This window comes from Camelina sativa, chromosome 17, assembly GCF_030686135.1.
Source record: "Camelina sativa cultivar CO46 ecotype springtype chromosome 17, ASM3068613v1".
In the NCBI taxonomy this organism is placed as follows: domain Eukaryota; kingdom Viridiplantae; phylum Streptophyta; class Magnoliopsida; order Brassicales; family Brassicaceae; genus Camelina; species Camelina sativa.
The window spans coordinates 35,933,388-35,995,473 of NC_141896.1; the positions used below are offsets into that span (position 1 = coordinate 35,933,388).

General features: G+C 36.4%; 7 protein-coding genes and 3 pseudogenes across 15 annotated transcripts in view; 4 read left to right on the top strand and 6 right to left on the bottom strand.

Moving 5' to 3' along the window:
• Positions 1 to 3,005, top strand: part of LOC104758368 (uncharacterized) — a 3,721-nt gene extending 716 nt beyond the window's left edge. The window contains exons 1-4 of one of the 4 annotated variants that reach the window (XM_010481223.2): positions 1 to 74; positions 165 to 234; positions 322 to 501; positions 986 to 3,005. The exon at positions 1 to 74 is cut by the window's left edge and continues 716 nt beyond it. In XM_010481223.2, the coding sequence (XP_010479525.1) occupies positions 1 to 74; positions 165 to 234; positions 322 to 501; positions 986 to 2,625 (1,964 nt within the window). In that variant the 3' untranslated portion in view covers positions 2,626 to 3,005. Of the gene's footprint in view, positions 75 to 164; positions 235 to 321; positions 502 to 982 lie in introns of all 4 variants that reach the window. The other 3 variants (XM_010481222.2, XM_087495252.1, XM_010481224.2) reach the window with 3 other exon arrangements.
• LOC104758369 (uncharacterized) lies at positions 2,976 to 5,528 on the bottom strand. Its single transcript, XM_010481225.2, has 4 exons — positions 4,904 to 5,528; positions 3,882 to 4,331; positions 3,460 to 3,787; positions 2,976 to 3,373 (listed from the first exon to the last, which is right to left on the bottom strand). Exons 1-4 carry the CDS (start codon positions 5,336 to 5,338, stop codon positions 3,237 to 3,239), a joined length of 1,350 nt encoding a protein of 449 aa, XP_010479527.1. The 5' UTR covers positions 5,339 to 5,528; the 3' UTR covers positions 2,976 to 3,236.
• Positions 5,529 to 18,183: 12,655 nt separating this feature from the next.
• LOC104758371 (ethylene-responsive transcription factor 3) lies at positions 18,184 to 20,444 on the bottom strand. Its single transcript, XM_087495764.1, has one exon. The coding sequence runs from the start codon at positions 19,370 to 19,372 to the stop codon at positions 18,671 to 18,673; it is 702 nt and encodes a 233-aa protein (XP_087351890.1). The 5' UTR covers positions 19,373 to 20,444; the 3' UTR covers positions 18,184 to 18,670.
• Positions 20,445 to 32,711: 12,267 nt separating this feature from the next.
• Positions 32,712 to 33,628, bottom strand: LOC104758373 (stigma-specific STIG1-like protein 4 pseudogene; annotated as a pseudogene). Its single transcript, XR_015587741.1, has one exon. The product of XR_015587741.1 is annotated as a stigma-specific STIG1-like protein 4 pseudogene (transcript).
• A 1,964-nt stretch (positions 33,629 to 35,592) lies between these two features.
• On the bottom strand, positions 35,593 to 37,893 carry LOC104759918 (uncharacterized). The gene is made up of 3 exons (XM_087496945.1): positions 37,683 to 37,893; positions 36,253 to 37,607; positions 35,593 to 36,180 (listed from the first exon to the last, which is right to left on the bottom strand). The coding sequence occupies exons 1-3, from the start codon at positions 37,891 to 37,893 to the stop codon at positions 35,593 to 35,595; spliced, it is 2,154 nt and encodes a 717-aa protein (XP_087353071.1).
• Positions 37,894 to 41,115: 3,222 nt separating this feature from the next.
• LOC104758374 (uncharacterized) lies at positions 41,116 to 45,265 on the top strand. The gene is made up of 3 exons (XM_010481230.3): positions 41,116 to 42,095; positions 42,607 to 42,735; positions 43,341 to 45,265. The coding sequence occupies exons 1-3, from the start codon at positions 41,637 to 41,639 to the stop codon at positions 44,946 to 44,948; spliced, it is 2,196 nt and encodes a 731-aa protein (XP_010479532.1). The 5' UTR covers positions 41,116 to 41,636; the 3' UTR covers positions 44,949 to 45,265.
• A 108-nt stretch (positions 45,266 to 45,373) lies between these two features.
• Positions 45,374 to 47,728, bottom strand: LOC104758375 (OVARIAN TUMOR DOMAIN-containing deubiquitinating enzyme 2-like). Of its 4 annotated transcripts, none has more exons than XM_010481233.2 (9): positions 47,622 to 47,728; positions 47,019 to 47,102; positions 46,874 to 46,919; positions 46,461 to 46,569; positions 46,262 to 46,353; positions 46,120 to 46,182; positions 45,911 to 46,029; positions 45,752 to 45,827; positions 45,374 to 45,659 (listed from the first exon to the last, which is right to left on the bottom strand). In XM_010481233.2, exons 2-9 carry the CDS (start codon positions 47,081 to 47,083, stop codon positions 45,603 to 45,605), a joined length of 627 nt encoding a protein of 208 aa, XP_010479535.1. In that variant the 5' UTR covers positions 47,084 to 47,102; positions 47,622 to 47,728; the 3' UTR covers positions 45,374 to 45,602. The 4 variants fall into 4 exon arrangements, with proteins under 4 accessions (XP_010479535.1, XP_010479533.1, XP_010479534.1 ...); XM_010481231.2 differs by having other exon boundaries at positions 47,398 to 47,700; XM_010481232.2 differs by having other exon boundaries at positions 47,394 to 47,697.
• A 1,200-nt stretch (positions 47,729 to 48,928) lies between these two features.
• Positions 48,929 to 49,885, bottom strand: LOC104759919 (AP2/ERF and B3 domain-containing transcription factor At1g50680 pseudogene; annotated as a pseudogene).
• Positions 49,886 to 53,872: 3,987 nt separating this feature from the next.
• LOC104759920 (uncharacterized) lies at positions 53,873 to 57,305 on the top strand (annotated as a pseudogene). Its single transcript, XR_015587035.1, has 6 exons — positions 53,873 to 54,833; positions 54,954 to 55,247; positions 55,328 to 55,597; positions 55,702 to 56,246; positions 56,328 to 56,433; positions 56,520 to 57,305. The product of XR_015587035.1 is annotated as an uncharacterized LOC104759920 (transcript).
• Positions 55,492 to 57,207, top strand: LOC147924777 (uncharacterized). The gene is made up of 5 exons (XM_087496946.1): positions 55,492 to 55,608; positions 55,702 to 56,001; positions 56,056 to 56,246; positions 56,328 to 56,433; positions 56,794 to 57,207. Exons 1-5 carry the CDS (start codon positions 55,492 to 55,494, stop codon positions 57,205 to 57,207), a joined length of 1,128 nt encoding a protein of 375 aa, XP_087353072.1.
• Positions 57,306 to 62,086: the final 4,781 nt, after the last annotated feature.

A 62,086-nucleotide genomic window follows, 5' to 3' on the forward strand; every position in this document is an offset into this window, starting at 1 on the left:
TTAAAGATCAGCGATTAGGGTTCCGAGCTCCTAAATTAACCATCTCTGAGAAGCTCTCTCTTGGGAAGAGAAAGGTTTGTCTCCTTTCTCTATAGAGATGTTTTCAGATTTAATCAAAGTAGCAATTTTTGTTGGTATAAAGATGTTTTTTTGTTTCTCTCCAGATGGAAGAATCGAAGAAGAACCCAGTAGTATCTACTACATATACATCTACGGTTCATTCATCAGTTCCGGGTATGACTACATTTACGATCAGTGTTTTTTAATTAACCATCAGGTAATATAACTTCGAAGAGTTGACCACTCTATGATTTTTTGCAGCAGCGAATCATGTTTCTACCTCACATCAGTGGCCTAATAGTGAAGTGAAGGCAACCACTAGTTCTGTTAATCCTGCTCCTGGAAGCCATTTTGTTAGGGATGCATCTAAGATAACACAACCTAGGATAGAGAGACCACTGTTTAAGTCAGATATGCATACCGGTCCTTCTCAGGCACCAGGTATCTCCACTTTTCTTAGCTTGTTGTTCTATTCCCTATTTTGTATTCTAGAGATATTCTTTGCTATGATATGATCAGTTAGAAAAGATAGCCTCAAAATTGGTGTTAGCTGGTGAATTGTTTGGTCATTTAGTTGATTTGCTATGGTTATACTTTATATGTTAGAAGTTAAAAAAACTTAATGCTCATAGTGCAACATCTGAGTACTATTGCCCATTGCTTGGTTAATTTTTTTTAACTAATCCTCCATTATCAGAGTGTTTTGTTCTCAGTAGAAAGCTTACTGGTGATTTCTACATTTTCTGTTGACACTTGGCATATTCTCTCGCTAATCCTGGTTATCAGTTCTTTTTTGCTAACTGAAACTTGGAAACGTCCATGAGGTTTCCATTTTGAGTTCGAGTTTCATATCTTCTGTTTTTTATCTGTTCATTGACAAGTATCTATCATCTCTAAATTATTACCTCTTCTTCTGAACCAGCAGTTCCTGCTGGAAATTACTATGGGAATGCTACAACATGGTCTGCCCAACCTCATTCGAGTTCCTCCACCATATCATTTGGTACTGCATCAGATAGCAAAGTTCCTGTTCAGAGTTCTTCCAGAGTCACAGATCCGACCTTTAGACCATTTATGTCTCAAACTCCACCAGGTGCATTCCCAGGCATGAAAGGCGTAAGTTATGGTCAAACTTCTTCACCTTTTGGAAACAACAACCATGCTGAAATTGCCAAGTTAATCCATAAAGTTCTGCAACCGCGGGCTAAACAAAATGTCTTGTGGAAACCACCTTCAAGAGAATACATGAGTAAAGCAATGACATGCCAAATGTGTCTCGGAAATATCAATGAAGTAGAGACCGTGCTAATCTGTGATGCTTGTGAAAAGGGATATCACTTGAAATGTCTACAAGCTCACAATATGAAAGGAGTTCCGAAATCTGAGTGGCATTGCTCCAGGTGTGTGCAATTGTACAATGGCAAGTCTTTTCCTCCTAAATACGGCCGTGTCATGAGAAGCGCCACTACAGCAAAAATGTCTTCTAGTACAGCCGAAGTTCAGTCACCCGCAGAGAAGAAGGTTGGTAAACTGGATCCAAAGGTTAAGCAAGAGGCAATGCCACATCCCAAGACAGTGAAACGAGTTGAGGATTCAGCTATGGAACAAACTGTTGAAGCTGGAGATGCAGCTATGAATCCAATTGTTGGAGCTGAAGATGCAGCTATGAGTCCAATAGTTAAAGCAGCTATGAGTCAAATTGTTGAAGCTGGAGATGCAGCTATGAATCCAACAGTTGATGCTGAAGATGCAGCTATGAATCCAAGAGTTAAAGCTGCTATGAGTCAAATAGTTGAAGCTGAAGATGCAGCGATTAATCAAGCAGTTGATGCTAACTTTGATCCACCGGTTCCTGTAGGAAACGCTGATGCTGAGTGTGATGATCCTTCAGGACCAGTATCTCACTCAGAGACTCTTCATCCTCCAAACCTAGAGAAAAAGATAGTACTGAGCAAAGATGCTACTGAGAGAGGTGTTTCCAGAAGTTATCAAGATAAAACCCCGAAGATCATAGCGGAATCATCAGTACAAGAGGAGAATTCAGCTTCGCAGACAGAGAACTCACCAACCCAGCCTCCTCCGTCGCAATCCAACGCAGACCATGTCCAACAACAGAACACATCACCAAATGTCCAAGAAGCTATACAGAAGAATTTCACAGAAAATCCAGCTACGCGGACAGAGATTTCACTAACTCAGCCTCCTCCTTTGCAATCCAACACAGATCATGTCCAAGAGCAGAACACAACACCAACTGTCCAAGAAGCTACACAGAAGAATTTTACAGAAGATCCAGCTACGCAGACAGAGATTTTACCAACTCAACCTCCTCCTTTGCAATCTAACACAGATCATGTCCAACAGGAGAACACAACACCAACTGTCCAAGAAGTTATACAGAAGAATTTCGCAGAAAATCCAGCTACGCAGACAGAGAACCCACCAACTCAGCCTCCCCCTTTGCAATCCAACACAGATCATGTCCAACAGCAAAACACAACACCAGCTGTCCAAGAAGCTATACAGAAGAATTCCACAGAAAATTCATCGGAAGGCAAAAGCTGATAATGGTTCTGGTTCAGACAAAAGTTACAGAGAACAGTATTCACTCTCTCCGCAAAAGTCACCACTCTTACTTACGCAGGTTCTTTGGTCCTCAAGTATATATATTAGTAAGTGATGATATCTTTGATTTAGCCTTTGGGTTAGGTTGAATTGCTAAATCTTGTTCTATAGAACACGTGTGGTTCAATTTTTTTTGAGCATAAGTAGTGACTGGTTTAGTTTAAGCTTGTGTAGTTTAAGCTTGAAGTTTTTTTTTAAGGTACTTCGTGAAATAATTCCTTAAGTTACTGTAACCTTATAAAATCCTCATCATCTAGTACTACAGTATGACACAATTGTAATACAGTGACTGGAAAATAAATAAATTCATTTCGCTAAAAGTACAAAACTTCGTAAATTCAGAAATTATAATAGTGAAAAACAGGGGAAGGCTTTTGATTCGAATCTAATTTACAATAGCATGAACTCTATAACAACAATAGTAACACACCAACGTAACAAATAAATTGATTTACAGTAGAAATTACAAAGGAAAAAATAGATAAAACGAACTTGAATTTGATTCAGTGCCAAAACATTTTGGAGGTTTCTTGAGGATCCCAGAAAGGGATTCAAGAAATTCCAACGGTTTTACCGAGAAGCCAAAGAACAAGAGACAATTCAAGTCCGAAGATCGTATGGAGTGTACCTCTATCAAGTGTAAACCCATACACTGTGATTCCTGCTCTGTTATTCTCGAAGTAACTCACTGCGAAAAATCCAACCAGACATAATTAAGTAAACCAATTAAGACAGCAAAAATGACATTGCAGAAGATTTTGTTTTTGTTTTTACCTAGAGCTTGTCGTTTTTGGAATGACATGGTACTGAAAGCATAAGCGGGAATGATGTTGTTGTTGTCTAGATCATCTTCTTCGTCACCATACTCCTCACTGTCAGATTCTGTCAATGTAACAACATCATGACCTCTGTTGTTATCTATGTTGTTGTTTCTAGCAACCAAAGTTGGAGTCTCTCCATCTACTGTCTGATCAAAGGACTCTAACGTCGCGCATACATGCCATTTCGCAGCTAAACATGTCACAGCTTGAGCCTTGTGTGTGATCTTTGATGCACTTCGTAGTAGTATGAGAAGTGCAGTGACTAATGTCATTGAACAAAGCTGAGATATATGCACAAAAAGAAGAATACTTTAAATTTTTTCGAAGTGTGCTTCTTGCAACGAACCATATATGTTGTGAGTGAAGGAAACTTACAGCGAGCTCTCCAGCTCTGTAGATATTGACTTCAGTGTAGGCTTTGGTAGTAATAAGCAGAGAAGAAAACTGACTACCAGTAACAAGAATCAATAAACATAGAATGAAAGAACGGTATCTATGACTGATGATTCTAAGATGACGTCTGATACGGAGATGTTCAGACAAGATAGAACCAACATCTGAATCAATCTGAAAGAGCTTGGCAAAGTCTTGAAGACGAAGAATCTGAAGATGGCAAATGAGACGGAAGAGAACACATACAAGGAAGATTACAGTTGTACGGTAAAGCCAAGAACAAAGCTCCATTACACAAGCCACTGTATCGCTTAAGACAACGTTTCCTAGAAAAGGTATCTGAGATCCACCTGATGCGTACCACCAAATTTTGTATGCACTCATTGCTGAGAAACATGGTATCACAAAGTAGGACACTATATGAAGCGAAGTCTGTAAAGAAAAGAATGAAAAAAATTGTAATGCTTGTAAAACAAGTAATAGGGTAAATCCAGAGTTTTTACTTTTTACTACAAAGAGAATGTCACCAAAGTTTATGTTAGAAAAGAAGAGAGTGACAATAACGTAATTATAAATTTTCCTTAAGATGCCGTAGAGTTATTTCCTAACTTTATTATATTCATGATTCTTCTATCTATATCTTCTCCTTGATTTGCTCTATTATATCTTTTTTTTCCAACTTGGCTTTTATTCTTTGCACAAATGATTTGCCATAAATCCTATAAGAATCGAACATTAATAATGGCATTTTTTCCTACTTAAAAAAAAATATATTGTGGGAGAAATGATTTGTTTAACCTTTACACCATTGAAAAAGATCTATTCTTAGCTTTTAACATAGTGCCACATGATCTTGATCCATTCCGAAATTTCTCAAGAACTCAACAGTTTTGTGTGATTCAATCAAAATTATGAAACAAAACTAAGATTTATAGAGATAAAACCAAATCTGATACATTCAAGAATTAGAATTAGGGAAAAAAAACAAAATTCAAGAAACTCACATTGAGTTGATTGGTGTAGTTTCTTCGTACGGTTTCGCTCTCGTCCCAGAGTTTATCAAAGAAGAGGAACCTTCGAAGACCGTATTTGCTAACGAATCTGGTGAGACAGAGGAAAGAGACGGTAGCTACGCTGCTAAGAGAAAGCTGAACGACGGAATCGTAGGGTCTAGAATGGTAGCTGTCGCACTCGGCGCAAGCGAGGAGGAAATGAGAGATGGCAGGAACGACGAGGGTGAAGACGACGAACATAGTCCAAGAGAGGATCGCTGTCCATGGACTCGAGTGATCCACGCACATCCATCTTAGGTATTTACGGAAGCTGTGCAGCTCGTCTTGCTGGTGCGAAACGCAACGGTTGAAGATCTTGTTGGTTTTGTTGTTGTTTTCGTGGTTTATCAGCGGCTCTTTCCCGAGGCCGATGTCGATGTCCGCCATGGAGAATCAGAGTTTTGAGAAAGAGAAAGAGATCGCGTTTGCGTTCTATTTTATTACGGCGACTTGGGTGATGCCATCTGTGAACAGAAGTGAGACGGGAAACGCTATTTATAAGTTAGTTATTTTTTGGTTTGGCGTGTGAAGGCTGTTTTGTCTTGTAAGGACCGAAGGAGTCACATAAATGGTATAAACTTCTTCTTTTTTTAGTCCAAAAAGCAATTCACTGTATTCATTTTTTGACATAACCTGATATTTTATTGCATAGTATATTTCAAAAAGAAAAATGATCATGTTATTTTTTTTTAAAAGAATTACTCAAATGTTATCCAAAAGTTGGTTTATTCTTCGTATATAACAATCTTCTAAAAATTGCTCAAATGTTAGTGTTCTGGGTATAATTATAACTTGATTATAAAAAAAAGTATACATCAGCAAATTAAAATATACATCATTTTTTATTTTCCACGTTACAACCAAAAAAAAAACTTAACGGCTGATTTATAACGTTTTGTGGCTGAGTTATCACAAGAAATAATCTGAAAGCAAACAGTTGATTTATATTACTTGACGGCTGAGTTATAGTATTTACGGGAAAACGAAAGGTCTCGTCGATTCATATGACGGCTGAGTTATAATGCTTTGTGGCTGAGTTATCACAAGGAATAATCTGGAAGCAGAAAACGAAAGGTCTCGTCAATTAATATGACGACTGAGTTATAATGCTTGACGCCTGAGTTATTGCACAAAATAAAACAAATGTATTACAATAATACTGCATCGGACAAGTTTTCGCATTGTGCCCAACTTGTTTACATCGAGAACATGTGTTTAGCTCACGACTAAACGCGTCCAATCCGTAGTCTTCAAGAACAAGCTCCACAAGCTTGTCGTGTGTTGTGCCTCCATCTATCTGCACAACTATACACCCTCCATCGTCGGTGTTAAATACATATCTCTGTTTCTTTACCCAATTACCGGAAACAATTAGTACCAGAACTGGATCCATGAAAGAAAATGAAGAACAAGGTGAAGAAGAGGGTGAACAAGAAGTAGAAGAACAAGGTGAAGAAGAAGGTAAAAACTATGTAAGAACAAGAGTCGAAGGAACGACATTTCGTATTTCCGGAGAAGAAAGATGATGACATGGATGATGCGTCTGACGTGGCAAGTCAGCCATCAAACAAATTATAACTCAGCCTAAATAAAACTCAGCCATCAAACAAATATAACTCAGTCACACCATGAATAACATTATAGTAATTAAAAAGCAAAAAAATGGCAGCCAAATTCAGCCGCTTCATCAACTGAAAATATGTAACTCAGCCGTATTGTTTAATAAGTCAGCCATAACTGAATAATATTCTAGTAATTAATCATTTGCTACTAAGTCAGCCGTGAAATGGCCGAGTTGTACAATAAGTCAGCCTATCACGGCTGAGTTATAGTTTTTAACCATAACTCAGCCGTAACTACATCTCATAAGTCAGCCGTTTTTCATAACTCAGCCACCCGGAAAAACTTAATTCAGCCGTGTCGTAGTGATAACTCAGCCAAAATTTTGACAACTCAACCATTGAGTGAAAACTCAGCCGTCCTTACGGCTGAGTTAGAGCATAACTCAGCCAGATTTTAATAAGTCAGCTGTAACGCTTGGCTGAGTTATGCTCTAAGTCAGCCTTCCGCTCTTACTCAAATGTTTTTTCCATAAATCAGCCGCAACATATCTATAACTCAGCCATCATTACCTCTGTAACGTGTTATGCCTGAGTTATTTAATACACGTCAGCGATTTCTGACGTGGCGTCTGACGTGACAATGACACTTTTGTAATTACGTTTTTTCTGGTAACATAAAACAAAGGCACAGTTGTTATTTTGAAAATATCCAAAATATTCTAGTAATAATTTTTTTTTTGTACATTCTGATAATATTACCTAAAATGTATAACATCAGAGTAAATCTCCTTTTTTTTTTAAAAAACACTAATTTATGGATATTGTGTTTCGGTCCTCGGAGCATGTTGAAAATTCTATTGAGTTCGAAAAAGAGTGATTTCATCGATGGAGAGTAAATAAAACTTGTTCATCTGGCTATTACTGATGGAATAAGTAAGTTAAAAAAAAAAAAAACCACACAACTAGCCGAACAAATTAGGAGCATGAGATGAGAGTAAAGAGATAGCTTTGGTCGGACCATGTTTAAAAATGATCCATGACCCAGTCAAATGGTATGCTTTGAAAATGTTGAAAAGGTAAAATAATAAAAACAGTTACTTTGGAATCGACTCGAGCTAGCTAGAGTGTGATTTTTTCACGTAAAAAATATGATGTCTCATCAATTTATATTTTATTCTTAAAAATGGAAAATTGGAAATAGCTAATTTTATTATAAAAAAAACTTGTTTGTATAATATGAAATCAAGTAGAAGAACATGAACACAGCCTGTGTAGTGGAACCCACTTGGCATGTGTTTAGGTTTCTCAGATCACCGTAGAAGCATCGCCACGCCTGCCATTTGGCTGTTCTGTTCCTCAGTAACCATATTATTTTCTAATCATCATTTGATTAGTCGATGTTATGTAAGAAAACAAAATGTCATTGGAACAACTATTATATCAATCTTTTTTTTTTTTATGTACGATGATTTTCTTATGAAATTTAATTTATACAAAGATCTTAAAGAACCACCGGCAAGAGGAGGACATGTCTTAAGTTTACTGGAAGAAAAGTATAATTTTATTAAGGCATATGTGAATGTCTAACTCAATTAGTGCTTGTGATTTCAAATCAAATACTATACGTGATAATTCGCAGTTTATAAAATTTTTAAAGTTAATGATTGTGAATTAATGATTTGAAATCAATTCGTTTGTTTGCATCTGGTTGATTACTTGTGACTTTGTCAGTCCCTTAGTGGCTATGTTTTGTATACACCATGAAACTATATTAAACGGTGTTCTATTACTTATTTCACATGTTTAGTATTTTGATCACATTATTTTCCATGAATTAATTTGTCTACCACAATTTAACCTCAAGGCATACGTTTTAGTGAAAGACATAGTATGTAGACATATGTTTTCAATCGTTTTGTAGTTAGGACAAAACTTTATCTCTTTTTTTTTTTTCTGATCACTTAACAAAATTTTATTTTGCGCTTTTTATTATCTTACCATTTTGTATGCTTTATTTTAGAATCTTTTTAAGCGTTCCATTATGTTGTTTGCTATTGGTTTTTCTTGCATTGAGTCGACAACATCCAGATTAATAACCAATTGAATACTACAATGCAAAGACAAATATTTCTATTTGAAGTCGAATTATGATAGAAAATGTGGCGGATATGGACATTGAAGTGCATATTAGATTGAGATATCTCACATCTTTTTCATTGTTTCAGTTCACCACATGGGAGACCCGAAAGTGGATTCGAGCTGTGTAACGAGGATGTATTGTACAAAGTATTCAAGTATTCAGACGTAATATGCTCATCACTTTTCCAGCTACAACGCGGATCAGCTTACATTCGTGATCGAGGCACTTGGCGGCCACGAAATACTTAATTAAAAATACTTTCCCTTGTGATATCGATTGTTTGATTTTTGTTCTCCACAATCATATTATATGCAATTGTATTTAACCTAGCTACATAAAGATCTTGGAAAAGCATTTAGAGAAGCATTATTATTTTTGTCATTCAATTTTTATTTGTTAAAGAAGCATATAACAGACTAATTGGAAGATTCAAATGCACTCGAATGATCCATTCCTCTATACTATCACATGAATCATTTGTATGTAGAGCATTTACCTTTATAATATTAAATATATTAAAATAATTTAATCTAATTAATTTATTTTGTAAAAGAATATCAAAACATTTCTTAAGATACAAATTTATTTACTTTTAAAGTTAAAATTTATCATTATTTTATCAATACATATTATTTCAAAAATTATAATATTATGATATAAAAATTGATTATATATATAATTATTAAGATTAAAATGTAAAAACTGATTTCATAATAGATATTTTTTTTACCCTTCTTGATGTTATAATTTTTTTTATAAAAAAGCAATTGAATTAATTGAAATCAACTAGAGTATCGAAATAAAATCATATCTAAGAAAATCTTATTTTTAGTTTAGAAAAAAAGATAGAGATAAATCCAAACACAAATAGTTCGACTTAAGTTTGATCATCAAACCAAATTCATAAACTTAAAACAAAACAAAACCCAAACATTATTTTAAAAGAAACAAGATTAGAACTTCTAGTTAGAAGTCATCATAATCTTAACATCTTATCAATCTCTTTGGACGTTATTTATGGAGAGAAAACTGAATAGCTTCGGCGAATTCATCCCATGATATTTTCCCGTCTTTGTTCTTGTTGACTCTCTCGAATATTTGTGCTACAGACATTGTTCTTAGTAAATAAATAATATGGTGATTGATAGATGTAAAACTTTTGTATGTGTATCGTTTAATAATATCTATAATAAAAAATTTCTTGTAATTTAATATATAATCATATCGTTACTTTACTAATCAATTATGATGTATAATCATCTCGTTACTTTACTAATCAATTATATGTGTTATATTAATCAGAACATATATCTTATACATCATACATTTGATATTGCATATTGCTGCTATACTATTAGTTGTTTCAATCAAGCTCAAAGTTTATGTTGCATCATACTGCTCATATTGCATATTATTATTTTACTGTTAGTGTTTCAATCAACCTTAAAGAATTATGTTGTATGAATTCATTACTATTATCACATTTTTGTATCCTAATTATAATACATGAAGGAGTCACCAAGTAAAAAGTAACATGTCTTTCATCGGAAAGTAATGATGTTGTGTAAAATTGTCACCGAATACAAATTAACATGTTTTGGATCCTTTTGTACTAATTAAGTGCCAACTCTAATGCCTAACAAGTACTGTATATATAATTTGGAACCTAGTTTGAGAGTATGGATAGCCCAAGCCCATTATCAGCCAACAAACTATTTATTTCCTTACTAAATATGGACTTGTAATTGAAAGGCCTTTTATGTGAACTTAAGTGGGACAAATTCAACCATTATCCCCGTAGATTTCGTGAGACGAGTTTTTTATTAGTAAAAAAATACTACTAAACATGTATATTATTGGGACATAGTTGATGTACGTGCTCCTTCTGCTACAGGCCTACAGTAATGAAATTAGTAGACAACTACGTATACTCCACAAATCTATTTGTTTGTGTCTATTATCATTCAATTTGTGATTTTTAAACAACATAAATTATACGTATTTACCATGTAAATCCAATATAAAAGTGAACACTATCTAAAAAATTTATACTGTTAAAAACAAATATACAGTATATTATACAGCCAGTCAACTATAGAGTTAATATTAATATTATTAATAGAAAAGTTATTAAGAAAAAATATATATATATATTTATCAAATGTGTAATTCCACGTGGTAGCTCGAGTTATTTTCTATTATTTATAACATTGAGGTAAAGTTTTTGATTGCTAAACCACAAAACAATGGAATGATATATATTTTTTTGGTGTAAACAATGGAATGATATATATTGTATAAGGGTATCTCCAACCCATTTCTTTATTTTTAACTTTATTTTGGAGTAATTCCATTTTGGAAATGAGTTTTACTCCAACGTATTTCTCTATATTTGACTCCAAAAAAAAATTTTTAGAATATTCTTTTTATATCTTATTATTAGTTTATATAATGATCCTTATTTATTAAAATTACAAATTTGACCCAATTATTTTATTTTTAGCAAATACAAAAAAATTAGCATGTTATTTATATTTAAAATATTATTATTGAACAACAATACAATACACAATATTCATTAATTATTATTCTTTGTTATATTAAGTTGTTTTTAATCTTTAGTTTAAGTCATATTAGGTATTCTAAATTTTATTGGTAGTTATTCTATTTTGTACTTTTTATTATATATTTTCCATGTAATATATGTTAATTGTTGAATTTTAAAATTATTATTTCTAAGTTTAAGTACAAAATAATAATAATTAACTGTATTTAGATATAAAATATAAATATATATAAATTTAATGAATTGATTTGCAAATAAAAAAAGTTCAACTCCAAAATGGAGAAATGAATTAAAAGTCTCCAAATATAGAGACAAATGTAGAAAGCTCAATTTTGGAGATAGAAATGGAGTGGGGTTGGAGAAGGTTTTTCTACAAAATGGAATTTGGAGATAGAAATAGAGATGGGTTGCAGATGGTCTAATCAAATCTTAGATTTAGCACAGTATATTACACAGCTCAACTATATAAAAATTATTTATCAAATATGTAATTCCATTTTGTAGCACGAGTTATTTTCTATTATCTATAACATTAAGGTAAAGTTTTTGATTGTGTTAATCCATAAAACAATGGATATATATATATTTATGGGATGATTTGTTGTATAATCAAATCTTAGATTTAGCATATGTTGGGCATTAATATATTGTAATACGTTATTACAAAATAGCTACAGTTACGTCACAATTTTTTTTCCTAAAATGTTTTCTCATTTTATTTCTAATAAAAACTGTTTTATACTCCTTCTATTCTTTATAAATCTGACTTTAAGAAGAAAAAAATTATTGCGCGATGGTCGGAATTTTCGACGAACGCCTCCTTCTCCAATTTGGAGTGTTTTTCCGACAAACAGCTTCTTCTATGGTTGTTTTTGCGGTTTCAATCTGTTACAGTTTTCTGTTGACAGTTTTAGATTTCCGATTCTTACGAAGTATAACTGTCGGAAAAAACCGTCAAGCCAAATCCTATATAAATCTCCTCTCCTCGACACTACAATCCTCACAATCCATCATGTTCTTTTCACACAAACACTTTTCCACTAGGTAATCATGAAAACAAACATTCGCAAAACGCTGCAAAATCTGGATTTGGAAAGCAATGACGATCCAATCCCTCTGTCGCCGGAGTTATGTTCCCAGGCTGCAATATCAAACCGTTTCTCGCCGATTGTTTCGGTGGTCAACCCCAAGAAACAAAATTTGAGAGCAACAGTGGGTCAGATGCCAAAAATCTGGGATATTTCAGATGCTTGCGGTGGTCGTGTTTTGGGAAACGGGAAGGTCTTATTCATATTCCGTACTGAAGAAACTCTGAATTTGGTCCTGGGTCGTGGTTTCTGGTCTTTCAATGAATGGATGCTCACCATACACCGCTGGTTCCCAAATATAACTAATGAAACAATGAAGATGATTTCCTTCTGGATACAAGTACGGGGAATCCTGGTCCACTACCTCTCTACGGCGATGGTGAACTACATTGGAGAAAAGATGGGTCCCGGAATGGACACTGATTATACAGAGAATGCAAATCTCGTAGAATTTGTTCGCATCTGCATCAACTGGCACTGTGACAAGCCATTACGGTTCCAGAAGAATTTCCAATTCGAAGGTGGTGAAAATACGCTTCTGAAGTTTCACTATGAGCGTCTCCGGAACTTTTGTTCAAACTGTGGCATGATTTCACATGATGTCAAAGAATGTCCCATGCTATTTGATGATCCACCAAATGATGATCCCCCAAATGATGATGGAAGAAATGATGACAATGAACCTGATGAAGATAATACGGATCATCCAAATCCAGATGGACCAGATGCATATGACCCTGAGAAGACGGTTGATCAAGCGGATACACTTGAGAGCTATATCCTTGGTCTTAACTTCACACCAATGAACAACGAGTTCATCATCACGGAGTCTGACGACTCCTCAGCAAGTGTCTTTGAAGACACCGAACTCACTGCAGAGGTTGAATTTCTTGAGTTCAATGGTTCGGATCACAAGCCTCTTTACACACGATTAATCCCTGTTCAATCAACTACTACCAAACCTTTTCGTTTTGACCAGAGACTAACAGAGATTAATAGCTTCGATAAAGTGGTCAAAGATGGATCGAATGCCTGCAAAACCAACAGTTACTACACAATTTGTAACCAAATTACATCGTGTCGAAAAATAATGGCCAAGAAAAAACATTCTGCACATTTAAACTCTGCAAAGGTTGAATTTCTTGAGTTCAATGGTTCGGATCACAAACCTCTTTACACACGATTAATCCCTGTTCAATCAACTACTACCAAACCTTTTCGTTTTGACCAGAGACTAACAGAGATTAATAACTTTGATAAAGTGGTCAAAGATGGATGGAATGCCTGCAAAAATAACAATTACTACACAATCTGTGACTAAATAACAACGTGTTGAAAAGTAATGGCCAAGAAAAAACATTATGCACATTTAAACTCTGCAAAAAGAATAGACTACTTGCAAACAAAGTTAGATCGAGCAATGAGTAGCTTAAGCAGAATCCATAGACGATCAATTCCTAGGCTTCAAAGACAACTCCACAAAGCTTACTGTGATGAAGAATACTACTGGAAAAATAAAAGTCGGAACAAATGGCTCCACTTAGGCGATCACAATACTGCTTTTTTCATGCTAGCACTAAAACAAGGTATGCAAAGTACATCAATATAAGGGATGAGACGGATACTATATACACAGGAAACCAAGAGATTGGAGGATTAGCTCAAGCTTACTTCACAAAAGCTTACACCTCAGGCAGAATCCCTGTTTCACCCATTGACTTTGGTGATTTTGACCCTAAAGTGACACAGACTATGAATGACGATCTCACTAAGAGTTTACAAGAGATGAAATCTATGAAGCTTTATCTTCCATTGGAGATGATCGAGCACTGGGTCCAGATGGATTAACAGCTCGTTTCTACAAGCAATACTAGGAAATACTAAGCAGTGATATCGTTCATGGGTCCAAGATTTCTTCGAAACAAGTTATATGAAAACTGGACTCAATCATACAAACATTTGTATGATCTCCAAAATTGACAAACCTATAACATTGGTGGACTTCCAACCAATTGCTTTGTATAATGTCTTATATAAGATAATATCAAAGTGTTTAGTCAACAGGATGAAAAAACATCTGAATGATATAGTCTCAGATTCTCAAGCAGCATTTATACAGGGACGTTTAGTAACAGATAATAACATGATTGCACATGAGGTAATGCACTCCTTGAAGTCAAGAAAGAGAGTATCTCAAAGCTACATGGCAATCAAAACTGATGTCACCAAGGCTTACGATAGAGTGGAATGGGATTTTCTTGAAGTTACTATGCGGTTATTTGTCACAATGCAACAAATGGATTGATTGGATAATGGCCACTGTCCGTTCTGTCAGCTATTCAGTCTTAATAAATGGGACACCTATGGGTATGATTATTCCTAAAAGAGGTATTAGGCAAGGTGATCCCTTATCACCTTACTTGTTTATTCTATGCGCCGATATAATGAGCCACCTTATACAAATGAGAGTTCAGTCAGGATATATCAGAGGGGTTAAGATAGGAAATGGAGTACCTTCCATTAGTCACTTGCAATTTGTTGATGATTCCCTCTTCTTTTGTCAAGCAAATTCTCGAAATTGCAGAGCGATCAAGGAGGCCTTTGACGTTTATGAATATTATTCAGGCCAGAAAATAAATACTAGTAAGTCCATGATAACTTTTGGTTCAAGAGTACAAGGACAAGTTCAAAATAGACTCAAACAGATATTATGCATCCCATATCATGGTGGTGGAGGGAAATATCTTAGATTACCAGAACAGTTTGGCAAGAAAAAAATTGAAATGTTCCAATATATAATCGATAAGGTCAAACAACGGACTGCAGCATGGAGAAGTCGATATCTATCACCGGCTGGAAAGGAGATTCTCATCAAATCAGTTGCCCTAGCCATGCATGTTTACTCTATGAACTATTTCAAAATACCACAGGGAGTCTTATCAGAGATTGATACATTAATTCAACAATTTTGGTGGGAAAAAAGTAATCAATATAAAGGAATCCCTTGGATTGCTTGGAAACGTTTAAAACACTCAAAAAAAGAAGGAGGTTTAGGTTTTCGGGATCTATCAAACTTTAATGATGCCTTGCTAGCAAAACAAGCATGGAGAATTATACAACACCCTGATAATTTATTTGCCAGAGTCTACAAAGCTAGATACTTCAGAGATGAAACTATCTTGGATGCAAAACAGAGAAAAAACCAGTCATATGGTTGGGGTTCAATACTAGAGGGGCTCAAAATAATCAAGCTTGGTTCGAGATACATATTGGGAGATGGTGAATCTATACGTGTTAACCAAGACAATATCACAACAACTCACCTGCCAAAACCTATCCGCACGATTGATCCAAATGCAGACACAAAATTCATCAACTATATAACGAAGAATGGTATTCACCGACAATGGAACAAAGAACCTATTGCGGATACTATTCAACTGGAGGATGAAAATCATATACTTAACATATACCTCCCAAGAATATCATCTGCAGACAGGTTAGTATGGAACTATACAAAGTGAGGTATCTATACGGTTAGATCAGGTTACTGGTTATGAATGCACAACCCAAATCAACACAATAACTTGCCTCCCATACCTCATGGATCTGTAGAAATCAAAAACAAAATATGGAAACTTAACATTCTCCCCAAAGTGAAACATCTTCTATGGCGCTTATTGTCAAAATCTATACCAACCATTACCCGTTTAAACACCAGGGAATGCATTTAGATCCAATTTGTCCTAGATGTTTTCAGCATGATGAAACCATCGAACATGTTATGTTTTCATGTCCTTATTCACAATCTATATGGGAACTAGCCAATATACCAATGACCATTCTCTATTCTTTATCATTGAGTTGTGAAACGTTACTAAGGGAATATTTGACCTCCAACAAGAGGATGAAATATCTACACCAACAAAGTTTTTACCTTTTTGGCTCCTATGGCATATATGGAAAGCTCGAAACAATTTCATCTTCAATGGCTTACAAGATAATCCGAATAATATAATTCTAAGAGCTAAGGCTGATGTGCGTGATTGGATTCAAAACAATGACAAATCAGAAAACAATACTACAGCATCATGTGGCACAACCAGTCACCATTGGACACGACCAGATACGTCATCGATCAAATGTAACTATGATGCAGCTTATGACCACCTAACACACCAAGCAAAGAGCGGATGGATAACTCGAAATCATGATGGAACTGCACTAAACTGGGGATCAAGTTAACTAGGAACTGCTTCTTTACCTTTGGAAGCTGAATCGAAGGCGCTATTGACCTCAATGCAACAGTGTTTGATTCGAAGACAAAGAAATGTTATTTTTGAAGGAGATTGTGAGAATTTAACCAAGATTGTGAATAAAAAATTTCATGATACCTCTATTGAAGCTATCTTCCAGGATATTATTTACTGGTCAAGTTTGTTCAATAATGTCTTGTTTGCTTATTGCCCTAGAACTTGTAATAATCAGCTCATCTTCTTGCCAAATATGGTAGCTTACAAAGATCCTTTTATTATTAATGTTTTACTCCACCATGTTGGCTTTCAAAACAATTGTATGAAGACTATTCAAATTCATTAATATAAATTTATTTTTGATGAAAAAAAAAATTGTTGCAATAAAATAAAAAAATTAGGTTTTCTTTGTATTTTAATAAATAATTAACGATAAATTGTACATTTCAAAGAAAAATAACTGAATATTCTTGGTTTAAAATTGTGAAAAATTGTTAATCACAAATACAGACAGTTATGAAATAAGTTTTTGATATGTTATTTAAATATGTATAAAAATCTTAGAAAATAGATTAATAAAAAAAATAGAAGCTCATCGTTAGAGCTTCAAACATACATACATGAGATTCTAAAAGATTTATCTAAACAAGAACCAGCTGATCTTTAGAACAAAACCCATAAATTCTTGATTCGAACAATTAAGAGCTCAAAGAAGATAATAGAAGCAATTTATAATCTTAGAAATTCTAAAATGGTTATCAAATTCTTATAATTAATATTTACAATATTTAACAGAACAAGTAATCATTTTTAGACAACAGTAAAAACAAATTTGTGGGTTTTGGTTAGAAGCCAAAGGTCGTTTAATAGTGTCTGGATGGTGGCAGGAAAAGTAAAGTAGAGATACCCAAATTTGAGGGTAACGCCGAACACAAAATCTAATCTAATGGGTCAAACACGAAACGAATCTGCCTGCCACCAGACACCTCTCCCTCACAGATTTATTATCAATTGCCCACCAAACTCAACCAAAACTATTGTCCCAATTACCTAAAAATAAACTTTTTGTTTTATAACAAAAAAACAATACCTAGAAAAATGCCTTTTTAATACCTAAAAAATACTAGTTGTTATTCAAAAAAAAATATCACGAATTTGAAATAAAAACTTCAACAGTACCACAATTTTTAGGTTGAAGAAACGTTTAGAAAACTTCTAACAACTTTTACTCAACTTAAAATTGATTTTTCTGAAAATACTTAAGAGTTTGGTAAATAATTCTGGAAAACATAAGGTCCAGCATACCCTTTAATAACTTTAAAAAGAAAAACAAGTTTTTAATTCAGAAAATATCATAATAAGCTCTTTTTAGATCTGGGTAATAATCTTAATCTCTAACTAATCAAATCACCCATTGCTCATTAATACAGAACATGAACCAGTTCATAGAACAAGCTTCACTTGTCTTTCTTTTAAGTTTTAATCCCACACACAACTAATGTGAAAATACTTCAGACATACATGAAATTCTAAACAAGAACCAGCTGATCTTTAAAAAACAAAACCCATAAATTCTTGATCCGAACAATGAATAGCTCAAAGAAGATAATAGAGATCTGAAAAAAAAAAGAAAAAACGATTCTACATTTTATTTAGAATCATCAGTGTTGCAAATGTATATGTTACAAAGATGGGGGGTTGTTGTTGTTTGATCTTTCTCACGAAAAAAAAACGAAACCTAGATCTGCTTTTTTTTTTTCCCTTACAGTAAAACAAACAAACAAAACAGATCATCTCGTTCGTCTTCTTCTTCTTCTTCTTCTTCCTCTTCTTCTTGATTTGAAGATTCTTTAATAGTAGTAATAACAATAATACTCTTACAATAATATATCATCATCATCACAGAAGTAGAACACAGCACAAGCTCGAGTTCCATCACCATCTTCTTCGTTTCTTTGTCTTTCTATTTCTCGACTTCAACGAAACACAAAACTAAAAAAAAAAAAAAAAAAATTCTTTTCGAAAAAAAAAATTTAGAAAACGGAACTTTTTTTTTCTTCTTCTTCAATTAAATCAAACCGATCAAACGGATCTGTATTACCAAATTCATTTAGAGACGTAGATCGGTACAGTGAAGATCATCAGAACCATTGAACTCATCCAACGGTGGGAAATTAAGATCGAACTGAAACGGCGGATTCCTCCGCCTCGACGACGAAGCGATATCGTCGTCGTCGATAACAGACGACGACGAATCGCAGTCGCTGTGACAATCCTCAGGTACTACAGGCGGAGTTCTAGGATACCTTTTAGCCGCCGTCGTCACCGGTTTCGCCGCGGTAGGTCTCGGTCCGCTAAACGATTCGACGGTGCTGCTCATGCTGCTAGTCGTAGGCCGGTTAACAACGGGATGAAACTGTTGGTTGTTATTATTGTTATCTCCGGGGTATAACCGGTGGTCCATGAACGGATCGACTTGGTTTTGGTTTTGATTCACGGTATTAGGGAAAGCTGTGAACCGGAGATTGGGAGAAGGAGAGGAAGGATCGATGGGGAAATTGGTTTTGGCTTTAGGACCACGGAGGTTACGAGCGGCGGAGTCGTAAGCGCGTGCGGCTTCTTCGGCGGAATCGAAAGTACCTAACCAAACACGTGATTTTTTCCATGGATCACGGATCTCGGCGGCGAAACGTCCCCAAGGTCTCTTCCGAACGCCTCTGAAACGTTGTTGCGTTTCTTTAACAGATCCGTTGATGACGGTGGAGACGGCGGTTGGTCCGGCGACGGCGGAAGAGCCTCTTCCTCTCCTCATAGTGGTGGATTTAAGAAAAAAGCCAGAGGTAGTAATGGTGGATGGAGAGAGGATCTAAGAGAGAAGGGAGAGGGGAAGATGATGAAGATGAGGGAGGGAGATGGTGGGAGAGGAGGTATGGTATGGGGGAAGATAGGAAACTCTCTCTTCAACACAAAAAGCTCTTCTTCTTCTTTCTTTTCTTCTTATTTTTAAAAAATTTAATTCATTTTTTTTTTAACTAAAATTCAAATTTTTCTTTTACAAAAAATAAAAAACAATATTTTGTTATTTTTATTATTATTTTAGTTTTGAAAAAATTGGTTGGAATAGTAATCTCTGGAATTCTCTTATAAGCTCCTTTGCTTTGCTTTTTTGCTCACACGCACCAGCCCGCCCGCCCCACAAGACCGACCAACTCGGTTTTCTTATCATTTTGCTCTCTCTTTTTTTTTTTCCTCTTTTTATTTGTGTGTTTTTGTCAACCGATTATTAGAGAGATTGGAAACCATTTGCGTCAAGCTATATTAGTCGTGAAGAAGAACCTAAACTTTTCTTTTTTTTTTTTCTTTTTTTTCTACCCAATATATAAACTTTGCAATAAGATTGGAGGATTAGATAAAAAAGCGTGGGAACAAAAAAAATCTCGTCCATATATATCGTCATTCGCATCAGATCAATATAGTTGGTTTGATTAAACCAATGTTTAATATACGTTATACGTTAGTTGTATACAATATTGAATGCAAACCATGCTTTAAATTTCAAACTAGTTTGCTAAAAAACTTGGAGATCATTACAACTTTCACAATTATAATTAGACATGCTCGAGAAATTAGACAAATGTATTAGGACGATGAAAGATGAGATGCAAAAGATGCACGAGGCCATGACAAAAAACAAATTTTAAAACGTAAGACTGATTTTTTTTTTTTTTTTTTGTTCTTGTTTGTTTCTTTTAGTTATGCATCTTTTGCATCTCTTCTTGCATTATCCCAAAACTTGTTTCTTGGTGTAAGTCATTGACTACACATATGTTTTTTTTTTTTTTTGGAATAATATAAAATTTTGTAAGACAATTTGTGAATGAACTGAAAAAATAGCTAATTAAAAATCCCATTTTTGACTTTTTTATTTGGTTAAATAGACAAACAAGAAGCAAAAAGATGGAGTCCTAACTTCTACAAGAAAGGGAAACAAGGAAAGTGGAGGAGGTAGTTCCAATATATAAGAAGACCAATTCTTCTCGTATTCATATATGTAATAATAAATAACAAAATTATCTTCTTATTTTGAGAGCACATGAATCGATTACTTCATGTTTTTCATTTCGGAAAGTAGTATATATCTTGGCTAGTGAAAACATGATAAGCTGGAAATCAAAAATTCATATCTATAAAACCAAAACTAATACCAGTGACATGTATGAAATTGATATACCAACGATACTTGTATTTCTTATGTGTTTTTAATTTTCTATTATTCCAATTTTTTGCTTTGAGTGTTCATTGCGATTAGCAATATCTAAAATTCAAGTCGAACGTAACTAAAAAAAAAAAATTAAACATAAATATTTGTAAATCACATGTTCAGCTGAATAATATTATCTACATAAATTAATTTCAAAACCTTTAACTTATTATGATAGATTTATCCTAAAACACAATGACTAGTTTGTTTATATGATCAAGATTAATTTTTCGTAAAAGAAGATTGTGGTATTCTTTGTGCACCTAACAACACTTTTTAGTTCAAATTCGTTAATTTAAAATATAGAATAATTTGAAGTAGTTAGAACGAATTAGCAATTCAAATTCGAAACGCATATCGACTACAAAAGAAAACAAAAAAATATACTAATAATTAATCAATATTTTTCGAAAAAACAAAAGGTGATATAGTGAGAGAGAGAGAGAGAGAGGATGGTGTCTCGATAGGTGTGGTAAGAGGAGGAGGAGACAAGGGAAAGAGATTGGCACTTGCTTCTCTGCACTCTTCTTCATTGCACTTCCCACCTCACCCTCTCCTAATTCTTTATTAGTCATTTTATTTCTCTTCTTTCTTTTTTATACGCCTCACCAAAAGACTCGCACATTTCTTATTAATTTACTAAACTAAAATACATACCCCTCTGAAACGACCGACTCTTTTTTTTTTATAATAAATAAATAATATATATATATATATAAATAAACTATAGCTAATGATCCTATACCTATTAGCCTCCTAACCATATTCACAAACAACAGCAGAATAACATAAATCAATATCCAATAGTAGACCAATAATAACCAATAACATTTCAATATTATAGCAAGGGCAATATTCCAATACCAAACAACAAGAAACATGAAACCAGCAAATTAGCAATGTTTCTAATGACTCAACTCTAGCAACCTAACAATGCCAGATAACATCCAATCGAGTCCCTAGAACATCCTCCTCTTCATCGCCTTGATTCCACGATCACACTTTGCCTGTACCTGCACCACAAACACAAAAACAAGCAACAACAAGCAAGAACAAGGGAATCAAAGGCTTAGATTAGCCATGGTCATGCACTCACCTTCTAAAATGAAAATGAACCGTTAACTATCAAATCCCTCCGGTGAAAGGCTATTCCTAGGCGTCAAAAAGCTTCCCACAAAATTTCAGCACGATCGGATCTCAGATGAAACCGCAATCGATCCCGAAACTCCCGCTGGTCTCAATCCGTGACTGAGAAGAAACGCCCCACGAAACTGCCGATATCTCCTAGAATATTAACCCAAATTCACTTCTGTAAAAAGAAGAGTGTACGAAAATCTCTTAGCTACAACCCTACCAAAACTCAATACCTTTCAAAACGATTTGAGTATACAGATCCTCCTTCTCCCAAACCCTGACGATTCTGTTCCTTTTTGCTTTGAACACTAAAATCAAGTTTACTCTTCCTTCTCCTCTTTCTCTTTGTTTTCAGCGGCTAGGCAACAACAAAACACGACCTAGGTCGTTTTCCCACTTAAATATCACGGTTTAATGGTTTTCCCTAAACCAAACCGGTCCAAATCGATTAAAAACTCAATCTGGTCGAACCAGAAAATCAGTGGTGTCGACCGACACCCCCTTGGTGTCTATCGACACCCTCACCCAAAACACTCAAATTGGTTTGCGGGTGTTACAATTCTCCCCCACCAAACTGGATTCGTCCTCGAATCTCGAACAACCATCAGCCAAGGACTCCCGTGCAACCGTCTCCACGGCCCGCACTCCTCCGACCGATCTACAGAAGGTCACCTCTAGGCGATAGACTCACGCTCCAGGCGTCATTTGCTCTTGACTTTTTGGACTTTCCTTTACTCGTAGGCCTAAACCTTGAGTTTTTATTGGCTCCTCATCAGACCTAAGTCTGCATGCCAAATGTTGGCTCCTCATCAGGCCGAAGCCCGCATGCCATAATATATAAGGAAAAGTCCAAACTCGTCTCTCGGGTTGCCACCCTACAGCGCGCCCCCGGATCGTCATCCGAAGTCGATATACCAACCATACTCCCGAGCCACAAAGTCTCTGAATATGGCAGTACTAGAGAACCTAAGTCCCCCAAGAGTCGCGAGCAAACGATTCTGAACGCGTCTGAGTCCTATCCCTATCCAGGTTTCCTTCCCGTGGCTCGCGTAAAAACATCTCAATGTCCTACCAACCACATATTCCCTCACTGGAATACCTCATGACCACACAAGGATCATATACACGCCACAAGGGCCGCCACAAAGGCCAAACAAAATGTCCTAAAGAGGACCGCCACCAAGGCCAAACAAATGTCCTAAAGAGGACCGCCACCAAGGCCAAACAAATGTCCTAAAGAGGACCGCCACCAAGGCACTCTAGCTAAACAGCCCGCCACAAAGGCCATCTGTCCCGAAGGACCGTCACAAAGACCATCTGTCCCGAAGGACCGTCACAAAGACACTCTGGCTAAACAGCCCGCCACGAAGGTCATCTGTCCCGAAGGACCGTCACAAAGACACTCTGGCTAAACAGCCCGCCACAAAGGCCAAACAAATGTCCTAAAAAGGACCGCAACCAAGGCTACACAAATGTCCTAAAGAGGACCGTCACAAAGACACTCTGGCTAGAAAGCCCGTCACAAAGACCACACATTGTCCAAAAAGACCGCCACACACGGGCACACTGACTCAAATGTCCGCCACTAAGGCCACACACAAGCCCCCCTTAAAGGCTCTCCACCGCTAAAATGGACAAATTCTAACTCCCATAAAACTTTCCATATTTAGCACTTTCCATTTTTGGAAACTTTCTATTTTTGGAAACTTTCCACTTTTGGAAACTTCTCCTTCAGGAAACTTTCCTTCACAACCCCGCCTCACGGAAACTTTGTACCCCAACACCACCTCATCTTGTTACTGAGTCGCACAACCAACCATCCCAAGCGACCGAGTAACAAGAGAGATGGGCTGGAATACTCCATTCCCACTCCAGCCACGGATTACAGATGGGACCAGGCTAAACAAGCTCAAGTCGCGGCCTGCTTCTCATACCACTTCTTGAACCTTGCCTTCATCTTTGCCTAAGGCTCCCAAGTCTGCTCCTCAACACCATCACAGTCCCACAGGACTCTCATCAAAGGAATCTTCTTCTTCCGAAGTTCCTTGATCCTCCTCTCGAGAACCCTCACTGGTCTCGCCTCCACTGTCATGTTAGGCTGAAGATCCTCAGGAATCTTAGCCAACACCTGCTCACCCTCACGGAGACACTTCCGCAGCATAGACACATGGAAAACCTTATGGAATGCATGCATCACCTCAGGTAACTCCAGTCGATACGCCACTGGTCCAACCCGCTCAATCACTCTGAATGGACCCATATACCTCAGACTCAACTTAGTCTTTGACAATGACCTGTTTGGACCCTGCAACATAGCCATCTTGAGGTACACTCTGTCTCCTACCTGAAACTCAAGATCTCTCCTCCTCCTGTCAGCATAACTCCTCTGCCTATCCTGAGCCTCCTTCATGTTCAGCTTGAGAACCTGAATCTTCTCTGAGGTCTCCTGAACAAAACTAGCGCCAAACATGCTCCTCTCCCCCACCTGAGTCCAGCATAATGGTGTACGACATGGCCTCCCATACAAAGCCTCATAAGGAGCCATCTTAATACTCGCCTGATAACTGTTGTTGTAAGCAAACTCTACCAGGTTCAGGTGATCTGCCCAATGGCCACCCCAATCCAACACACACATCCTCAACAAATCTTCCAGCGTCTGGATTGTCCTCTCAGACTGTCCATCTGTCTGGGGATAATAAGCTGTACTCATATGCACCTTAGTGCCCATCTCTGCCTGAAATGCCTTCCAGAACACCGAAGTGAACTTAGAATCTCTGTCAGACACAAAGCTTGCTGGCACCCCATGCAATCTGACTATCTCCCTCACATACTTCTTAGCCAAGACCGCTGCTCCATCAGTCTTTTAATGGCCAGAAAATGTGCTGACTTAGTCAACCGGTCCACAATGACCCAAATAGCATCAAAAGTCTGTGACACTAGCAATCCTACCACAAAATCCATCGTGATCATATCCCACTTCCACTCTGGAATGGGTAGACTCTTTAGTAATCCGCTTGGAACCTGATGTTCAGCCTTCACCAGCTGACACACGTCGCACCTCGCGACCCAACTAGCTACAACTTTCTTCATCCCGACCTAATGATAGTACCTCTTGAGATAACGGTACATCTTAGTTGCTCCTGGATGAATAGAAAACATGCTCGCATGAGCCTCCCTCAAGATCTCCTATCTCAAATCCTCATCCTTGGGCACACAAATCCGACCGTGCACCAAGATAGTACCATTAGTTGAGACATGATACTCTGAATCAACATCCTTAGAGACATTCACCAGCCCTAAATCTTTCTCCTGAGCCAACCACACCCTGCCCAGAAGATCCGCTCTATAAGCCGCCTCCTAACCCAATGGTTCTCGAGAAAACCGCACACAAGCTCAACGCACTGATCTCCCCTACCAGAGACTTCATCTCCTGGTCCTGTAGTAATCTGCCAAACCAAGGAAACTCCTGATCTCAGTGACATTCTGTAGTCTAGGCCAATCCCTGATAATCTGAATCTTCTCCGGATCTACAGAAACTCACTCTGCATAAACAATGTGACCCAGAGAACCCATCTCATGCTTCCAAAAACTATACTTGCTCAACTTAGCAAACAACTTCTGCTTCCGCAGCTTCTCCAGAACTGCCCTCAAATTCACTGCATGCTCCTCAGGACTCTTAGAAAATACCAGGATATCATTGACGAAAATGATGACAGACACGTCCTGAAACTCCTGAAACACACTGTTCATCAATCTCATAAACGCTGTTGGCGCGTTAGTCAACCCAAAAAGGCATCTCCATGAACTCATAATGCCCATACTTCGTCCTGAAAGCCGTCTTTCTCACATCTGCCTCATCTATCGGTATCTGATGATAACTCGACGCCAGACCTACGTTGGAGAACCAAGTAGCACCTCCCAGCTGATCCAACAACTCATCAATCCTGGGAAGAGGGTACTTGTTCTTGACAGTAACCCGGTTCGAACCCCATTAGTCAATGCACAAGCGGAAACTCCCATCCTTCTTCTTAATAAATAACACCAGTGCTCTCCACGGTGATACACTAGAACGTATAAATCCCTTGCTCCATAAATCCTCTAGTTGCTACCTCAGCTCAACTAAACAAATATCCAAGTATGCCGACATCAACTCGCCGCCACCTAAATATCAACCCTCTTGTTCGTCCAAGAACCTCTTGTAACTTGCCACTTAGGGAAACTTCCCCAAGATAACTTATTCCAGAAATAGCTTTTCCACTTGGCAATTCTCCACAGTAAGTCATCAATACGAGCGTAATAAAACAAACAAGTACCATACGTTCGCATATTCTGATTCACCGCGTCAAATGCTTTGCAGGCAGCTAGCTCAAACCACTTGACTTATTCCCTCCAACAAGATTACCAAAACCTTGAATCTAGCAACCCTGTCCATCTCCAATGAACTTCATCCAGTATCGTCGCAACGATTAGTTTATCCTGCCATGAAGGCTTCTCGTGAACTTATGTATCTAGCAAACATGCCTTTCCCGGCTCAAACCTGCTGTAACTCCCCTTCTCGGGACTCCAGCACCACCGGTCTCACAATCCTGGTGCACAGCCAAACATTCATAACCGCTCTGGTCATAAAACCATGTCCCAAAGGTCAACACATCCAAAACCCGAGATTAAACCACCGTCAATCTCTCGAGGTCTACATTCAATCGTTATGTTTATACTCACGTCCTAGAAATTGCTTGCTCCCAACTCTTCCACTCTTAGGTCGCAACCTTCGAGTCATACCGATCTCACTCTCAGACCAGCGTCTTTGAGTTATACCATCTCACTCTTGGACCACAATCCTCAAGATCTCGGTATCACGGGAACTACTCATCCCCTCAGGAGAACAACATCCCCTCTGCCACTCTCGGAGCCCTCAGCCCCTCGAGCTATCGATATTCAAGGGAATCACCATCCCCTCAGGAGCAACAATCCTTAACGACTATAAACATCTCTCGACACAACTACCTCCTGTGGTCCGAGTATAACATTGCAATGTTACACCTGCCCACTCAACTTATAATATCCAACTGGATTAACTACCAAGCAGAGAAATATCTGCTCCACTGCATATGTCCACCTATCCACCTCTCTAGGCCCGATACCTCTTGAGAAATAATCTCTACCCGTCATCTACAACCGCTCCATCCTCTTAACATAAGGTGGAAGGTCCTCAACATCCGCAGCCCTCGACTACACCCCACCACATGCGGCATAACTGGAGCCTACACTGGTACCCCTCTCGGTAACCGCTCCAATAGCACGCCAACAGATCCGCCAAGCGATCATCTCGACCCTGGGCTCCACCTGCTGCAACCCCACACCTGGGTTCCCAGCACCCCCGGCACGCTCACCGCCTAATCCTCTCTGGTCCCTCCTGATACGCTTGCGACCCTCTGATGTTCCTCCTCGTGGAACTCTGGACCACAGACTCGCTGGCCTCGGGACCCGCCCGACAATGACCACGACCACGTCCCCGTCCACGACCAACAACTCAAACACCTTAACCACTGATCTTCCAAGAATAGGGGCTAACAAGCATAAAACAAATCAATACCACACAAAGAAACATAACAATAACTCACCGTGGAATCTCATTGAAGGCTCGAAGAGGATGTTCTAGGACTCCATGCCACACACAATTGACTAACTCACATAATAAATCAAAGCATGCAATCCAAAACATCACAACAGAAACCTAGCGAACCCAAACCTAGAACCGTAAGGGCTCTGATACCAAAATGAAACGACCGACCCTTTTTTTTTTTTTTTTAATAAATAAATAATATATATATATATATATATATATATATAAACTACAGTTAGTGGTCCCATACCCACTAGCCTCCTAACCACATTCACAAACAACAGCGGAATAACATAAATCAATATCCAATAGTAGACCAATAATAACCAATAACATTCCAATATTATAGCAAGGGCAATATTCCAATACCAAACAACAAGAAACATGGAACCAACAAATTAGCAATGTTTCTAATGACTCAACTCTAGCAACCTAACAATGCCAGATAACATCCAATCGAGTCCCTAGAACATCCTCCTCTTCATCGCCTTGATTCCACGATCACACTTTGTCTGTACCTGCACCACAAACACAAAAACAAGCAACAACAAGCAAGAACAAGGGAATCAAAGGCTTAGATTAGCCATGGTCATGCACTCACCTTCTAAAATGAAAATGAACCGTTAACTATCAAATCCCTCCGGTGAAAAGCTATTCCTAGGCGTCAAAAAGCTTCCCACAAAATTTCAGCACGATCGGATCTCAGATGAAACCGCAATCGATCCCGAAACTCCCGCTGGTCTCAATCCGCGACTGAGAAGAAACCCCCCACGAAACTGCCGATATCTCCTAGAATATTAACCCAAATTCACCTCTGTAAAAAGAAGAGTGTACGAAAATCTCTTAGCTATAATCCTACCAAAACTCAATACCTTTCAAAACGATTTGAGTATACAGATCCTCCTTCTGCCAAACCCTGACGATTCTGTTCCTTTTTGCTTTGAACACCAAAATCAAGTTTACTCTTCCTTCTCCTCTTTCTCTTTGTTTTCAGCGGCTAGGCAACAACAAAAAACGACCTAGGTCGTTTTCCCACTTAAATATCATGGTTTAATGGTTTTCCCTAAACCAAACCGGTCCAAATCGATTAAAAACTCAATCTGGTCGAACCAGAAAATCAGTGGTGTCGACCGACACCCCCTTGGTGTCTATCGACACCCTCACCCAAAACACTCAAATTGGTTTGCAGGTGTTACACCCTCACTCTTTTAGTTACACCTATCAGAAAGAAAAGAAAAGAAAAAACACATCAATGTTTTCATAATCTTTTGGAGTAGTCTATTTTATTTTATTTCTAAATTTTTCGTACTATTAATTTACAATATTTCAATTTGTATCCAAATCTTTCGCACTATTGTTATCGTACATTTTTGCAATTTAATTGAGAGTTTAGTTAGTTATATTGTAGAATTTTTTTTTTTTTTTTTTTTGGTCAAAAGTTATATTGTAGAATAAATGAATGTCTATGTAAATAAACATGTAGAGTGAAATAGTAAACTAATCATCAAACATAGAAGTTTATAGTTAAACTAATTTTGGGGATTTATATCATTATTTACTATTTTTATCATTTTATTATCTAATTAAGTGAACCGAAATTGACAATCTACATTTCTATTAGTCGCGAAATCATTCTATTATTCGACAAAGTACTATTTAGAACATTATTGTTTGATTGGATTGATTTTAGTTGTATATTGTTTTTTTGGTTATATGAATTTAATTTTGTTGAAGTTGTGATAAATAGAAAAGTCATGTGCCTCTTTAAACCTGATATACCAGGTTTTTTTCTCTCTCGCCAAGGGCGATCACAAGGCGACTCTTTCCTTCAACCGTTTCTCATTATTTGCTTCGCTTCCGGTCGGCGTTGGCTTCTCCAACGTCGGTTGGCTTAATCTCCCTTTATTTTTGTTCTGTTTTTGTTTTTGTTTACATAGTTTAACAATAAAATCTATCGACATGATTCTCAAGTTTCATAGATCGATATGGAGTTTTCAATGGTTTATTATCCTCCTCTTTTATGGAGTGAGATATCTTCCGACCACAATCCGACGATACCATCGGAGCAGTGCCGGCGTCATCCCGCTAAGAACTATTCTAAGTGGCTTCCAGATTTTCAATGTCTCTAATTTGCATCAGATTTCTCAAAACCAGATCTGGGATCCGGGAATATCAAATTTTGTGATTGGAGATGATGGAGTGAAGTCATGGCCGGATCACTTTAACAAGAGCCGCTCAATACTCTACTTGACGGTTATGGGTTCTTATCTCTCTGTTTGGAAGCGGTTTACCGTTTCAAGTGAGATTGGTACTCTCTTCTTGCCGATGATGGGTCTGAAGGATGTTATTATTCGTTGTAACAATGCTTATGTAAAGGCATCGTTAAGTATATGTGGCGAGGGTATTGGTGTTACATATGGGTGATAGCCAAAGATGAAACTTACATTGGATTATGGATAAATAAGGCGAATCAGATTATGATATCAAAGAGAAGACAAGTTTCAGAATCAAGTCTAGCAACACTGAAGTTCTGTTTATTAATCAAGGTTATGCCAAGTGCATTTTGGAGTTTCATCAAAAAGATGATAGCCATTTACAAGTGTGTGAGAGGGGGACTTAACAGATGTTATCTGTTTGCCTGTAAGGCTTCTGACTGGAAAGCAGGGTTAATCCACTCTTTCATCGAAATTGTGTACAATTTCCTTTATTTGTGATAATTGGTTGTATGTGATTTGGTTTTGTGCTTTGTAAACTCTTTCTGATATCTATGATAATTTGGTGTTAAAAAAAAAAAAAAAAAAAGTCATGTTGAGGAGACGAGACGCGTTAACGAGTGATATAGTTTTTTTGTTTTCTCGTTCAAGTTTGCTCCTTCCACGCTTTTTCATTCTCTTTCGTCTTCCTAATGTCTTCCTAATGACATCTCCACCTCAACTTTTTTTTATTTTTTCCCATCTCTAATAAACAAATAATAACAACAATTTTAATATATATATTACTTGAAAAGAGAAACTCATTTATCAAGGAGACAAAATTCAATCACAAAAAAAGGTTAACCAACCAATTGGAAATGAACAAAACTAATTTCTCTTTATTAAATGTTGGATCCTATTTAGCATACAACAACGTGTCGCAAAGCAAGTGTTACATGTATCATCTGATTAAGTAACTTGATCCATTGTTTAGAAGGAAAACACTCACTTTTTCATAAGAAATCAAAACATCTTTATAAATTTAATCTTATCTTCCACGGCCACATGGCCTCATTAGATTATATACATGTGCTGATACGATCTATATTTTTCTTTTTATGAACCATAAAATTGGGTGCATATGTGTATTCCTTTGATTTTATAGGAATCTTTAAATTTATAGACTGAATAAAAACATTTCTCAACAAAAAAGTAAAGGGAAAAATAAATTGTCAGAAGCTATAAGTAGGGCTGGGCAAAATAACCGATAACCAAATAACCGACCGAAACCGAATCGAAAAAAACCAAACCGAACCGAACCGAAATTCTTCAAATACCCGAATGGTTAGTAAAAATCTATATCCAAACTAACTGAAACCGAACCGAACCGAACCGACAATTAAATGGTTAACCGAAATATCCGAAAACCTAGAAGATATCAAATATTATATACTTAATATTATGCAAAACTATAAAATAAACTTAAAATATAAATTATTTCTAGATTCAAAACAATTAAATATTTTAAATAATCAATATATGTAAATGTTATTATTTTGAATTTACAAAGTTAAATACTATTTTGTAAAATTGAATCCATATTTTTCCCTTTTTTGTATTTTTGTTATTGTATATTTGGTTAATTTTGGTTATATTCGGTTAGTTTTGGTTATATTTGGTTTATTTGGTTAATGTTAATATAATTTATGTTAGTTATGGTTATTTATTTAAATAACCAAACCGAAACCGAACCGAAAGAAACCGAACCGAACCGAACCGAAATTTCAAAAATATCCAAATGGTTACTATATTACTATATCCAAAATAACCGAAACCGAATACAACCGAACCGAAACCGAATAGTTAACCGAATGCCCAGGCCTAGCTATAAGATAGAGTGTGGATTCCACCAAAATTAAAGTCTAGTAAATTTAAACATTGAAAGATAATGTGTGCTCATACACACATCGAACTTAGTAGTTCACGAAAGAGACTCTTTTTTTTTTTAAGTGGTCAAAAAGATTTTTTCTTTTTCGAAAAAAAACACCATTCATTATCTCAATGGAAGATGAATGAATTTTATAATAGTAATATAAATTGAATGAGATTGTTATCTTATATAGTTATATGAAGCTCTGGGCCTCAAATAAGAAATTATGGGCATACTGGGCCTAAAACCGGAACATGTTAAATAGATTATTGCGTGTTCTTATTATGTCACTCGTAATTTTGAAAACATTTTGTTTTGGATGATTAATTTAGTACAATAGTAAACTGAATGAGATTTTTTTAGAAAACATTACATTTTATGTATACGCATGTTCAGCCCTGCTCATGTTTGAACTAAAATCTCCCATCCAAATTTTACATGTTCACGGTTAAACACGGTTAAGAGATCTTCTTCAGAACAATAGCTTCTCCGCGCCCGCTCACGCTTCGCTGACCTATCGCTCCAAACAAGAAAGAAACCCGGCCCACCACACAAGAACATTGCATTTACATGTGGTTTCGACTCTTTTAGATATTATACATAAACATGGAAGAAGGTACCAAGGTAACATTGATCTTTTAATGTTTGTATTTGCTGTTTGCAATGGTTGAACTTACATGCATTAACATTTTCACATTCTACAGGCACAACAGTGAAAATTCAGTTAAAATTAATATAAATGAATTCTAGCATGCATTGACATTTTCAGTCTTTGTATCAGATGTATCAAAATATAATTTGAAAAATGTTTATAGCTTCGACTGCATCACGTCATGTACAAACTGAGGTGCATCATGCAATAACCCTTCAGTTTATAATATTGTACAAGAAATATGTGGGCAAAGAATATTTTGCTCGAAAATCATACCAAACGATATATACACATTACACAATACTATCGAAATGAATTTTTTTTTGAGAAAAAAAAAATTGAAAAAAATACTATCGAAATGAATTAAACACTTGATTTTATAAATTTATTGTTATAATTGGACCGACGACTTAAAATTACAAATGACACCATACAAAATACAGCGAATCCTAAACATAAACCACTCATATAATCAAATTTATTATCATTACAAAATAAAATTCATCAAAAAAATGAACTCTCGAAATCACATATGATTAATCAACGCAGAACAATAAATGTTAAACTCAAAGACTCGATCTCACCACGTTATGAATGATCGATTCATTCATCATCACGATTCACGATCATCAAAAAGTTTACTGTCGGGACATGGAGGAGGACGTGGCCTATGAAACTTAGGACGACGTGGCCTATGAAACTTAGGACGACGTCGATGACGTTTTCGAGGCTGTGACGACGGAGCAGCATAACCACACATACCAAACTCACACGGCGCACCCGACTCACACTCGTTCCCGCACTGTCCGCAATTAGACGGATCATTGTTTGTGTCCACACAATCTCCACCACAACATGATAACCCGAACCGACAACTCCGGAAACAGAACCGACAATGGTTTGGATCGGACAAGACATCGACGCATTGGTTACGACAGCATCTCATCCGAGCCATTGGTGGTCCGGATCGTTTGCAAGTCAATGGTTTACACATCGGTTGCTTTGCCCTACCGCAATTTGTTGTTGTAGCTGCTTTGGTGTGGCTCTTAAGCCATGAAGAGGTTGTGTTAGGTTGGTAACTTTGACCCCGTACTTGATGAAAAAGAGAGTTTAAGAGGACGAAGAATAGGGCACATAAAAATAGCTTAATGGTGATCATCATTGAGGAGAGTTTGGGATGAGGTTAATTAACTAGATCGCTAATTCAGATGTGTAATTAATAGAAGTTTAAAATAAGTTTGAAGAGAGAGAGAGAATGATTGAGGAGTGTTCATGATTTTCTTGCATGGATGATGATATTTTATTATGCATATTCATCATTTTATTCATTTGTTAGAAACGTTAACATATTGTTTTCTCCAATGTTTTTAAAACCGGACCGGTAACTGAATCAGAAAAGCTTATGGGTCATGGGTCAATATGGTTCGACCGAGGTTAACCGGATTCAATTGCTTTTGATGATATTTTTATAAATAATAGGTATAAATATGTTTTCTATTTTTTTCAATGATTATAACTATGATATAATTGGATATGCAAATAAAATACTTCAATAATCATAATGTTTTTAAAAAACCTTTAAAAATAATAATTTCAAAGTGTAACAAATTCAAAGTATAACCAGTACTAGTAAAATAGTTTAGAAATTCAAATCTTAAAGCAATAAGAGAATAAGAGTGTAGAACATTCAATTTTCATTATCTAAGAAACCCTACTATTACTAATTTGCTAAGAAGAAAACTAAAAAGGTAAGTAATTAAATTAATTGCACTCATTCTTACCAAAAAAAAGTAGAACCCGGTTTTATCCGGTTTAATGGTTCACCGGTTTTTGGTTTTTTGGCGGATTGATATAGTTTTTTACCGGTTCAATTTCTTTTGGGTTTTGATATTAACCCAACCTGGACATGTTGCCGGTTCGTGGGTTAACGTGGTTCGACTGCTGGTCTGGTCCGGTTTTGAAAACATTGGTTTTATCTAATGAATTTATGTTTGGACCGCGAGGGGTACGTACAATTATATAAATTAGTGTGAAGAAAAGAAAAGGGTATCACACATCACATGGCAAAGTAGCTGGAAGAACAAAAAGTGGGTTTACAAAGCCCACATGAATTTTGCCAAGTTTTTATTTTCTTTGGGAGTTACAAAAGGTTGTTAAGAAAATATTGGGGTTACAATTTTTTTTAAAAAAAATATACGTTGGTCTGTCCTAAATTGATGGCATGCGAATTCATGCATATTTCTATGGAGTTATCCGCGTGGTCTTATTAATTTTTCTGATAAGAGTTAGCAACAACAAGGTAGTGAGACTAGTTAGTTGGATCTCCTTGAGCACAATTGCACAAACCTTTCAAGCGTCCAGAGAGAGAGAGAGGAGTTCGACATAATCTCTGCATGTTTTCTAGTTTCGAAAAAAAAAAAACGAAACTCAAAAGTGTGTCTGCAGATAACATTCCATGCCAAGAACAAGAATAATTTAAAAGAAAAAAGAAAAAGGAAGCTAAAAAACAAACCAGAAGTGGCATAACATAATTGTATGGGTAAACTATAATTGGGCCACAGGGCCTGTAACATGAAGGCTTGTTTCTGGGCAAGAAACACACAACTTGGAAAATGGAAAATACATATGTGGACACTGGAACTGGTGGATTCGTTGACTCACGGACAGTAACCTCTGTTCTGCTTTATTCTGCTTCTCTTTCATACTTGTCCTCAGCAACCTCTCTCTGTTATCCTTTTTTAAAAAAAACTGTAGTTTGATGTGGAAGTTCTTACATTCCTAAAGAGAAAGTACTAATACTAGGAAACTAGTTTTATCTATTTGCCAACATTTGAGAGAACTAACTAAATCACTAGAGAGGGAGGAATCAACTAATTTGGTTGTTCAAGATTTAACCAAACATTGGATTTATTATGATACATAATGAGGTGATAGTACGTACACATTAAATATATACTTATTCGGATTATGACAACTGAGAAGTCTATAGTACTGGTTGTGAATGAACCTGACAAAATTCAATTTTATTTATGAGGTGTGAATTGGAGGAACAAATTTTAACAAAGTCTATCGATGTGGCGATTGATATACATGTATGTGGTTTGTATTGGTGTTTACGTGTTTGCTAATTGCTATTATTAATTACGTTTATACGTTATGATTTTAAAAAATGTTGGTAAGAAATACAAAGTTGATTATCATCGTTTACATTGAAGGATTTTTTTTTGTTTTTTTATTAGCTCAAACGAGCCAATTGGGGGGAAAATCGTTTACAAAAGTAGTAGCATGCGGTTGGATACGAACTTGTCGTGCCAGGCGATCCGCAAACTCATTGTCCTTCCTAGAAATCAAGGTCAAAGAGAAACTCGAGAATTCCGCTAAGTCCACCTTGATGTCGTCGAGATATGCTGAGTAGGCTGGCCAGTCGGAGGGAGAAGACACCATCTTCACCAAATCTGAACAGTCTGTATAGAAAGCCACATCCATAAGATCGTGACCTATCATGCACCTCATTGCCCAAACAAAAGCTTCGACTTCTGCATGGAGAGGAGATAAACTGCGGTGGAAATTTGCAGCGCCCATGAGAGAGGAGGCCCTCTGCGATGACCAACAAACCCATCCCGCACCAGCAAACCTATCGGAGTCCTTCCAGGAGCCATCAACAAAACATCGATATCCTGAGAACGCAGAGGGAAGCTGAGCACCCCGCACCGCCACCCGAGGGCCAGAATGAGGATTCAGCAAGCAACATACCTCTTCCTCACTCTGAGCTTCCAACCACGCTTTTGCCTCACTAAGGGCCAGACGTATCACTTCATCCGGTTTCTCCTACTCATTCGCAAAAACCTTTGCATTTCTGGCTTTCCAGATATACCATACTATCCAGGGAAAACCTGGGACCTGGGCTCCTGGATTATGTTCCCCTAGGAAATGATCCAAATTAGCATATACCGAGGGAGTTGGAAAAGCCTGAAAACCCGTAGGGACATTAGCAATAGCCCAAGCTTGTCTCGCTGGGGGGGGGCATTCGAAAAGAGCATGGTTAATAGTTTCATCCTCTGCCCCACACCGAGAGCAGTGTACATCACAGGAAATACCCCGTCGTCGTAAATTAGCAGTCACCGATAGACACCCAGAAAGAATCTGCCACATAAAATGCTGTAACTTTGGTGGACACTGGGTTTTCCAAACAGCAGCCTTAAGAGGCGTAATATCAGGGCCATGAGCAACCACTTGGTTCTCCTGAGTTACAGTCATACGTGCTGCCTGATATCCCGACCGCACCGTATACTTCCCTGTTTTTGTAAAATGCCAACCAAGTGAATCCGGTTGTTGATTAATACTCAGAGGAATAGCTCCGATCAAATCAACATCAGCTGAAGCAAAATGGGCGGCGAGCCGATCCATTCGCCAGGTGTTATTAGCACGATCAATAAGATCATTCATTTGAAGCAAAGGATCCTTAAAAGAATCCTTGCTTTGTGCTGGTCTCGGGAATTGAGCTGGAACCCAGGAATCTGTCCATATAGAAATAGTATCCCCATATCCAACCCGTGTAATCAGCACTTTATTTACCAGAGATCTAGCAGAAATAATACTTCTCCAACTATACGATGGAGAATAAGACTTAATCGGTACCATAGGGTTTGAATTCCGGTAATACCGACTTTTAAAAACCCGAGCAAACAGCGAATCCGGAACCTCAATCAGGCGCCATAATTGCTTAGCCAACAAAGCCGTGTTAAAATCATCCACATTTCGAAAGCCTAACCCGCCCAGTTGATTACTAGAACAAAGTTTTTCCCAGGCTAACCAATGCATTCCCCCAGTCTGACCATTGCTACTCCACCAAAAATTTGCCACGGCACTAGTAAGTTTGGACGTAATTGTTTTCGGAATCCGATAACAAGACATCACAAAGGTCGGAACTGCAGTAGCAACTGACTTGATCATAACCTCTTTCCCCCCTTTGGACAAAAGCTTCGCCGTCCAACCGGTGGTACGAATCTGTAACCGATCCCTAACGAAGGAAAATACCTTGGTTTTGGACCCCCCCAAACTCTCTGGTAGCCCCAGATACGAACCCATCCCACCAATATTTGTAATACCAAGCGTCGAATGCACCTCTGTACGTATTTTTTCAGGCACCAGATGACCGAATTGTAACGATGATTTGGAAAAATTAATCTGTTGCCCCGAGGCAGCCTCATAATTCTTCAAAACATCTAAAATTGCCCCACATTCCTCCTTAGTGGCTTTACAAAAAAACAAACTATCATCAGCAAACAAGAGGTGAGTTATTGGCGGACATTTGTTTGCCACCTTGATACTCGTAATCCGTTTATCCGACTCCGCTTTCCGAATATTCGCAATAAGCACCTCCTTACAAATAATGAATAAATACGGTGATAGCGGATCCCCCTGCCGTAAATCTCGCTCGGGTTTAATAAGCCCATTAGGTTGCCCATTCAGCAAAACCTTATATTCCACCGAAGAAACACAAAAGATGATCCAGGTGATCCATTTCTCCAAGAAACCCATTTTACGAAGGACCCGTTCAATAAATAATCATTCCACTTTATCATAAGCCTTACTCATATCCGTCTTAATAGCCAAATATTTCGACTTGCAGGAGTTGTTCGTGCGGAGCCCATGATGAGTTTACATTTCAAAACAGTTTTGCTATAGTGATACAAATAATAGATCTATAAGACTACAACAGTTTTGGGTAAAATAATAATATACACATACAAAATTACAAAAAAAAAAAATGCAGATCTATAGGTCTGAAAACCAAAAATAAAATAAAAGAAGAAACAGATTTGCTATAATTGAACCATGCAGATTGCAGTGATCAACAAATAGAGCCAAGATCTGTTGCGCAGGATCTAAATCTCTATTCTTAAATTTCATATTTTTAGTTTTCCTTATTTAACTTGACAAAAAAAGAAAGAAATCACATTTTAATGTTTGATTAATTAAGTAGAAATTTTATCAGAAAAAATGAAAATTAATTCAAGCATAATATAATACTCTCAAACCAGATATCAAAATATTTAATATGATCTCTAAGTTTTGTTCAATTTTGTTTATTTGTTGAACTATTGACATTTAGTATAGATTTATATATTAAAATTATATTTAATTATACCATCATTATAAATTTTTATGAAAAAGTTAATTAATAAGACTGCTACAATAATAGTTACGTATATAATTAAGTGGTAAAATTGATAACTAAATTATAAATAATTACGTATCATAGAGCGGAAGTACGTAATAAGTGGGAACGAGTCGAGCGATAGAACATGGATTAGTGTTAGAAGAAAGATGAAACAATTTAGAAAAGATCCACAACAAGAACAAGGAGTAGCATGGGAAAGTACACTAAGATGGCACATTAAAAGAGGCTGACCCCATTAATCAACTATCGTTTGCATGTTTCATATAAAATTCATTATCATACTAATTTGCAAATACGAAAAACATATACTACTATATACTTCTTAATTAAAAGTTTGATGGGGGGCAATCCAACGTGCATAGCTTTGTTGATCTATTCAATTTTGTCGTTTTAATATAAGTAGATATCAATGTAATACCACATTACCACAATTCTTAAAATTGTATTTGTGTATAAAATATGATTTTATTATATATTTGATCTATTACAATATAAATGTTATTTCAACATTTTTACATGAATTACAAAATAAGTTAACTTTGTTTTACAAAAAGTTAAACTGATCATGATTTCTGTTTACATTTTCCATCTTTTTGATCAAATTTTAAAGATACAAATTATATATTTTATAACCAAATTTACATTAAAATCTTAACATGGTATATTTTTGTTTTTATTTTCTAAAAGAAAACTGTTTTCATACTTGACTGCCGAGTTTGTGTTAAGTAGGAATAGCTGAAAACAATGATATAATAACCAGTATTTTTTTAAAGAAAATACTAACATAATACAGTTACAAAAGTATCATATACAAGTTTCCAATTTAAGTTCCATAAATACTTCAGAAAATATTTATTAAATGCATTCTCAAAGATATATTGTACCACATTTTCTAAAATTTATATAATATATCTAAATTTACTTTAACAAAAAAAAACATATTAGACCAGATAGAGAAATCCGTAGTAATTAATCATAAATTAAAAAACCTAAAGCTATATTTGGAAACTCCATGTATCAAAATTTTTTTGGAACACGGTAATATTTAGGGGATGCATTCAATCTAATATTCCAAGTGATTTTCCATGAGATTTTAAATGATTTTGATGATTTTAGAGAAGTTAATATGATTTATTGTAAATTTTTTAAAAATCTCACATAAAACCATGAGATTTGGATTTCTGTATTTTGAACTAAAAAAAATACTTTCAAATCCTCCAGAATTCCAAATTTTTTTATTGTGGGAGTGTATTGGATTTGACATTTTAAAATTCATTGTTATTCAAAACAGTTTTTATATTTGGATTTTAATGATTTTTAGAGATTCTGGAAGATTTGAGAAGATTTATTTAGTTAAAAATATAAAAATCCAAATAACATTAAATTTATAAATTTTACACAAATCACTTAAAATATTAAGTTGAATACATCGTTAGTTTAATTTGTTCACCTATGATATCGATATAAAAAATGTAGTAAAAATTTGAAACTATTATATTTTTATAATTAAGTTTTGTTAGAAGAAAAAAAAAATTACATATATAGATCATGTGTAGTAAGGCTGGGTTGATGAATCCAATGAGCCGACAATATTCACTTAGGATACCCTTTTGATGTCTTCGTCGTCTCTTTGTTTGTTTTTTAGTCAAAACTCGAAAAAAGAAAAAGAAATCGAGATCTATTTGACTTAAATTATAAAGCTTTATGCATTGCATGTTCAATTCAATACATTTTCTTACTCCCTCTGTTTCATAAAGAGTGTCATTTTGACACTTTTTGCTTGTTACAAAAAGAGTGTCATTCCAGAATCCCAAGATAACTTTTACCAATTTATTCCAATTTTAACCTCAAAACAAATTAATCAAATACTAGTAATATTAGTAATACGTATAAAATTCTAAAAGTCACTTCCTACATAATATTAATGGTTTGCCTCTTAGTCTCCACCACGATGAACGTCATTGTCCTTCAAAGTTTGTTTCATTTGGATGAACGAATTCAGTATCATCCCTAACGTCTTCAATTTGGAAAACATAATCATCACTACTAACAGGTGGAATATTCAAATCAAATGGATAATTTTCTTTATCTGTTGAAGGTGAACAGTTTAAATCAAAAACCATAGATAGATGAAGTCTGTAGAAAGTGACATGGATCTAATATATTCACGTCCAATTTCCTCCACTCAAAATTTTGGTTCCAATTTTTTACTGTTATCAAAAACTGAAATAGATTTAGCTTCAAAAATAAGTGTCGATTCTTCTCTTGATTTTAGAACTGCATTAAAGTATCACAATGACTATTGACTAAATTAAGAAGAAGAGATACACGTTTACAAAACTAATTATTTATAATTACATAAAATTAAATTAAAACATATAATTGTAATTATAAGAACAGTTTAGGGGTATAAAGGAGTTTTAATCTATTTTCTTAATTTCTGTGAAAAATGTCAGAATGACACTCTTTGTGAAACAGAGGGAGTATAAAACTGCTATGTTAACATCAGACAATACAATATCCCCATTCCACTCTTTTCTTGATACTTATTCTTTTTGTACATACAAAAATTAAAATTAGTAGAATAAATAATATAAACACGTACAACTTTATTCATTTATTGAAACAAAATATTTTTTTAATTAATAAAATCATATATTCCCAACGTCTCTCTGCAACACGCACCACCAAGCTACTGACTAGAGAGTAGAGAGGACCTCTCCCCCCATGTAGTTTAGGGATACGCTCCCACACGCGCTACAACGCGAGTGTATTTTTTCGTTATACGACATCGTTTTAGTCTTATACCGTTGACCAATAATACGCTTCCGTTTTTACAAATATACGTATTCATCTCTCTTACTCATCTTCTTCTCCTCTCTCTCTCTCGTTTCCAGTCACAAGACTCTCGGATACATACAGCAAAGCGAACTCAGAGCTCTCTCTCTATCTCTCTCTTTCTCTGAGTCACGCATTTTTTCGTCTGTGATTCTCGAGCTTTTTTCTTTTTTGGCCCCGAGGTTTTTTGGTCGGTTCTTCACGGTTGGTCTGGAGATATTTTTGTGTGTATGGCGTTGATTGAGTGGTTGAGGAGGAACAGATGAAAGTCACCGGAAAGCCGTATCCGACGGCGACATTACCGCCCTCTGAGTTACAATCGAAGCTATTCACTAACGCTCCAGATCTCAGGGCTATTCAAAGAGTCACTAAACGCAGAGCAAGGAACCCGAGTTTGACTCGTCACCGAAGATCCGGCGCTTCTGGTGGTAGACGAAGCAGACCGGAGACTCCTCTTTTGAAATGGAAGGTTGAGGATCGGAATAAGGAGAGAGGCGGCGGCGTTGTTGAGGACGATGATTACGAGGATGATGGATGCAATAATCATGATAATAATAACAACCAGGTTGAGAGGTCTGAGACTACTCGCCGCAAGGATCGGAAGAAAGTCTCACGGCCTGTTTCTGTTAGGAAACTCGCCGCCGGTCTATGGAGGTTACAAGTACCTGACGCGAGTTCTAGCGGCGGAGAGAGGAAGGGGAAAGAGGGGTTAGGGTTTCAGGTACCTTTTTTTTTTTGGAATCTTATGGGTTTCTTGAGATCCAATAGTAGTTTTTGTGGCTTTAACTTAGGAATTGAAGTGTCTGCACTGTGAGAATGAGGTAGTTGTTATGGATTTAATTGAAGTATTGAGAGATGATAATCTCAATTTATTACCCAATTGCTGATTGCTTAACTTTGAAGTTCAAGTTTCAACAACCACTGCTCTGTGATTACCTTATATCATCTTTTTGTTTCCCTTTCATGATTATATCATCATTAAGCCTACATATGTACAAGTCTAAGTCAGTGGATTCGTGATTAGCATTCATTTGACGTAGTATTTATGATGTAATCCAAACTCGAGTTGATTATTAATCTCGTCAGAGTTCTAATTATAACCATATACAGTATGCAATTAGAGTACTGAGAGCGTTTCTTATTGTTTGTGTGTTTCTCAAACTGCTAGATTTAGTGAAGGATCTGATGATCATTAGCTTTCTTTTTTAAGCTATATTGTTGTTCTCCTGCAGGGAAATGCTGGGTACATGGGTGTTCCGTATCTTTATCACCATAGCGACAAACCTTCTGGTGGTCAAAGCAACAAGATAAGGCAGAATCCTAGCACTATTGCTACGACGAAAAATGGCTTCTTGTGTAAGGTGTGTTTATCTTCTCAATTTTCTTAGTGTATATGATATTAGCTAAACAATAGATGTATGTTGATTGTCAAAAAAAAAAAACAATAGATGTATGTTTACTCTTCCAGAGACTTAGCGCTCATTTACCATAATTGTTGTTGAAATTATATTTCCAGCTCCCCCTAGAGTTTTACCAATTAGGGGTATTCTTATCGTTTGCATACTGGATTGTGAATTTGCTGGTGTTATGATTTCTTTTCGTTTTCAAATCAGATAAATATTCAAATGTAGTATTATAGAAGAGGTCCCAAAAGTTTCTCTTATACCCCCAAGCTGCAGAAAGGAAAAACTTGAATGAGATTGAGAGTACCAATCTGAGAGTCCGAGTTGGTTCTTATCTAATTTATGAGGCCTTGGTCAGTCTTACCTTTTTGGGCAATGAGTTTGATAAAAGCTACGAAGCTTTAATGTACAACTTTTAACTTGGGCATCCTAATGCATGGAACCCTATACATTTCTTCTGTTGGGGGTTTCTTGTTTGATTCCTAGAAGGTTGTTCTTGTGATTATTTTGTGTAAATTCCTTACGGTTTCTTGACCTCAAGTCTTATATTGTTTTTTTGTCAGCTCGAGCCTTCAATGCCATTTCCCCACTCGGCGATGGAGGGGGCGACAAAATGGGATCCTGTCTGCATGGATACAATGGATGAAGTACATCAAATTTATAGCAACATGAAGCGTATTGATCAACAAGTGAATGCTGTGTCATTGGTTTCTTCCCTTGAAGTAGAGCTGGAGGAAGCACATGCTCGCATTGATGATCTTGAGAGCGAGAAGCGATCTCACAAAAAGAAGCTCGAGCAGTTCTTGAGAAAAGTTAGCGAGGAGAGGGCTGCTTGGCGGAGCAGGGAGCATGAGAAGGTCCGAGCAATCATCGATGATATGAAAACTGATATGAACAGGGAGAAGAAAACCCGTCAGAGATTAGAAATCGTGAATCATAAATTAGTCAACGAGCTTGCAGATTCAAAGTTGGCCGTGAAGCGTTACATGCAGGACTATGAAAAGGAAAGGAAGGCAAGAGAATTGATTGAGGAAGTTTGCGATGAACTTGCCAAGGAAATAGGAGAAGATAAAGCTGAGATTGAAGCATTGAAGAGAGAATCCATGAGCCTCAGAGAAGAAGTAGATGATGAAAGAAGAATGCTACAGATGGCTGAGGTCTGGCGTGAGGAACGTGTCCAGATGAAGCTTATTGACGCCAAAGTAGCACTCGAGGAAAGGTACTCACAAATGAACAAGCTTGTAGGAGATTTGGAATCTTTCCTCAGGTCAAGAGATATCGTTACAGATGTCAAAGAGGTGAGAGAGGCGGAGTTGTTAAGAGAAACTGCTGCATCAGTTAATATCCAAGAAATCAAGGAATTTACATATGAGCCTGCAAATCCAGATGATATCTACGCTGTATTCGAAGAAATGAATGGCGGTGAAGCCCATGATAGAGAGATGGAGAAATCTGTTGCTTACAGTCCAATCAGCCACGGTTCTAAAGTTCACACCGTAAGTCCAGATGCCAATTTGAACAACAAGAAAGGTAGACACTCGGATGCTTTTACTCACCAGAATGGCGACATTGAAGAAGATGATAGCGGTTGGGAAACAGTGAGTCACCTCGAAGAACAAGGATCAAGTTACTCACCAGATGGGAGTATTCCTTCTGTGAACAACAACAATCACCATCACCGAGATAGCAACGCCTCGAGTCGTGGTACAGAGTCCTTGGGCAAAGTTTGGGATGAGACAATGACTCCAACCACAGAGATAAGTGAAGTGTGTTCCATCCCAAGACGGTCATCCAAAAAGGTTTCATCGATAGCAAAGCTTTGGAGATCATCAGGTGCAAGCAATGGAGATAGGGATAGCAGCTACAAGGTAATATCAATGGAAGGTATGAATGGAGGAAGGGTTTCAAATGGGAGGAAATCATGCGCGGGAATGGTTTCACCGGATAGAGTCTCGAGTAAAGGCGGATTCAGCCCGATGATGGATTTGGTTGGACAATGGAACTCTTCACCGGAAACTGCAAATCATCCTCATGTAAACCGAGGAGGAATGAAAGGTTGCATAGAATGGCCTAGAGGTGCACAGAAGAGTAGTTTGAAGTCAAAACTCATTGAAGCACGAATCGAGAGCCAAAAGGTTCAGTTGAAGCATGTTCTTAAACAGAAGATTTAGGAGCCGAACCGGTTTTGGTCACAGCTGAACCATATTTTAATACCCGGGGGCACTGCGTGGGGTTCTCTGATCTTTCACCGGTTTCTGATTCTGTATGAAGTAATAATGTTCCGGGGAAGCAGTCAGAGCCAACGAGCAGTTTAGACCGGAGTTTGGATTACGCATGTCATTTGGTCATTAGCAATTAAGCAATGTGTACTCTAATATTATTATCTCATCTCATGGAAGAAAAACCTGTAGCAGAGTAAGAGACGCTAATGTTCCTTAAGAGACTTTGTTCATCAATTTATATGATATAGTTCTTAGTTTCCTGCAAACTCACCAAATTTGCGAAGATGCGCATTTCATTTCGTCATCATGCTTTGCTTCGATCTTTGTTTTTGTTTTGTTATGGTCAAAGGCTAAAAGCAGCTCTGAACTATGTATAGTGGAAATATTCGTTTTCAAATTTTCATGACACTATCGGTGAGACAACAATTGTCCTCTTAGAGAGGATGTAAACAAAGAAAGAAGACAACGTAAGATAATTGTACAACAGACTGGATTTGAATTGTCGACAACAGAAAAAACAAATTAAGCACAGCACATCATTTTTTTGTAATATACTTTTTCCCTTTCTTGGATTTGTATGAAAGAATCAAAACAATCACTCTCTTATTTGTATTCTTGAAAGTTAACATGACCAGTTGCTTGAGCATGCTCCACAGCTTCCTGTTACAGTTTCAATTATATGTTTCAAAATCAAGCTCCATGGTTATTAAAAGCATACCAAATGAAGAACTTAAGGAGATAAAGCAAATGACCTTTTGTCCAATAACTCCAATTTGGCATACACCACAACGCAGAGTGAAGTTTGCAGTATCTGTGTAGCTCCTTTTCCTGAAACAAATAAACCAAGTCACAGGGTTTATTCTTATTTGCTTAAGCCACACAAAACTATGGTTAACACTTATATATAATACCTTTGTTGATCCTTTACTAGATTTACAACAAGCCCTTCGATTGACCCGATGGATCTATCTTTACCAACTGGAAATATAGTCATATCGAAATCTTCCTCAGCTCCTTCAAATGGAGACAACTGGATAATTCACAGCAAGGAAGTATCTGAGCCACCAGTTTTGTAATTCAGTTAAAATTTTCAATGGAGAATATGAATATATCAACTTACAGCGAGAGCATCATAGTGAAGACCATCGTAGATCAGCATAACTCTTTCATTGTAGTTTCTCGTCTGCAAAAGAGAAAACTACTCTTTAATACTTTTGAAGTTTTGTTTCTTTCAGAATTTGTATGTTTGATTTTGATGATACCTGTCCATACAAGTCACACCGACTAGTTTGAATATCGTAAGCTGCAATTTCTCTACCATAATAATCTGCTAATATAGAAAGCTCAATCGCACCTATACAAAAAGTAAACAGAAAGACACTTATCAATACACAATGATGAAACATACAAGCATCAAGCACATGATAGTATGGCGATATTGAACAAATTAGGCAAAGGTACCTCCCCACTTCTCCGGATTGAGAATCCAAGCACAATATTCTTCGTTTTGCTTCCCTAGAAATGCTTCGTTATATTTCTCCTTGTTGCTTGCAACTGCGGTTGCTATCACCTTATCAAAATAGTAGCCAGCTAATGTCTCAGAACTATTTAATAATGATTGGAAAATTCACTAAACGGTTACTGGAAATACTCAATTCATTTGGTAACATTCTCTTGCATAAACCTACCCCAGGCATTGCTACTTTTCGACTGTTAGGAATTGGATATTAACCATATCAAGAATGATTAAAGAAAGGTATAAGTAACCTCTAAGCTTAATGAAGCTGATAACTATAAGGTAAAAGAAGCTAAACATAGAATGCAGATGAACTAACTCTAAAGAGATCAAAGAAGCTAAAGATAAATGAGCAAACCTGTCTCAGCTCAGGAGCTTTTTTTTGGTCCTTGTCCATGACATAGCTGTAGAAGAGAAAGAAACCTTACAGATAAAATAAACACAAGCCTTAAAGGCAAAAATAACTCTATAAACTTCTACTTTAACTCAAAAGAGCTGATTACCCAATTGCGTTGAAGAGACAACTGTTGTCAGATGGAATAACTCTTCTCACAATGATTCCTTCCATGTTAATAACCTCAAACTATCTGCATTCCAATTTCCAAAATCAGCCAAAAGACATTTTTCATATTCCCAATCTTAAGCTATTTCATTTAACCAAGAAACAAATCAAGAGAGAAACAGAAAACAAGATCTTTTTACACAAGAAACAGAGATAATTGGATAAAACAAAAGACTTGATCCGATTTAATCAAACGTAGACTGCAACCAAATCAGATCTATGAATCACAAGAAGGAACCTAAACCAAATAAAAAGCAAAAGGGTACTACAAATTTCGAAACTTTGAAGATATAAAGTTATGATTTTTGAGAAATACCTACCCAGATGAAGATTAAACACCAAACGCAATGAAAGCACCAAAAAAAACAGAGTTGGTTGAAGAAAGAAGGGAAAGAACTAAAAGATTTTAAAGAAAGGAATGGTTTTTAATAAAAAAAAAAATTGGATCCACCACCGAAAGAAGCATAAAGACGTGACGTGTGGTGGGCATTTTCATGGGGTCAGTTCGATAACTAAGGAAGGAAGAAAGGAAGGAAGAACTCACCGGTTGGGCAAACAAAAAGATGTTGTGATTCTGAGAAATTGAAACAAACAAAAATGCAAAATGTTGTGTGAGGTGTGTCATCATGATGTCTCGCCATTATTATAATATAAGCCAATGATTAGTTTTTTTTTTGGTTTTTACTTTACGGCGTCATTCTCCTTCTTATGGAAAACAACAGTACAACACAACCAAGATCAAATAATTTTTTTGCTACATATTTTCTAAAAACAATTTCTGATGATTTATTTTATTTAAATATTATTAAAAAACAACACCAGATATTGAATTTAGAGAAAATTCGCTATCGATTTTTTTTTTTTTTTAAACTACTGAATTTAGAGAAAATTCAATTTAGTATTTTAAGATTTCTTCTGTTTTTTTTTTTTCTCCCACACTAATTACAGAGAACCCTAAAAGTTTGAAGAAATCAACAATGGTTAGTAAAAAACTCTAGCTTGATTTTTAAAGCTATATATATTTTCGTTATTTTTCCTCTTGTCAGCTATTTCTTTCAATATTTTGTTTGATTCGTATTTATTAGCTCTTTTGTCTCCACTGATGAAAATATTAGCAATTTGTTATAGATTTGTCTCACAAGGCCAAGAGATTCGTTTTCATGATTAATCTAGTATTTCTTGGTTAACTATACGAATCTATCTGTTTGTTTGTGTTTCTGTTCTGTTTTCATGAGTCTATAGATGATTAACATGGTCATCTAATCATCTTGGATATATTGATAATGGTAGAAACCAGTTTGTTCTAGATTCTTTTTTACGTATATATAGACTACTAACCTAGGTGCAAAGAATGATTAACTTTTTAAGAAAAAGGCTTGTAATTATCTCATGATCCCGATTAAGTTATTGTTCTGGTTATGACCTGCACTGTGTAGGAGAAAACAACGAGAAGTCCCCTTGCTTCATTTGTTTAATATCTATTAATTTCAAGTGGTTCACAAGAAAACTGCTACTTGTTTGTGCTTTTATCTCAGTCAAAGATCGAAGATAAGCTAGTTCCGCAACATCCGCGAGACCATCAAGGTACAAAAAGCTACTCAGACTCTTTTTATGAGTCAAAGAGAGTTCAAAGAGAGTTCTAGTCTTGTCTTACTCTTTTTTGTTTTCATTAAAAACAGATGATATGATATGATTTCATTAAAAACGATGATATGATTTTAAAGAGAGTAATTGTTACCAACTGAATCAGTATTGTATTATATTAGTTACTAAATCTTTTAAAAGTGTTACAGTTCAACAATTAAAATTCATTATTTCAAATCTAAACAGAAAGAAGAAGAAAAATCTCTACTAAGAACATTGGATCCGTACACCAAACAGCATAAAGCTTCCTGTGTTCTCCTCTGTTTTGGTTTCTTCATCTTTTAACTTGGAGCTCACGAATTTTTCAGTTTTCATTCCTTCCTCATGAACCGTCATGTTTGCTTCCTCAGGGACCACGGAACCGTTGTCGGAAGAGTAATGAACATCAATCATCAAGAAGTGCTTGATTTGACCTTCTAATGTCTTAACATGCCAAGTGTAAAAGCTGATGACATCCTTGTCCTTGAGTTTCTTCTCCCTCACGAAACTCTTCCAACCGCTGGTGATGACAAAGCTCTGGCTACTTTTCCAGTAACAATACCTAAATTTCCATTGTCTCATTGTTCTGTCGTAAAACACAATCTCCACACCTTCCACTATTTCACCCTCTTCTTCTTTCTCCTTGTTGCTTATGGAAGGCATATAGTTCACAGCGTGCCTCTTAGGTATCACAAGCCTATTCAGTTTCCCTACATCGCTCGGTGTCAACTCCTTCTGAAAAAGCTCTGTGCGAGAGAAACCCTTGTTCGATTCTTCTCCTCTGAGAAAATCTCTGAATTTTTGTTGGTAAGATCCTTCTCTGATCATGTTCAACAAAGATTCTGTTGTGAAGCGATCTTGGAATTCCGGTTCGTGTATCGTGACATCAGACCGAGGGAAGTTCCGGTACGAGTTGACATCGGAGCGTCCAAGTTTGATGGATGCGCTATCGTAAGCCATGGCCGCTTCGACAGCGGATTTGAAAGTTCCAAGCCAAAACCTTTTGTGGTCTGTGTAGATCTGAACCCCCCAATGACCGTTCTGCAGTTGAACCACTCCTTTGTACTTGACTTTGCCTCGAACGGGAACCGTCTTTGTAGCAGACGCAACCACTTGGGCTTTTTCTGGTTCGTCATTAAGTCTCATGCGTTTCTTGGGTGGCAAGCAAGTTTCGGTCTCTGTCATTGCGTCGTACGTCGTTAATTGAAAATATTAGAGAGAGATATCAGAAGCGAAACAAAACGATCAAGAGAAACAATGAGTTACAGGGAGCGATTCTATTATGTTTATTGTTTCTTATTGTTGAGTATTTATAAAGTTTTGATTTTCCATTTTTCTTTTGTTGTAAATATGGATTTTCCATTTGTTGTCGGTCTATTCACTTTTTTATATAATCTTGTTGTGCAAAACAAAAAGGAAATACATGAGATCAGAGCGGCAGGAAAATCTCAAGTAAATTAGGGTTTTGATGTTTACAAAACGTTTCTCATCTCATGCGGTTGTGTATTTTTTTTTCTTCTTCCCTTTATTTAATTTGTTTTTAATTGATTCTTCTCAATAAGTCAACTTAAAAAAAAAAAAAAGATAAATCAAAAAATAAGATTCTATGTAAAAACCTAGAAATTTTAGCTAATTTTGAGAAGGGGAAAGAAAGTAAATACCCAACAAATTAACGTACTATCAGTTTCTCTCATCCTTTGAGATCGAGAGAGAGAAACAGAATTGTAAAATAATTTCATTCAAGTGTTAATAAACTGTACACAAGTTCTTAAATACATGAACTAGACCGAAACTAATCTAAACCAATTTAAACCAATCTAGTCTAATCCACATATGATATCTAGCTAATACTCTTGGACATGAATAACTCCACATGTGTAAGTCTTCCATAACCTCCTTAGTCCTTAACGACAAAAGCGTTTATGTGAACTTGAGGGATATGTGACTGAGAACAAAATCAAATCTGGTGGTCTTGGTCTTGAGACGCTTCTTGTCCAATAAAGCAACTACCATCACCAAGAGGCAACAAGGTTAAAAGGTCTCTTGAATAACACCATTCCACAATGATCACTATCAGCTCCCCCTGTCTTGGAACACAGCTTGACTAACAGGAACACATTTTGAAGGAAACAATGATCAACAACACCTCAACACCTCTTTTTTTCCAAACATTTCCCTTATTCCAGATTCTTTTAAAGTATATAGACTACTAACCTAGGTGCAAATAAAGATTAACTTTTTAATTACGAAAGGCACTTTTGGGAACTTAACGACGTATCAAGCAGAACAAGGCACAGTTTGTTGTAATTATCTCATGATCCCGATTAAGTTATTATTCTGGTTAACCTGATCCCGATTAAGTTATTGTTCTGATTAACCTGCACTGTCACTACAAGAAATATGTGTATTCTTAGCACACGAAAAACACTATTATATCGTTTTGATGGCGATTTCGTAAACGGTGTCTTTGCCGCTAATAATTCTCTCTCTATAATAGCGGTATGTTATCAATATATTAAGTTTATTAGTAGCATTTTTTATTTGCCACATTATAATTAATATTAGCCAAATATTTGTATTATGATTTTGTCAATTGTAACTATATATTGTTGCTATAATACATTTTCACGCCAGCTTGATTATGCTCAAATCCATAATTAATACATATATTATATACAGCTTTTGCAAAAAAAAAAAAAAATACAAATAAAACTTTATAGAAACTTCAAAATACAATACATATCATCTTGAGCATTTCCAACTACAATACACTACATACATTACAAGTCTCAAACTAAGTCTTAACCTAACATTAGACGTGCCACATTCAACAAAAACATGAACCTAGATCCTCTTCTTGTTGTCTTCAAATGCCTTAGCCAAGTTACTAAATCTTACGCTGACATATCTCTCAATGTGCTCCACCAATTATTCTCTCACAATCACTGCTCTTGTTGGTTTATTATAACAATATTGAGTAGCCGCACCAAAACCTTTGTAAGTTATAATCTACAAAAAGAAAGCAAAAATAGATTCATGTATATATAGAAACACTAATCACACAAGCAGAGAATGTGTGTCCGTCTCTCTCTTCATGCCAACAACCTCCATTGTTGATTGTGCATCTCCATGGTCTGCTTGCTGCAATGCAAACACCAAATAAGTATAAATTGTGATCCAACAGAAGCACAACAACGAAATCAAAGTGTAAACAGTTTCTAAGCAACAGTCAAAATCTTACCTTTCTACCATTAGCATGTGAAGTTGTAGGAGTTTCAGCACAATTATACAAAATATTTAAACTCCACACAGTCACACACTGCAAAAAGTACTGTAAAAGAACAAACATACCTGTGTTTGCAGATCATCTCCCGTGACAATGTTACCGATACTATGAAGCGCAGGAATAAGCACATATGGTGATGGATGCCTAACACATAATATTCATTATACAAAAAAAAACAATGAACTCTTGGGACTTGAAACTCACTGGAGAAGCTCGATGAGTCGAGAAACAACACCTGTATCAAAGCTCTCTGACCAAGGACAAGATCTCTGCACCGTGGAGAATCACCATCAACATTCCCTAATGCTCAAACAGCCTTACACATGAACAGATCAAGAAAATAAATTTTAGTACATGTTTGCTCCGGAAAACAAACACAAGTTTACCAGATACTCTGTCAAGAGCAAAAACCATTGACAAATATCTTACCTGCTCATGGGCATCATCACTTTGAGAAGTCAATAGTTGGACAAAAATCGGAACAGCACCATGTTCAATGACCACATAAAAATGTTGACGTTTGATTTTTGGTGGTGTGATGTGTTTGATGTCTCGCCATTATTATAAGCCAATGACTTAGATTTTTTGCTTTTACGGCGTCATTCTCCTCCTTACGGAAGACAACACAACCAAGATCAAATAATTTCCTTTATCAAAAAAAAAAAAAAAAAAAAAAATCAAATAATTTCCTTTTTCATTTTTGCTAAATATATATATACTTTTAGATGATTTTACTTGTGTTATTTTCTTTAAAAATTATGAATAACAAAACCAGGTACTGAATTTAGAAAAAAATATATATTGATTTAATTTTTTTTTTAACTACTGAATTTAGAGAAAATTAAATTTAGTACTTAAGATTTCTTCTGTTCTTTTTTTCTCTGTCACCAAAAAATAAAATTCCAAAGGCAAATAGAAGATAGCTTAACAAAAAAAAAAACAGCTAATTTATATTTTTAAATTTAGTGAAAATAAACCAGATTGACATAAATTTGGAAAAAATTGCTCGATTGACACCCTCTCGTAGGAAAAAACTAGAATGACACAATATTGTGTTTAAATGCCAAAAGCCCAATTTTGTTACTTACAAAAAAAAAAACGAAACAGAAAATAAAAATGAAGAGATAAATTCTGTTAAATCAAAACAAAAACCCGACATTCGTTTTTTTTAATAAATCGAAACTTTGTTTCTTCCACCGGCGAAGAAGAGGTTTTACAGTCCAGAAAAAAATTGATCTATCGTCATCTTCTGCCAGCGAATAAGAAGTGTAATCACCGGTGTTTACTGTTCCAGCCAGATATAGATGCCGTTGTAGTTGGGTCGTTAATTCCGGCGGCAAAATAAGAACCCTAGTGGTTTCGGTGGTGGTTGATTTTCTCCGGCGGTGAGTGTTATAATGGATTATTAGAGTATAAAACAGAATTGTTATTTGCAATTGTAGATTAACCATGTGTTTGTTTTGGGTCTTGTTCTTCAATAGTTTCGGTGGATCTTCAAAACCATCGGTGGGTGTCTCTTCATAAATCCGGTTAGGCTTTTTGTCTATTATGATATGAGTTTGTCTCCAATTATCCATTTTTTTTTAGGTCTTGAGTTATTGCATGCTTTGGTCTTGAATTTATTTATTTATTTTTTTTTTTTTTTTGTTCAATTTTGAGATATTGCTTATCGGATTCTCTTTTGACGCCTTTATCTTAACTGTTGTGTTCATTAGATTCTCTTTGATTCCTATAAATGAGAGATTTGTTTTTTTTTTTTGGATTAGAAGTATCTAACAATTTTGTGTTACCTAAATGAGAGATTTGTTTCATCGTTGTGTTTTACCTAAATGAGAATTGTGTTACCTAAAAATGAGAGATTCTCTTTGATTCCTATAAATCTCATACCTTCCTACATTTATAGGAGGAATGTAGGAGATTTGTTACCTAAATGAGAGATTTGTGTTACCTTTTCCTATCATTTGATGCTTTTTTTTAGTATGTTTAGGAATGGCATCTTCGAGCAATAGCATCAAATATCCTCCTCTACTTTATGAAGAAGGGAAATCGCCTCTCCAATATAGGAGCATGAACCACAATTGTTTTGTGTCCAAAATTGGGATTTTGAAAGAAGGATTAGGGGTGGACGTGTGGGATAAATTGAAGGAATCATCTCTTGGAGTGTTTATAAAGTTTGCTGAATTGGAATACACATGGGCTGCGCAGAGAGTTCATTTTCTACTCACACATCAACTAAGAATCAACAACTTTCATGAGGTTTGGTCTTTGATTGATGGTAGGCCAATTAGATTTTCTTTAAATGAGTTTGCGGAGATAACAAGCTTAAATTGTGATGCATTTGACCTTTCAGACAACTTTGATGTTGATCACCATGATTTCTGGAAAGAAATGAAAATACAAACAACCATCAATGGTCCTATGTGGAGTGAGTTGCTTAAGGTGATTAATTTTTGCAAAACATGGCATGTTGATAAGAAGTTGATGGTTGGTAGGTTATGTCTATTGTCAGTATGCGTACATGGAATTCATCATACATCTAGAATCCCGTTGGCGACCGCTAAAAGAGTTTTAGATCCAGTCGCTTTTGAAAAACATCCATGGGGTCGGGTGGCTTTTAGTAGTCTAGTGAATTCTGTTAAGACTGTTGACTACGATAAAGATTCATACACCATACACGGATGTGTTCATGCTATGTTGATTTGGCTGTATGAGAGTGTTACTGGAATAGGAGAAAGTTATGGGTTTAGAAGGACAGAAATGACTGGTGTTCCACTTGATTGGCGATCATCTTGAAAGCGTATCAACTTCACAGACTTCATCAAAAAAGAGAAGGAGTTGCACGGACAGGTTAGTAATGGTGCTAGTTTGTGACAATTTTTTTTTAAAAAAATACTTTTGACATGTTGTTAGAATTTGTGTGAATTTAAAGTTATTACCAGCGCTAATAACTTTATTCATTGCTTGTAGGTTCGTGTTAGGCATATGGTTCATGTTTCAGAGGAAAACATATATCCTCTATGGTTAGACGCATATGAGAATACAGATCCACACCTAGACGAGCTAATCAAAGATCTCATTAATAACCGTTTGTCTCTAGATGCTTGGAGTTGTGTCAAAACAGTTGGTATAAGTTCAAAAAAGAAGAAAAGAAGTGTTGAAGCTGATAAGGAGAATGACGATAGTAGAACCAATCCTAAAAAAAAGAGATTGACAGATAGTGATCCTAAATATGAACAAGGAGAAAATGTTACCAACATGGAGGTAAGGTTTTGTTATCCTTCAATTAACTTGATTACTATTTTTCTTTCTCTATTATGATATTAACAAAGAAGTTATTGCAGGATGCTAAAGATGAGAAGAAATTTTCTTTTGATGTTTGGAGGGCGATTGAAAAACTGAACGAGACTATTTCTAACTTGGGCAACTCCCTCAACAGTCGAATGGATGCTTTGGAGAGAAAACTTGAAACATTTGTTGAAAAAAAATGATTGTGTTGGAAGAGAAGATGAGTGAGAGGATTAAAGCAGTGGAGAAAGAAAGAAAAGAGGCTAAAGACGCTGATACACCAAACGATGCCACTTTGCACACCATTGAAGATGATGAGAGAACAAGTAAATCACATGTATGTTACATTGTTGCTGTATAGTATGATTTTTTTTTTTGCATCACGTTATTATTATTTCTTTTTTGTGTGGAATGTTCTGTTTGGTTGCAGTCATGGATTGTTGAGATGAAGCAGACATCACATGATGAATTTCTAGTTCAAAGGGCAGTGAGGAAGGTATACACTGTCAACAATAAGAGGAAGAAAGAAGAAGATGAGATATCAGAGAATCTTCCTCTCTTTGAAAAGAAGGAATCTGTTAAGGTTGAGAAGAAGAAAACTTCCAAGAAAAAGAAGAGAAATGGTCTTAGCTCTTACGATCTTGAAGATATTACTACCCAAGTTCAGAAGGCTAAGTTGAAAATAGCTTCCAGTTCTGAAGACACATGGTCCAACCAGGAGGATAAGTTGGCTAGTAAAAAAATTGAGGTGACACTAAAAATCCTTGGATAAGCTTTAACGAAGTTGGATGGACCTGGACCTTCGAAGCAGCAAAGATACGTGCCACAATTGGCTGAATCGCTGAAGTTCCCTTACCTTGGTAACTCGACAGTCAAGCGTATCATTACAGAGGGTGATACTGTGTTATTTGATCATCTTAAGCCTGTAGATGATGAGAAACATCAGAGACTTCTGAATTTTCTCAGCCTTGATAAGTATACTTCAACAACTCTGAATAGTTTGTAAAAGTTACTATCATCATCTATATATGTACTAACTAATTATTTCATTCACAGGGAAGAACCACTTAGCACCAGCAACACAACTGTGAGACTCTATTGGAAAATTATGACTCCAAGGAAACATTGGCCAAGCGATGACTATGGATGGTTGACAGACCATGTAAGTAAATTTTTGCTTATTGTTGTACAACTGATTTAATCACTACTATTATTTTCCTTATTCTAGTTATGTGTTTTTGAATGTAGCACATAGGTTGCTCAATGGCTATGTTTCGGAGAAGATATATGCGTGAGCCTTGTCCGTATCCTAAACAACGCATAACCTTCTTAGACCAATATCTGATCAGAACATTGCGGAATGACTACAAACAGTTTGATATGGGATTCCTATGTGAAACACGTTTATGGTGAATTTCCAGAGTCAGCTACATAAAATAAGTGGTGGATTTATGTTGATAACTTATACTCTTGTCTCTTTGTCAATGAAAACCATTGGGTGGCTCTGGATATTGACTTGCAGGGTAAGAAGATTCACATCTATGATAGCATCCCAAGCTTGGTGAGTGACGATAACATGTCTATTTACTGTTTGCCTTTACGGCGAATGATCCCAACGATGTTAAGTGACATGATTCTTGAGATGATTCGTAAAAAGAGTAAAGCAATGTTGAAATTGAGAAGAGTGAAGAAGAACATCCCTCGGAATGAAAATCCGTGTGATTGTGGTATGTACGCTCTAAAGTATATTGAATGTTTAGCTCTTGGAAAGACATTTAAAGGGCTTTGTGACGAGAACATGTTGGCTCTTTGGATTAAGCTTGCAGCAGAATTCTATGAAGAAGTCGGAGAACTAGCCATACCACCGAATATGTCTGATTCATATCCTCGAGCTAAATATATCAAAATCCCTTCTCTTATTGATGAGTCCTTGTAGACTATTTTGTGTCATTGTCTCAGTTTTTTTAATAACATTGTCATTGTAGACTATTCTTGTTTTGCATGTGAATGACTACGTTCTTGTTTCACGTGAAATTATCTAATGTTTTTAGGTTTACTAGTGGTACACTCGTAATTATAATATGAACTTACTACATTGTATTGGCAGTATTTAAAAGAAAGAGTGTTCTATATCAATATAATACATGTCTTACGATTTAAAAAGAAGTGGAGAATATAAAAGAACTTGGATTTAAAAGAGTTCTATGTCAATGAAAGCATCATCATTCTCAACAAGAATTGAAAAAGATGTGGAGAAGATAAATAACTTGGATTTTATAGAGTACATGTCTTATGATTGTGTCCTACTTAGTTGCAATAGTTACCGCATGTGTACAGTTTTCTTGGCTTCTTCTTTTCCATGGCAATTTCCAATGCGGATTTAATTCTTAAATTTTTTGACCTTCCTGGTTGTTGTTTAGGGATTGGTGCTAAACATACCTTCGTTATCACATGTCCAGGAACAGATTTATCAAACTCCCTTGGCACGATGGCATTTGCGTAGGAAGTGTACACATAGTTTTTGCGATAATAAGGATGACTCACTGAAATACGAGAGATGTTTCTGTATTCACCGGCCGCAATTGCGTGTGCACAAGGGAGTTTCTCCAAGTCAAATCTGCGACACATACACTTTTTATCTCTCAAATTGACAACATGCAAGATGTTCCACTTGTTACTTGTACTTAGTGTGCGTCGATATCTTGGACAATAAGTAACTTAGCATAGTCCACACGACCCTAGGCCTGGGCATTCGGGTACCCGTTCAGGTTCGGGTCGGATATTTTGGATTTTCAGGTATTTCGGTAGAAGGGTCCTAGACCTATTCTGGTATTTCTAGTATTCGGATCGGATTTCGGATAAACATCCATCGGATTCGGGTCGGGTTCTGATTTTAGGCAATACTCGAAATATATTTCAGATTTGAGTTCGGTTTTGATTATTTACATTTTAAGCTTAACAAAATACTCGAATTGAGTCCGAATTTCAAATATATCTGAATTCAAATCTAACCAACTATGATATTAAAGGTGAAGAAAAGGTATGACAATGTTCTATTTGTTTTGCATTTCTTCTTCTTGAAAACGTTTATTGTTTAAAATGTTCTATTTGTTTTGCATTTTTTCTTCTTTGTGATTTTAATATATAGAAACAATATTTTGGTATCTAGAGTTCATGTGTATGGAATAAAAAATACAATTAAGTCTCTACAAAATAATTAAATTCTCTCGTATCTAAATTCTTTAAAAACAAAAAAAAAGTTGTACATAGTAATATATAAATACAGGAGGTTTCAGAATTAGTCAAAGATATTAAAATGGCACAGTGGTTATAATGCATCCACTAAATGCTTTAGGTGATGGGTTTGAACCCCACTAGTGACTATTTTACACTATGTTTGGGTTAATTTGGGTATCGGTTCGGATATCGGATAATACCCGATCGGCTTCGGGTATCCGATCTCAATAAATCCTAGACCCATTCGGGTATTTTAAAATTTAGGATACGGGTTCGGGTCGAGTTTTTTGGATCGGGTTCGGGTCTTATTTTTGGGTTCGGGTATTTTGTCCAGGGTGAGAGAGATGTTTCTGTATTCACCGGCCGCAATTGTGTGTGCACAAGGGAGTTTCTCCAAGTCAAATCTGCGACACATACACTTTTTATCTCTCAAATTGACAACATGCAAAGATGTTCCACTTGTTACTTGTACTTGGTGTGCGTCGATATCTTGGACAGTAAGTAACTTAGCATAGTCCACACGACTCTATAAAATAATAGCCACTTTCTATTTGAAAAATAGATATATAACATCAACATTTGTTTGAAATGATGAAAGAATAAACCTGGAGAATTTTCTCTACACCACGTGTCAAATCTGTTGTCATCTTTAATGCATCACTCCTTCTATCTGAAAACTACATAGTCATCATGGACCTTATTTCTTCCAATAGTTGTACAATAGGAAAACTCCTAGCATGTGACATGACCTTATTCATTGATTCTGCAATGTTGCTAGTAAACAAGTTGTACCTATCACCTGAGAAATGTACAAGAGTCCACATACGCACATCAGCCCTTACGAGGTACTCATGTAGTGCTGGATTCATGGCTTATATCTGATCAAATGTGGTTTGAAAGTCGATGTCTGAAAGCATTTGCCGCCTTTTTAACCAAAGCAAATTCTGCTCGACCTTTAAACCGGACCAAAATATTCTTGTACATATGGTATATACATATTTTCCTACTAGACTTCGGATAAACCTTTTTAATAGCTTTCCCAATTGATTTGTACCTATCAGAAATAATGGAAAGGCTTTCATCATCTGGTATCACACAACTGAGTTGCTTGAAAAACCATTCCCATGATTCATCATTCTCTGTATCAACCACAGCGAAAGCAATTGGAAAAAATCTGAAAATTGCCATCTTGAGCTGTTGCTGTCAGAAGTGTCCTATGTATTTTCCCTGTAAAAAATTACCATCCACAACAACCACTTTCCTCAAGAATGTAAATCCCTGTATGCTTGCACCAAATGCTAGAAAACAATACTTAAATCTTTGAGCTTCATCAACTTCAAATTGTGTAAAAGTTCTGGGATTTGCCCTTTTAATCATATACAAATATCTAGGAAGTGTAAGTTTAGAAAGAACAAAGTGATTTCTTGTGTAACAAGTAGTGATAGAACAAAGTGAAGAAGTGTAAAGGAGTATGAAGAGTGTAAAGAGAAATCGGAAGTGTTGAGTGTAATGGAGAAAGAGAATTCTCTCTTCTTACTTGATTTAGATCCTAGGTACAAACTAAATATAGACATAATACATACAGAATATTCTCTACAAGATGCTATGCACAATTTACATTGTTGAGAGCGACATCTCTTCCTTAACACAACATGTGACTCTTGTTTGAATTCTTTGGCTCCCACTTGCTTGATCTCGACAACGGCTCTATAGAGAAGGATCTAGATGTTATGTGACCGTTGGGGCTTCTATTCATGGACTGGACTCGTTGAACCTCTTAGTTGTACGAATGGCCCATCTCAAATGTTGTACGGACGTACGGACGTACGGACAGTGTGTGTGTGAGTTCTCATACTCCCCCTCAAGATCGATCGATCAAGATCATCGATTAAGCTTGGACTCACGAACACCCACCTCATTAAAAACCTTAGTATAGAAAACCACATGGGAAAAACTATACATAAGGGAAAAAGAGTGTAGGTGTCATGCTAGGGAACCTCATGGAAGAGTGAGGTCTTTAAGACCAAGTTTTGAATGAATATACTCACACACTTGTGGGCTGGCTGCTTTGGTGAGTACGTCGGCTAACTGTTCTGAGCTTTCGGTGTAGCATGGAAGAATCACTCCAAGTTGAACTTGTTCTCGAACCTTGTGACAATCGACTTCAATGTGCTTTGTCCTCTCGTGAAACACTGAATTGGAGGCGATGTGAATGGCTGCTTCGTTATCACAATGCATCGTGATTGGCTTTGATGATTCTACTCCAAGATCTTTTAGTAGCGCTTTAAGCCACATTAGTTCGGTAGTTAGCTTCCTCATGGCCCTATACTCGGATTCAGCGCTTGATAGTGAGACCACCTTTTGTTTCTTGCTTTTCCATGTGACTAGGTTGCCTCCTAGGAAGGTGCAGTAGCCTGTGGTGGAGCGGCGGTCTTCACGGTCTCCGGCATAATCAGCGTCACAGTATCCAACCAATTCGGTGCTTTCATTGCGTCCCATCCAGATTCCTTGTCCCGGTGCTCCTTTGATGTATTTAAGGATCCGGTTTACCATGTTCCAATGGTGAACTGTTGGGTTTTGCATGTGCTGACTAGCCTGGTTCACAACAAAGCAAATATCTGGACGAGTAATGGTAAGGTATATAAGTTTACCTACTAGTTGCCTATATCGTTTGACATCTTCAAATGGAGCAGCATCAAGCTCCCCCTTTCCTCCTGCCTTATAGTTTTCTTCAAGTGGTGTTGATGCTGCTTTTGAACCGAGTTTTCCTGCCTCACATAACAGGTCAAGTGCATATTTTCTTTGAGATAAAAATAACCCTTCATCAGACCGATATACTTCTAGCCCAAGAAAATATTTAAGCTCTCCAAGGTCTTTAATATCAAAAACTGATTTGAGAAAATTCTTACTATCTTGAATTCCTACCTTGTCACTTCCAAATATGATGATATCATCAACATATATTAGAATGACTACAATACCTTTATCGCTTGGCAAGGTGAAGAGGGTGTGATCTGCTTCTGACTTGCGAAACCCTCTCTCAAGTAAAGTGGAGCTCAGTTTATGGTACCAAGCCCTTGGAGACTGTTTTAAACCATAAACAGCTTTATTGAGTTTAAAAACCTTGTCGGGACCAATGGTGTCTTCGAGGCCTGGTGGAGGTCTCATATAGACTTCATCTTCCAGCTCACCTTGCAAGAACGCATTCTTAACGTCCATTTGCCAAAGTTCCCAATCTAGATTAGTTGCCAATGAGAGAACAACTCGAACCGTGTGTAATTTTGCAACCGGAGCAAACATATCAAGATAATCCTCCCCATACAATTGTGTGAATCTTCTTGCGACCAGTTTTGCTTTGTAGCGTTCAATCTCTCCATCACTCTTGTATTTGATAGTGAAGATCCATCGAGAAGTAAAAGCCTTCTTACCTTTTGGTAAGTCCGCCTCTTCCCACGTGTGGTTTTGCTCCATGGCCGTTTTCTCGGCTCAAACTGCATCACGCCACACCCTATGTTCCTTGACTTCATCATAGGTCTGTGGTATCCAATGTTTGTCAACTTGGCCAAGGAAGGCCTGGT

What these genes read in the sequence shown, in the direction of transcription:
- LOC104758369 (XM_010481225.2), bottom strand. Translation starts at nt 5,338, where the DNA reads ATGGCGGACATCGACATCGGCCTCGGGAAAGAGCCGCTGATAAACCAC. An exon ending in ACTACACCAATCAACTCAAT is followed by an intron (nt 4,332 to 4,903) that starts GTGAGTTTCTTG and finishes TTTTCTTTACAG; the next exon opens with ACTTCGCTTCATATAGTGTC. An exon ending in CCAAAAACGACAAGCTCTAG is followed by an intron (nt 3,374 to 3,459) that starts GTAAAAACAAAA and finishes GATTTTTCGCAG; the next exon opens with TGAGTTACTTCGAGAATAAC.
- LOC104758371 (XM_087495764.1), bottom strand. Translation starts at nt 19,372, where the DNA reads ATGAGGAGAGGAAGAGGCTCTTCCGCCGTCGCCGGACCAACCGCCGTC.
- LOC104759918 (XM_087496945.1), bottom strand. Translation starts at nt 37,893, where the DNA reads ATGGGTTTCTTGGAGAAATGGATCACCTGGATCATCTTTTGTGTTTCT. An exon ending in GTCGGATAAACGGATTACGA is followed by an intron (nt 37,608 to 37,682) that starts GTATCAAGGTGG and finishes TTTTTTGTAAAG; the next exon opens with CCACTAAGGAGGAATGTGGG. An exon ending in AACATAATCCAGGAGCCCAG is followed by an intron (nt 36,181 to 36,252) that starts GTCCCAGGTTTT and finishes GCGAATGAGTAG; the next exon opens with GAGAAACCGGATGAAGTGAT.
- LOC104758374 (XM_010481230.3), top strand. Translation starts at nt 41,637, where the DNA reads ATGAAAGTCACCGGAAAGCCGTATCCGACGGCGACATTACCGCCCTCT. An exon ending in AAGAGGGGTTAGGGTTTCAG is followed by an intron (nt 42,096 to 42,606) that starts GTACCTTTTTTT and finishes GTTCTCCTGCAG; the next exon opens with GGAAATGCTGGGTACATGGG. An exon ending in AAAATGGCTTCTTGTGTAAG is followed by an intron (nt 42,736 to 43,340) that starts GTGTGTTTATCT and finishes TTTTTTTGTCAG; the next exon opens with CTCGAGCCTTCAATGCCATT.
- LOC104758375 (XM_010481233.2), bottom strand. Translation starts at nt 47,083, where the DNA reads ATGGAAGGAATCATTGTGAGAAGAGTTATTCCATCTGACAACAGTTGT. An exon ending in TGTCTCTTCAACGCAATTGG is followed by an intron (nt 46,920 to 47,018) that starts GTAATCAGCTCT and finishes TCTCTTCTACAG; the next exon opens with CTATGTCATGGACAAGGACC. An exon ending in GGTGTGACTTGTATGGACAG is followed by an intron (nt 46,183 to 46,261) that starts GTATCATCAAAA and finishes TCTCTTTTGCAG; the next exon opens with ACGAGAAACTACAATGAAAG.
- LOC147924777 (XM_087496946.1), top strand. Translation starts at nt 55,492, where the DNA reads ATGAGTGAGAGGATTAAAGCAGTGGAGAAAGAAAGAAAAGAGGCTAAA. An exon ending in CCAACCAGGAGGATAAGTTG is followed by an intron (nt 56,002 to 56,055) that starts GCTAGTAAAAAA and finishes GCTTTAACGAAG; the next exon opens with TTGGATGGACCTGGACCTTC. An exon ending in ATGGATGGTTGACAGACCAT is followed by an intron (nt 56,434 to 56,793) that starts GTAAGTAAATTT and finishes ATTGACTTGCAG; the next exon opens with GGTAAGAAGATTCACATCTA.